A 71,310-nucleotide genomic window follows, 5' to 3' on the forward strand; every position below is an offset into this window, starting at 1 on the left:
AAAAGAAAACTAAACATTAAAAGGTGGTATATGTATATATAATTTAATTGTATTTAATGTTTAACTCTATTAAATAGACAAAATGTTTAATTAGATAATTCAACAAGATACAATACATGTCACTATGAAATTAAACAAAATTTTTAAAATACAAATATTGAAAATTACAGATAAGATATTTTCCATGATTAAACCTTTAAAAAAATACAATTAAACAGGAAGAATGTTAAACATTTTTAAAAAGGCAAAACATTTAATTAGGTTATTGAACCTTTAAAAAGACAAAACATTTAATTAATAAATTAAATGTTTAATTAGAAAATTACATCTTAAAGACAATAAAACTTCAAATAAGAATTAAACAGAAAATACAATGAAACATTTAAAAAGAAAACTAAACATTAAAAGGTGGTATATGTATATATAATTTAATTGTATTTAATGTTTAACTCTATTAAATAGACAAAATGTTTAATTAGATAATTCAACAAGATACAATACATGTCACTATGAAATTAAACAAAATTTTTAAAATACAAATATTGAAAATTACAGATAAGGTATTTTCCATGATTAAACCTTTAAAAAAATACAATTAAACAGGAAGAATGTTAAACATTTTTAAAAAGGCAAAACATTTAATTAGGTTATTGAACCTTTAAAAAGACAAAACATTTAATTAAAAAATTAAATGTTTAATTAGAAAATTACATCTTAAAGACAATAAAACTTCAAATAAGAATTAAACAGAAAATACAATTAAACATTTAAAAAGAAAACTAAACATTAAAAGGTGGTATATGTATATATAATTTAATTGTATTTAATGTTTAACTCTATTAAATAGACAAAATGTTTAATTAGATAATTCAACAAGATACAATACATGTCACTATGAAATTAAACAAAATTTTTAAAATACAAATATTGAAAATTACAGATAAAATATTTTCCATGATTAAACCTTTAAAAAAATACAATTAAACAAGAAGAATGTTAAACATTTTAAAAAAGGCAAAACATTTAATTACATTATTAAACCTTTAAAAAGTCAACACATTTAATTAAAAAATTAAATGTTTAATTAGAAAATTAAATCTTAAAGACAATAAAACTTCAAATAAGAATTAAACAGAAAATACAATGAAGCATTTGAAAAGAAAATTAAACATTAAAAGGTGGTAAAACATTTAAAAAGAAAAACCTTCAAGATTTCATCGAAAAATTAAATATTGGGAAAGAAAAAAATTCAATTTTGTTTAATTTCATAATTATATGTATTGTATCTTGTTTAATTATCTAATTCAATATTTTGTCTGTTTAATAGAATTTAATTGTATTTAATGTTTAACTATATTAAAAAGACAAAATATTGAATTAGATAATTAGACAAGATACAATACATGTAATTATGAAATTAAACAAAATTTTTCAAATACAAATATTAAAAATTACAGATAAAATATTTTCGATAAACATTCAAAAAATACTTTTTAATAATAAACCTTTTTAAACGTTTTATTGTATTAAAGTTCTTTCCCTTTGATTTAATTGCTTTTTGTTTTGTAGTTTATTTCTTTAATCTTCTTTTTCTGTCAAGATTTTAACCCCAACCTTAAAAATTAAATAAACCCTTCAATCACAATGAAAATACTTCTGTTGTCAGTCATGAGTTAGTCAGTTATTCAGTTTATCAATTCAACTTTATTTGTTTAGCAACTTTTACACAGATGACAAAACTAAACAAGCAAAGAGAAAAAAAATATGATTAAAACTCAAAAACATTTAAAAAAAAAAAAAGATTTATCATGGTAATAAAATATGTTGTGTCCAGGGGATGGATGGAGTTTACTGAAGTCTTCTTGGGCTCACATGGGAAATCATTTAAAATATAAACTTGATATTCAGTCTAAGGAAACTGCAGAGTGACAGAAGAACCAACAATATCTCCTGTTTTCTCCTTTAATGAGTCGACTCTTCTTGTGCTTTCAGACCAAAGAACTACAGACTCTTCACAACCTGCTCAAACTCTTGGTACAGGACCTCACCACACGGGTCAAGAAGGTTTCCGTCTCATTTCTACTCTGAAGCTCACCTTCTCCTGCTCAAACTACTGACAAATGTTTCTGCTGCTCTAAAGTCTGGTCTCCAGAACTTCCTAAAAACTCTCAAAGTCTCTTCTGCTGCAGGTTGCTTTGTAGAACTGTTGCAGAAAACCTCACTAAAGCACATGGAGGGGCCTCAAGATAGTCGTCCAAATGAAACCATACAAAAACCAAACTAGCACAACCCAAACACTAAAGTCTCCTGCAGCCTACCAGAGAACCTCTGAGAACAGAGAATCAGGACAGGAACTCTTACCTTCTAGACAACCAACACTGGTTCTCAAACAAGAATACAGAATGTGTCTGACCAAAAACCTCTAAAGACTCACTACAGCCAAGATAAAGACACAACTCAGCTGCACCAAATCCACTAATCACTGCACACATTAGCACCATGTGCTAACTGTGGCTAAAGAACCACATTTACCAAGACAACTATCCAGTACAAAGCCCTAAAACGAACCAAGAAACACATTAAAGACAATTTTACTGCTGGAAGCTGCAAGCCAACGCCTAAAGAACAAACTAAAGGAATGGAGCCAAACCCGGTTCTGTGGTGAAGAGAAGCAGAGGAAATGTTTGAATGCAGCTAAATAAAGCAGGAAGACACTGAGCTGCTCAGGTGTTCCTGATAACACCAAGCAGCCACCTGGACAGCCAATAGGAACACAGCTTACTGGAAGTCCAGAGGGCTGGCTTAGTGAAGGAGATTTAGTTTAAAGTTGAAGCAGAAAGTTAACAAAGAAAGTTGAAAACCACCTTCTGATACCTGAAATCTCTGAGTTTTCACACAAAGAACACCTGAACATGTCAAACTGGTTCCATAGTAGAACCATCATTGTAAAAACGTCATAGTATGGTGTGTTGCTCAAAAAACATTAGGACCCGGCTGTCAGGGGACCAACATGTAAGAAACATGAGAACAGAGAGAACCCAACCAGTAGGTCACAGTTTATCATCCCCCAGTCATCTCCTGAAGTCCATATGGTGAGAGACATCAGTATCTGGTTGTTCATTTACCAGAGGATGCTTATAATCATGCTGATGTGGTCTGTACTCTACAGTATTTTAGTGACTCAATAAATGTCTAAGTTGTTTTTTTTAAAATGCTTTTTAGTTTTTAATAAACATTTAATAGCCTATATGTAATCAATAAATGGCCTTTGCCTATCTTAAGAAAAATTCACTCAGAACTCTGATATGTTAACAGTACTAAATAAATCAATAAATACATGCATACACACATAAATAAGTTAATACATTCACTGTGTTAAGATAAGATTTATATTTTTAAAAAAGTTGTTTATGTTTCTGCAGAATCCAGTATTGCTCACTGGTTGGTCATTACATTTTGTTAGTTTGATTTCACTGTTTAAAATGATGCCACCTCTTTTCAGACAGAAGAATGTTCAGTTCCGTGTTAATAAAGCACTTAAGGCTTTAAGTATGGCTAAATGCTTTTTTCAAAATTAAATATATCACTCCTTAGGTGGTAGTGGCCCCAAGTTCAGTAAAGTTGGAAAGATATTCACAGATTCGGACTTCCAGCATCAATAACTCATTAGATATAGGTTGTCAAAACATAAACGGTGCCTCTTTCCCATTGTTGCAAGGCAGACAATGTGCTACAAGCCCAGTTTTATCAAAAGTAGCTGTCTTTCAAGCTACAGGAATAACATTGTTGTCTATGGAGTGAACAGGGTCCTTCTGCAATTTGCAAAACCGCTGCAACAGTAAAGAGAGACAAATATTCAATAACTTCACTCTCATACATTGTAGTGTCACTAAAATCACTGCAGCCTTCAACTGGCTCCTGTTGACAAAGTGTTTTAACAGAAATGTAAATGCTGTAATTTGATTCTTTTAATGAACCATGTAACTTGAATGGATGTGATGCTGGTGTGACCACAGTGCACACGTCTGATGTTGCTCACAGTGGTCCAAGGGACGCTCAGGGAGTTTGTGTGTTTGCTCAGACTCAGGAAAAATTACAGGGAACATTGCACATGACAATTGTGCACCATATCTACTAAAAGAGATGAAAAGTCAACATTTTAATTTAATATTCAACAAAGGTTTTAATGCAGCTTGTATCAGTAACACTTGGGTTGCTGCCATGTTGCTAATCAGTGCAAGTTAGCAATGCAAGGTAACTTTCAGGAACAACCACAGGAAAACACAGAAATGTGTTACAAAGTTCAAGGTGGCTCAAGTGCAGGAAATGAACAGACGGCCTTTGAACGCAACAGTTTTTATTTACAAGGTTTTAGGACTACAAACAAAAACTAGGACTACAACAGGAAACGGAAATAGAGAGCAATAGGCTCCGAATCTACTGCGGCTACTAGTGGCCGGGAGGTGCAGTAACTCGACTAAATAATTATGTTAACGCGTGGTAGGTAACAGCTAGGCAAGAAAAGCAATCTCTGAAGTACTAAACTAGACACTAAACAACTTCTACGAGGTTCAAGGAAAATAACTACGAATGAGGTTTTCTCTAATAACGGTGCTCTTAACGAGAGCTATAACTATGACAGGACTACAAACTCACGAATTATACTAGGAATGTTCAGAAGTGGTTCACAGCGGTGGCAGCCAGGGTTTGGAGCAGCGGGCTTTGGGCCTGATGCTGGATGGCGTGAAGCAGCGACAGGTGAGTGGGGAAGGACGCCAGGAGGAGGGAGTCGGCACAGGTGAGTGTTTCCTTTTCTCTGAGGTGATAACCAGGGTCCAGTGTTAACGGCAGGAACAGGTGGGTCCGGAACTGGAACAAAGGAGGACAACGGAGGTTAACAGGTTTGTAGTGCAACAAACAGAATGGCTGGTAAATCAGGCTGTGAACCATTACGAGCTGTATCATGATCCGGCACTGAGAGATGGGAGGCGTCTGGTTATATTGCAGAATGGATGAAGCTTGATTGGTTGCATTCCACCTGTTCCTGAGCTGGCTGATTGTGGCAGATGGAGAACACCTGTCGCTCCTCCTGCCCTGCTGGACTGCCCTAAAAGGAAAGAAGATGAGAGGGAGGGGGAGATCACTACCTAGGCCTGGCAGCAGCCAGCCTGACAGAAATGTGTGTCGAACAATCTGCAAAGACTGATTTATTTTGAGATTTAAGTAGCAAAGCTTAAGCCTGCTTGGTGATTTTTTTTCTGCTGATGTAGTTTAACTCCAGGATCCTGCAGCAGCTCTGACAGGAAACTGCCTCCAGTTTATTATCACTGAAATCACATTTAACGATTCTGACTAATATTACAATGAGATGAAGTTTAGTTAAGAATTAATGGGGGAAAACATTTGAAATAACAGAAAATGCCAATTAGGAATGCAACTTTTGTACAGCAGAGTTTATCTATCACATAAACTCAATCTGCTACCAAACGTGACACACCGTCTGGTGCTTTTTAAGACCTCAATGAATCTGTGATGTGTTTCTTTTTCATCAAATTTGGGAGAGTCACAGCTGACCATTTTTAGAACAGGTTCAATGACATCAGTGTCACTGTTATTTACTACCATATTTACAGTTTTGATCAGGCTGAAGCAGACATGTCTGTTGCTGCCGGAGTTTCTTGGATCTGTCTTTGGTCTGGTGATAAGGATAAGGAGACTGTTTCAAAGTGTCTCTTATCCACAGAACCCAAGGTTGTTCTTGTCTGCCTCACTGTTGTGAAGCTGTTATTGTTACTGAGTTTGTTTTTTCACATGGGTCATTCCAGAACTGGAATAATTTCAAATAGTCCATGTACAAAATGTTGTGTAAATTTACTTGTCCTGAAACAAAATCCCCCCCCAAAAAAACTAGGAGAAAAGGATGTTTTGAAAATCTCAAATTAAACAGCGGAAATTAAAATTAAATCTCCTCTTTTTGGTATTATTTATTTCAGTGATGTCTCTTGTAATTGTAGGATTTATTTTTTGTAATCAACATAATATTTTGGATGATGATTATTATGCATGGAACGTGTGTCCCAAAACAACACTGTTAGCATAACCTTTATAGCTGGTAGAAGGAGAAAACAGTGAATCACATGAAACTCTGGAATTAACATCATCAGTCAACATCATCAACAGTTTCCCTAAAGAATGAGTAGAGCAAAGCTTTGTCCTGTCTTCTAGTTTTCATATTTTCATAGCATTGTCAGCCTTGATTGAATGTCTCACTTTACCTCATATTATCAGGATAAGACAAATTCTTTTGACTTTTTTCTTTTCTGTTTTCCATCAATAAGTTTGTCCTCTTGGTCAGCAGTAACAGCTAGTTAAATATCTAGCTTCTACTGCTGAGAAAAAGCTAACATTAGCATGGATCAGCAACCCTGTTACTGTGATTAGAGTAGGGTTAGCAAACAACAAATAAAACATGGAATAAAAATGGTTCATTGATGTGTAAGCTGAGCCAGTCAAGCCTTTGACAGTATTTTACCTATTATTGGTGAATATGGAGCAGAAAATTGTAAAAGAGAAGGTTTGTTTTAAAAAAAATTGAGGCCCAAATGTCCTCCATTTCTGGAATGACCCATATAGAAATTTAAGAAACTTTCTCAGCCTGAAAGGATTAGTTGTCAGTTTTGCTCAGTACATGAAAGTAAAATGTACAGTTGGTTATAATCCGCCAAGCAGTGACCATATTTTATTATGTATAACAATTTATGATTAATCCTCTGAGCTCTGAGCAGTTGTTGAGTGTTTTTTGTTCCTTTCACATTTTTATTCACTGTGTGCTCATGTTTTCCTGCAATATAAAGTCATAAATCAAAAGAAAAGAACATTGTTTTTTATTATTATTATTTATTGAACATAAATTGAAAAATCCTGGAGCTGACATGTACAACATTCTTCCAAGAACACACAGCTGTTACAAGTAAAACAATAGTGCCTCTAAATACTGTTGATATTAAGCCTGGTTTCATCTCTGCTCTGTGTTTACACTGCCTGCAGTTCAGCTGAAAAATCCCTAAATGTTTGTCACATGACTGTTGGCCACAGCTGAGTCACTCATGACTTCACAGTTGCACCGAGGAGTGCACAATTATTTACTTTTCCTGGTTAAATGTATCTTTTAAGTAGGTAATGCGGTAAACTCTGGCCACTTTCAAAACTCACGTCTTCAGTTCCTTAAAAAAATCATAATCAAAGATATTTCCTTGACTTCTAGAACATATCCTGTCCATCCACAGCAGAAGATTCAAGGTTAATCTGGGTTAATGTACTCATTTTATCAGCATGTCTGACAGAATGTGGTGTAACAGTAACAGAGCAGCTTTATTGTTGTTGAAAACACTTCCAGGACTCTATTGAATTCATATTTACTGTCTGGACATGATGTCATTACTGTATTTATGTATCTGTAAAGTTATCTGCAACCTGGTTTCAACTTTAATGAGTGATGGATTATTGAGAAATAAAGATTTTTATATCCACCTTCTTTCCATGACTGAATATCTGTCTGTCATATATAGTTTTTTTTATCACAAGAACCTTTTCATGTCAAATATTAATCTGGGTAGTGATCCAGTCAGCTGATTTGCTGATGAGAGAAAACAGGCCGACTTTCAGAGAACAAATGATGACCAAACCTTTGAGCTTTTCACAATAGATGGTTCTCAGTAACACATTTAGTCATAAAATCTGTACTAGGACAGTGTTTGGCTCAGGATTAATATTTAATGTGAAGAGTAAAAACAAAACAAAAAAACACTAAATCATCAGCTTGCAGTGAAGTGACTGGAGGTTTGTGTCTCTTTTGCTGTAAAATGTTCAAAACATCTCAACTTCCCTGTCAGTTGTGGTTATCAATGCTGAGCTATGCCAATATATACTGAGTGCAATGAAAAGACTAAAGGTAAAGAAATACCATTCTTGGATCTTCAGAAGTTGGTGTGAATCTCATGACTGAAACCTTTAATAGACAAACTGTGCAAACTGCTAAATGTGCTGTTGAGAAAAGTGTGCCTTTTGAGATAAATCACTGCTTGATAAATCAAAATATACATTTTTTTTAAGGTCAATTGGTTAGTTTGTAGCAATTTCTCGAGTTTTTAGGTTCTAGTTTATTTATTTTATTTATCTGGTAGGGACCGTGCACATTAATAAACGTCTATTTATACAGCAATGGATGTAAATATGCTGGATTATAGCAACAAGGCTAATTTACATCTGTGGTCCCTATAGGCAAAAAGAAAAAAAAAACAGAAAAAGACATAGTGATACATAGGACAATAAATCACAATAAAAGCACGTTGCAAAAACTACACAAAGAAAACATAACAGTGAAACATACAATAAAACATAAGACAAGAGAAAAAAAATAGTAATAAAGGACATTACAAAGTGTGAACAAAGAAGTTAAAGGTCAATAGTCACAAGACTACTTCACTTTCAGCCACTGTTTAAGGTGAGTTTTAAAGATTGGTAACGTGGGACACTCCCTTATGGATAATTTATTAATTATTTTCTCACATAATCAAGACAAACCTTTCCTCAACAGTTACTAAAGAAATAAGAAGCCTTTTTTTCAATGAAAAGACGAGCAAAGCTTTTCTCTGAACGTATTTATCGACCTTCATACAGTGATTTTAATCCAGTCGCTTAACAGATAAAGCACTAATTTGGATTTATGGATTATTTACTTTATGCAACTAAAAGCTTAAAAATTGACTGTGATTCTTTTTCCATGTGTTGCGAGTGCACGGCTCTGATATGGCTGTGTTTTATGGCTTAATTGAAGCGACTTATCTTATTGTGGAGTGCAGGAATAAGCAATTTATGAAACAATAGTGACAGTGTGTTGTATAAGATCATAAAATTACTGCAGTGATGCGTTCAGTGAGAACAGATTTACATAACATTATATATGAATGGAACATAGAAACTCCTACTTTCAGTCAGTACAGTGCAACCTTTAAAGACTTGAAGCTGCAGTCAGTATTTATTTTAGATTAAAGTTTTAATATGCAGTGATTTCTGAAGGGGAATGTTCATTTCCTTGTGGGACAAAGAGGTGAAGCTGAAGCAATAAAACTGTGGTTTCTGTCATCTATAGGGGCACATACTTGCTAAATCACTGCGCATTGTTTTCACTGAAAGAGTCCAACAAACAAAATACTTCCAAGCTGATGTTTCTGTTTTTAGTAAAGACAGAAGTGGGTGAATGTTAGGCGGTTAGTTTAGACTCTAGTAGTAAAACTCCTAACATTAGATCAAGATTGCTGGAGGAAGAATATTTCATTTTTCTCTCAAAACCTTCCTCTAATTGATGCTGACATCTCTGAGCTGCACTTTCTGTCCAGTACTTTCAGTGCAGCTTTTGCAGATCTTGCTTTGGTGACTTTCTGTTGGTTTCTCTGCTCGTGACCTTTGGCTTAACCTGACGAAGCTTCATATAATAAAGCTGCCTATTATTCTCCTGTCTGTCCTCTCTCGCCGTTTCCCAATAGCCTCCTCTTCTTCTGCCAAGGATCGTGATGTCTTTGGAGTTGAGTTAATGTTTGATATACAACCACTGATATAGATAGAAAGTGGCTCATTTTAGCCTCTTTACCTCAGTGGCTCTTAGAGGAGAACATTCTGAACCCAGCTGGTAGCTGATTTTTCTATTTTTTTTTTCATTTTTTCATCACACCAGATCTGTTCATCTTGATCAGCTGACTGCTCTGAATTAGCTTTTTCAACTCAGGGTTGTTTGTTGGTTTTTCTGAGAGCATCATGGCTAAAGTGATGAGCTGTTTGAACTGGGTTTGGTACCACAGAAACTACATCATCATCTTCCTCACTCCGCTCCTACTTCTTGCTCTGCCGCTCTATTTTTCTGGCTCCTCGGTGAGTGTGTGTCAACTGGGCTAAAGCTAATATTTATCTTGAACATTTGACAATGTTTAAATAACTGTTCAAATAATCTACCAGTATGTCATTCAAACTGTTATTTCACATTCAAATTTAAAAAAAAGAAAACTCTGAAACTGTGGATAGACTGAAATGTTATTGTCAGAAATTATCTTGAAAGTTTGTGCATGCATCAGCTACATTGGGAAAAATCATCTAAATACCACTACTGAAGATGTAATGTTTGATGGTATGTGATTATTTTAACCCTCTGAATCCCAAAACAGTGTCACATTTTTGCATATTTCTTTCAGTAATATAAAATCCTGCTCCTCCGTAGAAACGTTCCAACCATGGCTAGAAGTAGAGAGAACAAGAACGTCTTTTATGTGATATTTGGAACCTAAAACTACTCAGTTCTGGTAAATATTCAGGTGGCCTTTTCAGAACGTCTCAACTTGGAAGCCCTTTAAAAGGTCAAATAGCTCCAAAATGAAAACTCCAGCAGCCATGAAATTTGGCAAGAACTTAGACAGAATAGTTTCCAGAAGATCTAAATGATTGATTAGCTTGAGCAGAGGCCAATTCTTTCATTTTTAGCCTTTTGAAAATGGAATAAAGTGCAATATTTTCACACAAGAATGCTACACAGGTCCTAGAATGTTCCTGTCAGTGTATATATATGGATGGATCTATGCTTCCTTCTAAGAATACAGTCTGTGGTCAACATTTCACCAACTTTTGAGGCTCTAACATCAGTAGAATCTGATGTGGCAACCTAACTGGCAGGTAGCGTTCTCACAGCGTGGGATTACCTACAGGTTCTTCTAGTTTATTTATTTAAGGAATGCCATAGCTAACACATTATCTTCTGTAAAACATTCTCACAAAGGAACTAGCGTTCTCATGCTAACGTTCAAAGCATGTTTTCCAGATGTTATCAGATGTCAGTATGGTCCTATAAATTGTGAAAAAATGAAAACAACTGAAGTTGAATTTAGTTATTTATTTTAATTAATTTAGTCTAGTTGATTTTTCCACACTGGGAAAAGAAATGGTGACTACATATTATAGATACTTTGCCATTTACATGTTTTAATTGGTCTCCATACTTCGTCTGCTCTGTATTAACACTGGCTGCAGTTCAGCTGAAAGGTCCTTGAATTTTTGACACATGATTGTTTGTTGCAGCTTCATCACTGATGGCTTCCTGGTTGTGTGCACAATCAGACTTTTTACAGTTTAGAGGAAACAATTTATTGTTAGCCAACACATAATGCTTTCAGTGGAAGTCATTTAACTGTGACCTAAAATCACAAAACAGAAAAAGATCACATTTCTTGTTTGTAAAAAAAAAAAACAAAATCTAAATATTGTAAAGGAATGTGAGAGTCTTAATATATTTACTGATATGGGTGAGTGGATTTATGTGCAGTGAAGTATCTCAGTTTGTAGTAAGCAACACAAACCTTCAAACTAAGAATGAGAACAAACATCTCCACAAAGGAAAACATCTGGACTAAACTTTTGCTCATTGAACAAAAGGTTAAAATGTCCGGCTCTGCTCTTTGGAACACAATGACTTCTGACTAGAAAGAAGAAATTCAAGGCATTGTGTGTTGATATAAAATGCAAACACTGACATTTAATTAGCACAATATGAGACACTAATTATTACACCTCCCTAGTAACAAAACAGATAAACACATTACATAAGTCTGTTTAATCTGGGGGTCATTGCTGCTTTCAAGGTCAAATCCAAAAAGTTTCCCTCTGAGTTCATGCCAGTTTTAATGCATTCTTCACAGTGAAACATCTCAGATTCTGATTTAAAATGCTGATGGCACCATTGCAGAGTTTATTATTTAGACATGATAATCTTCTGCATTAGTCAGACAGACTGCACACTTTTTAAATTTCTTTTTAACTCGACCGCTAAACAAAATCTTGTTAAAAGCCCCGTGAGCCATATAATCTATAATGTTTAAAACCTTCAACTATAAAACTTATTTCATTGCCGATTACACTCCTTAGCCTTCACTTTTGAACTAACGGTATTTTAAACGACTCTGTTATTTTATGACCAATAAGAAACAAAATCAGTTTAATGCTGCACAGTTAAGACTTTGTAGATCAACACAGAGCCAATAAGCACACATAAAGACTGCAGACTATTATTAATATTACTACTGATAATTAATTCATCATTAGCCAATTGGGCAGATTTTGTTGCGACTATATATATACAGACTTTAGAACAGTGTCTATCTGTTCGTCTAACTCTCAGTAATAAAGCCAATAAACGTGTTTTCCTGTCAGACTACTTCTTTCAAGTTTATTTTAAATATATTTTCCAAAAGAGTCCACAATTAATTCTAAAATTCCTGAGAAAAAAAAGAACAAAATGAAAATGGAGAGTGAATGTGACTCAAACTATACGTGTAAGTGAACATGATGCATTTGATGTCACCCGAACTCTACAAAATATATGAGTTTATTATAGCTGTAAAGTAAGTAAATGTAAGAGCAAAAAAATGCATGAACTCATGTACATGCAATTAGTAATTTATACATAATGCATATGAATGTGTTACAATAACTGAGACATTTGAATTATTTTAATTCCTTTGTCTTATTTCTTTCTTTCAAACTGTGTGCTCATTTAAAAGGCTCGTTTAAAAGGCATTCAGTGAGTTTTCATGACAGTGGAAAGTTTTGCGTCGGGCAGTTTAAACAGGTTTTACTGTGGAACGATAAAGAGTTATCTTGAGAGAAGACACCGCGACAAACTGTTTGCTTTATGATCAAGGGTTGCTGCTATCTGCATGTGTAAAGTCTTACAGTGTTTTAAAGAGGGGACGGAGATAAGACAAAGGGCACGAAAGCTGGAATATTGTACTGATTGTGCTTTACTGTCTCTCTGTGCTTCTGTGTGTTTGTGCAAAATCTAATGAAGTGAAAACATCTGCATTTGCATTCAATGTGCACTTACTGTAGACTTTACATCTTTTCTTTGTGTGTTTACAGGAGGCGAGATGTGGTTATGCAATCATCCTCATGGCTGTGTACTGGTGCACAGAGTGTATGCCGCTGGCTGTGACTGCTCTGCTGCCCGTCATCCTCTTCCCCATGATGGGCATCATGGAAGCTGGAGATGTACAGTTACACTTCTGTGTTCATTATGTAACAGCTTATATGCACCTGATACCTGTAGAGGAATGCAGCTGCTTAGGAATATTAGGTTCTCAGATGTTTTGAATACTAGGACATCTATTATTCCTAAGGTTTTCTTCTAAATTGTCTTAGCTTTTCTCAAATTGTTGGCAGTTGTGTGCAGAAAAATCTCCAATAATGGAAAAAACAGAAGGCTGTGTAAAAGAAAAAGTAACCAGCTTAAGTTAAACTGCGCTTAAATGTGAAAAAAAGATAAAGATAAAGATAAAGTTCTTTATTTCTCCCCACTCAAGGGGAAATTTACATTGTTACAGCAGCTTATGTAACAGTGGACGTAGTGATAAGAATAAAATAATAATAGAATAATAGTAATAATATTTACAGTATATACAAGGGTGAGAGATGAGGATAAAGTGGCTTAACAGAAAAAATAAAAATAAAAAATAAAAATAAAGTTTAAAAGGACATCAGGATCCGCTGAGGACACCAGCGGACAGATAAAAACAGTAAAATATTACTTTACTGAATGGAAAGCTGACTTTCATTGATGAAATACAGCCCAATGAAACTGATGATTTGACTCTGAGTCAGGACTTTAAAAGACAAGTTTTTACTGACATGGACGAATCTGCTGATCCCAGTGTTTGACTTTTATTGCTCATAAAACATACGTTATGATGAAGGACATCTGCACAGGACAACAGGTCCACAGCTATGTAGTTATGTTTTTGATTCATCTGCTTAAATCATCATCTGTGTCATCTGTTTCAGGTCAGTATTGAGTATCTGAAGGACTCCAACATGCTGTTCATAGGCGGCCTGCTGGTGGCCATCGCCGTGGAGCACTGGAACCTTCACAAGCGCATCGCTCTCCGAGTTTTGCTGCTGGTTGGTGTTCGTCCCGCCCTGTAAGAGAACCTCAACAGTGACCACTAGTTTTCTTAGACAATATTCCATCCATCACCAACCTTGATTCACAAAAGTGATACTCCCATACAACTAAACTGCATTGTCATGCAGTGTTATGTTTTGAAAGCTGTGTATTTTTCCCTCAGAAATAAAAGACGGTGACATAGTAGGGAACTCTTTTACTTTGAAAGAGCCTCAAAGTCCACAGAAGGAAGTGGAGGCACAAGTCTGACTGAGGATTTTCATATAGAAGACTGGAGATGACTTACAATTTAGGACCAATATTCTAAAAGTGTCTATATGGTAATTTATTTACCTCCAAAAAAATCATCCCTGCCTATCAAACTTATATATTAAGACGTTTTGTGCTGTGAAAATAATCCCTTCCTGCCTTAAAATTACTTAGATGTAAGCTCTATAAAGTCTTCACCTCTCTCAAACACTGTAAAGATTGTACAAGTTGTAACATTGGAGTAATTCAGCCATTTGGAAGAGGAAGAATGTTGCAGAAAGCCCCATACCGTAAGCTAACAGGACTGGTTCTGTAGCTTTGTTCCGTATGAAACCCTGGACGTCTGAATCCATGTTTTTGAGACTGTCATCAGTACACTGTAGTTTCAAGGTGGAAATGCTCAGCCATGTTACTGGCTGCTTGTTTTGGTCATAAAATTCTTCCACCATATATAAAAACACCACATGGACATGCTAACAATAGCAACATTGAATTGAAATGCATTTGTGGTACATCACAACCAGATGTAAATCAGTGGAAAGTGCATAATCTTAAAAAAATTAACAAAGAATGCAGCTTAGTTGTATAGGAAAGTATTTGTTAGAGGACAGGGCTGCCATCAGAGTTGTTTGTTTTAACTTATTTACAGTAAAATGCATTATACACATCTACCATTCAGTACTTCTTATAATTTAAACCTGTCTTTGTGTTTCTTTAGGAAATATATATACAGTGTTGCATTAGTTTACACTTATTAGTGTTATCTCTCTCTCTAATGTTCAAAAGCTCTTGACTAGTCATTGAATCTTGTGCAAGGTCCTGTGACCCTAAAAGCTCTATAAACTGAAAATTAAGATAAGATACAGGAAAATAAACGACATGGAAATGCTGCAACTGAAATGAGTTAGAACGAGGTTCAATCACTTAAGTAGTTTTTTTTTCTGATTGAGACTTTTATGTGAATTGACATCCATTCATTTTCAATTAATGAACTCAGAATAATCCAAAATCCCAACTCCACATTTGGATAATGGATTACTGACAATAAGTGGTGTGTTTCAGGGTTTCATCACTGTGAAATCACCTGGAAACGGTGGTCTTGTAACTTGTTTCCTTTGTATTTAGTGCAGTATTTCTTCATTTGTTCGTGTTTTCTGTTTTTACAACACCTTTCTGTGATTATTTTTCCCTAGATGATGCACATGCATTGTCAGATTTGTTAGGAAGTTTTCTTCATTTGCTCGTTTATTGTCCATTTGCAGGATTTCTTCAGGGCTGCTCTAAATGGGCTTTTAAGAGTTACATTTCTGAAAGCAAAACTAAACAGAAATGCCCATAAATACCATTTGATTGCATTATTACAGCTGCTTTACTTTGTTGCTGAAAAACAAACAGCGTTCTCTGGAAGGACAAAGAAATAAATTCACCATAAAGTTTTAAAAACTCCTGCAAAAAAAAAAAAATCAATGACTCTATGGTACTAAAAGTGTTAAAACTTCGAACACATCTTTGCATGATCACCATCATCTTCTTCACCTTCTCTCACAGGTTAATGATGGGCTTCATGATCGTCTCGGCCTTCTTGTCCATGTGGATCAGCAACACCGCCACCACTGCCATGATGCTGCCCATCGCCCACGCTGTTCTCCAGCAGCTGAGAGCCACGGAGGTCCAGGCAGACGAAAGAGACTTCCAGGCTGCAGCTCAGGACAACCCTGCATTTGAGCTCGAGATTAGAGAAACTAAGCCACAAATGACAGATGAGAAAAGGCCAGACATGGAGCTTCAGCCGGTAGACGGAGTCTGTAAGTAAAGTGTCTGCTGGATATATGGGCATCCAGAAAGAAATCCTCCCAATAACGTATTGTTTCTTAATATCTTTACGCCAGATGTACTGCAGTGTAGTCCAGAGATGCAGCAGGATGCCAGGAGAAGAGCAACAGAGGCGAAGTACGACCTCCTGACCAAAGGGATGAGTCTGAGTGTGTGTTACTCTGCCAGCATCGGAGGGACGGCGACGCTCACCGGCACCACACCCAACCTCATCCTCAAGGGTCAAATGGACGAGTAAGGCCATAAGAAACATACCTCAACAGAAAATGGTTAATATTTCAGGTGTCTCTCAGCTGATTGTCCTGGATGTGCTCCTCCTCTTATCTCTAATGTTTCTGTCTCTGAAGAATCTACCCTGGCAACGGGGGTGTGATCAACTTTGCAAGCTGGTTTGCCTTTGCTTTTCCCAACATGCTGCTGATGCTGGTGCTCACTTGGATCTGGCTTCAGTTTATGTTCCTGGGCTTCAAGTAAGAAAACCTCAGCTTAGTATAGTCAACAGTAGAGGACTGTGTGACCAGTAAAGACTTAAATGTGTTTCATATACCCAACAGGCATCATATTTACATTAAGAATGACCCACTTACACTATGAGGTACTTAACAATGCAAATATGTGAGGTTAAAAATGACTAAAAACTGTCCATGGTGAGGTCTGCAGACTGTACAGACTGATCCGTAGACATACCAACTGTTACTGAGTTTTTCAAGTGTGGTTTTGTGATGCTGTTAGCACACACTAAATTCTACTCACCTGCACACAAAACTAAAAATTTGAATGGTTCACCAGGAAATTGGTTCAAAGACTATATAAAAGCTGGTCTCTGGGTCTGAAAAGTGAAGCCAGTGTGGCCGAACCTGCATTCTTTTTAACCACCAGCAGAGGGCGACTACAGTGACTGCAAAAAGAAGTCCGAGAGTATAAAAGTCCAAGAGAGTGATGCTGCTTCTCACTTAATTTACTACCTCAGTAAACACTTTCCTAATAAGTTTATGATCTCAATTGCTAGTGTTAAGTCTCCTTTAATACAGCGTGGTGTTCATTTTGCAAATGACCGTCCCATTTAGAGTAAAATAGACAATAAAGCAAGGTTTGTTTTAGGGCAGAGCTTCCTTGTGATCGACACTTTGCTACAGTGTCAGTGTGAATGGTGTCTTCGGGTTCTCCAGTCGACTTGTGAAGAGGTTTATATGTTGTGTTTTTGTTTTTAATGTGAAGTCCTAGGATGCAAGGGAAATTTTGGAAGATTATTGTGATAAAACAGTGAATTCAAATCAAATCAAACTCACTTCAGCATTTCTTAATTCTGTCTTTCTGAAGCAATGAGCGATAATAAGTTAAAAACATCCATAGCACAAGACATGAATGACTCATTTAAAGCAATGATTGCTGTGTAAGCAGAGGAAAAAACTAGAAGTGCAGTAGGCCAGTCTTCAAACTTTAAACTTCTAGTACATCTGGTCCTGTCTGTCCTGTTGTTATTAAAAACATATCTGTCTGTAGCCACAAAGTTGCTGTGCTTTCTGCTGTTTTAATGCAAGACTGTTTTTACAAACTTCAACTAACATGTTTTCAAAAATGTCTACGTCTGTAACTGTGTGTGATAAACAGTAACATGAGGGTTAGGGTTAACTTAACTTCATTGAACTTAAGCTACACTTAAAAATCTTTCCTTTATTTGTGGACCGGTCTGCAGCATCTTTGTTCTTTGTGCTGTCCTCCTCAGCCTGAAGAAGTCATTCGGCTGTGGCGTGAAGACCGACAGAGATAAGGAGGCGTACACGGTGATGAAGGAAGAGTACGCTAAGTTGGGTCCCATGAAGTTTGCTGAAGTGGCGGTGCTCATCATCTTCGTCCTGCTCGTGCTGCTGTGGTTCACCAGGGAGCCGGGCTTCATAGACGGCTGGGCAACGGTGCTCTTCAATAAGGGCGGCGAGTGAGTCTTTTTGCTGCCTCTCTCTTTATTTTATTGCACGACTTCAAAGAACAGTGCTCTAAAAAGTCAACAAATCATAAAAGACAATGATCAATCCCTCCGAATGTTGCCTGTGTAATTAAAGGCTCATAAAGATTCCTTTAAAACTTTTTGTGTTGTAACTGTTGTAACTATTGTAAATCAGTGGTCTGACATGGGAATTGTAGTTTATTCTGGGTTAATCCCACCACATGTTCACAAAAAACAAATCCGTAGCTGAATATAGTCCCCAACAAATGCACTGTTCACTCCTGTTTGCGTGTTGTTGACCGAGAAAGTACTGAACCTCTTATTCTTCTACCCCTGTAGTGTCTTTGCCCGAAAGTGTGCGGAATCTTTTCAGTCCTTGTCCTCCAGTTTAATCTTTAGTTGCTTCCTCACAATAAATACAAACGTTTTGCATCAAACAGAGAAAGCCAGAGCAGAAAACCTGGCAGGAACATTTTCTAAACAACAGCGTTATCTTGTGTCCACCAGCTTTGTGTCAGACGGAACGGTCGCCATCTTCATGTCGATGCTCTTCTTCGTCATCCCATCCCAGCTGCCACGGTTTAGGGGTGGTTACGGTGTCAACGAGAAAGGTGAGATATTCAACCTCACTAACAATATAATGCCTTTAATGGTGTTTATGTGACCTGAATTACAGCTTCCTGGAGTTCTCGGTGATGATTACCCAGTGGACGTGACACTGCTCTTTCAGACTAATCAATGTTTCATGTTTAAACTTCATGTGGGTCTCTCACAGGTAAGCCGGTGAAGGCTCCTCCGGCTCTGCTGAACTGGGAGGTGGTCCACGAGCGAATGCCCTGGAACATCATCCTGCTGCTGGGAGGAGGCTTCGCTCTGGCTGCCGGCAGCGAGGTAAACATCCAAATACACCATGTTTTGCCTGCTTTGGTCCTTGTGTTCTCTTCTGTACTAAGATGAAAAGATTTATTGAGTTTATTGAGGGCTACATATAGACACCAAAAATCACATCCGCATTCAATTAAGAGTTACCAATTAACCTGAGCATGGTTTTGGACTGTGGGAGGCGTATCTGGACAAAACCCACACATTCAAACTCCATGCAGAAAGATCCTGGGGAGGTGGGAAGACACGAACCGGGGATCTTCTAGCTGCACCACCAAGCCCTATATTATCCTTCTTATTATTATGTTTACAGGCGTCCGGTTTGTCCACGTGGTTGGGAGAACGCTTGGCACCTCTGCAGAAAATCCCTCCCTTTGCCATCTCATTGCTGCTCTGCTTGCTCGTCGCGACGTTCACCGAGTGCTCCAGCAACACGGCCACCACCACCCTGTTCCTGCCCATACTGGCCTCAATGGTAAACTGAGCTCAAATGTCCTCATGAATAAATACAGCATGTGTACACGCAGATCTTCTCTCTGTATATAACTGTGTTTGGTGTCTTTTCTCAGGCCACAGCCATTAAAATACACCCTCTTTATGTGATGCTGCCCTGCACCATCGCTGCCTCTCTTGCCTTCATGCTACCGGTGGCCACGCCTCCCAACGCCATCGCCTTCTCCTTTGGAAACCTCAAAGTCATAGACATGGTGAGATTCTTACCCATCAGACCCAAGGACTTAACCTACATCTGCCTCTTTACACTGGAACCTTTTATTTGTAGGAAACTGTTAATAAACCTAGATGTAATTAACATGTGACATTCACACAATATTCTGTGATATATTTACAATATAAATCGCTAAGCTTCAAGGAACATCAGGAAAATCTTCTGAAATGGAAGACTAAAGAATTCTGTGACATTTCAATGAATCTTTTGTGAATTGAAGCCTGGGGGAAAAAAAAGGTTTAAAATGGTTGATAATTGCAAACAAGACCTTATTCTAAATTACACACACAGATTTATTCATTATAACCAATGATCTATTGTACAATCAGCATGAAACATGTAGAGCTCATCTCTGGTTTGGAAGCAAACAATAATAATTTTCTCTTTGTGCTTCATTTAAACCCAGAATTTTGTCATTCAGCAGTTTGATAAACACAGGCCCTAAGTTAAATCTCCTGTGTTTAAGAGATTCCGTTGCTTAAGTGCATTTAACAATGAAGGATTTATTGAAATGATGATTCATAAGTGATCACATTATCGATGGAAGGATTCACACTCACTGGATCCAAGTTAAATTTAAGACCACACAGACTGCAACTATTGTTTGTTTAGCATAAGCTTGATCCATAAGTAGCAGACAACAGATGGGTGGACAAATTAGTTTAACCCTCGTGTCGTCCTGCAGGTCAAAATTGACCCGTTTTAAAGTTTGAAAATGTGGGGGAAAAAAATATTTTCACAGTGAAACTTCTGATGTCCACATTTTCGACAATTTTTGGGGGAAAAAAGAAATGTTAAAAATGTTTCTTAAGAACATTGACAAAAAAATCAACCAAAATCCAGTGAAATTCACTGGATTTTGGTTGATTTTCATGTGGATTTTCTTAAAGAAAATACTTGAAGTTTTACTGATACATATGCAATCATTTTAGATATTTTTAGGATTTTTCGGGAAGATTTTCCTCATTTTTTTTAAAATATAAGAATTTTCTTGCCATATTTGGGGGATTTTTTTAAATAAAATTTTTAAGGGAAACTTTTAAGGAATTATTGGAATTTTCTTCATGAAAGTTTTGCACATTTTCAGAAATTTAGGGGATGTTTTTGCTGAATTTATGGATTTTTTTCAGACAAGGAAACAAAATTTTTGGTGCCTGTAAATGAGGAAAACAGGAGGGTTAAACTGATTAATCAACTCAAGTTTATGATAAAAACCAGCAGCACTAGTGACAGTGTTTGCTACAGGTCTAACGGTGCTGGAAAAAAATACAGAAATCAGCATCATGCACACAATCCACAGGCACAACAATCCCGATTTAAGTTTCTAGCACTTTCCTGTAGCATGTTATTAGATGCAGAAATATCATATAGCTAATATTACTGCCAACAGCAAGTATAAGAACATAACACAGTATTGAAAATGAAGACTTTTCAGTGGCTTTTTTGTTTGTTTGCTCCTACTTTGTGCTGATCAGAATGTGACTTTGTGTCCCTTCAGGTCAAAGCTGGCTTTATGCTGAACATCATTGGGATCCTGTGCATTAATTTAGGCATCAACACCTGGGGATACGCCATGTTTGGGATGGGAACGTTCCCTGAGTGGGCAAACAGTACTAGCAGCAAACCCTGAGGACAAGCTAGATGAGGAGAAGGAATGAATGAAGGAGAGGTGGATTTTTTTTCTTTTTATTTTAGAACCTCAGATATTCTGCCTCATCAGGACAGTGTAGTGTGGTCTGATCGGATTTGATTATTATCAAGGAAACGATATCACACTTATCTGACTGACAAACCGCGACAAACCAGTGACAAAAGCTCAGAGCAAAGCCAATGCAGAAATCACCCAAACTTCTCTGACTTTGACAGGAAACAGTTTTTTCTTGTGGGATTCCGTCACACAAAGTAAGAAGCTGAAGTAGCAAACAAAGTTTTCAGGGCTTTTGAGGGAAGGAGGAGAAGCCTTTTGAGTTTCAATAGCTGTAGCAAAAGCTTTCAGTGTTAAAGGAGGAGAAGAGGAGGAAAATTAAGGTGTAAATGTGATAAAGAAAATAGAGTTAAGCATGATTCTGGTTTAAAATCAAATCAAAACAAAGATGCTCCTTAGTAGGAGAGTAATGAAGTGTTGTTTTAAAGTGACTCCTGCACATAGTTTAACTTAAAAAACATTTGTGTTTTAGTGGTGGACCTTCATCTGACAGAACTGCCTCATGGTAAATTAAGACAAAATGATCGAGGTCTAGCAACAAATAAATGTGTTTTTGCATTTTAGACAGCATGCAGGAGTCTGTCTGAAACTTTTTATGTAAAATAACCATTTAGACACAGCAACACATGCTATGAACTGCTGTTTTATCATCAAATCTATATTACTATGACCCTTGGTCAAAAATAATAGGATTATGATTAACAGCTGCAGTTGAGATAAGCTGTTTATTATCTTTCTTGCTAAACAGACTCTCCCTTGTCACTGTTCAGAACTTCCTCGTGTGATTAATGTGAGAGAACAAAAGGGAAATTATGTGTTTAAGGCAAAAAATTGAGGTCACTTCCTCGTGCACATTTCCCTGAATGTGTAGCCATCTCATCGATATATTTATCATTTACAGATGACGTGATTATTCTAAATGATTCTTCGGAATGATGATGCGTTTACATCCAAAATGTAAATGATGTGATTTCATTGTGTCAGTTAATTTAACTTATTACTGTCTTCCTTTTATTGGACTTCAAGTATTTGTTTTGTGTTGCATATTTAATTTTTTTTAAATCAGTGTTTTAGACACTGTTATTATCAGGAACAAGCATTAAGTTTATATATCTTATTTTAATTTGTAAACACTATGGTGGCAGACTTTAGGGGATCATCTGAACACCTATAACAGATTTTTTTAAAAATACACTTTTTCCGTGCTGTAATCAATAAATCAATAAAACTACAACCCAAAGACTGGAAATGGAGCTTTGAAGTCACAAAAATCCACCTAACAACAGCTTTAAATATAATTAGTTATCATGATACAGCTTGTTTGCGAAAAATGTGAAAATATTATGCACCAGCTTATGTCTTGGCTGATATTTCATCGCTCAGCCAGGAAGTAGCTGAGAATAAACTCCCCTCAAACCACAATTTGTAATTTTCTTGCTTCTGCATATGTAAAAAAATGACATATAACAGGTTAATTAGTGAACTTTACAGCCGAAATAAACTCGCTGTTTTTCCATTTCCAGTCTTCATGTTGACCTAATTTGCTTCTGCAAAAAAAACAAAACAAAAAACACTCCTTTGGCACATCCATTCCAGGTATTAGGGGGACATTGAAAAATGCCTTTTAACACAGAGGAAGATCAAACACTGAAATTGCTCAAATCAATAGCAGGAAGGTGTTACTTAAATTGTGTAGCGTGAGTGCAGATGAAACAGTTGGTTGAAGGATAACTGCGAGATAAGAGGCTGCCAATGGGAAGCGACTGTAGTGAAGGTCAGTTTCTATCATGTTTATTAGGACTGAACGTGATAAACTGACAGAGACAGAACATCCCAGCAGGGTAATGTGTGTTTTTTTGTTCTCCACATTACATGTGATATATGAGCCATTTGTATTCTGAAAATAAAGACATCACCATGTGAACAAAGCGTCTCCTTCATTCTCCCAAGAAGTAACAGTCGAGATGTGGAGATACTTCAAAAAGTTCCATATATCTTTATTTATTTTACTTTTTTTCAGTCACACCAACTTTTGACTTGTCAAAAAACTTTACATGAGTTCAAAATAATTTGTATGAGTCACAGTCAGTCATATATAAATCTCTTCTACACATCTGAGTTTCATTTTTTTGACAAAACATTCAAGTCAATCAGTTTAATCTCTGATGTTTAGTCCCCTCTGGTCCAGTTCACTACTTTAACATATCTGTCTCTTGTGCAAATTGTTCAGGCCCAAAACAACAAATTTCTAATCACTTTTAATCAATGCTCACTTTGTTCTTGTGCAGGTGCATTGAAATAATTTCCTTTTGATCAGCTGCCGTTTCCTCACAAACCACCATTTGTTTGAACGCACTGCAGTTTAAATTAGAATCATTTAAGCTTTAAGTTGCACAAGCTGACGTTCAAGTGCATCAGATCAGAGAGTATGTGAGGATATGATGGAGCAAAATTCATAGACCTGTTTGGGTAGTCTGGAGTCGGGTTGTGTATCAGCACAGATGGCGACAAAGAGAAGGCTGTGCATATTACAGTTTAGAGGCATCCAGAGACAGTTCGGTTAATAAATGCCTTCAGACCAACAACTGATCAACACGCTCAGGTCCAAATCACTGGGATGAGTGAAAACAACGAAACATACGAGAGGCAGAAATCTGATAACAACACCGAGAATGAGAAAATGTTTGTACGATACGAGACGTGACGAGGACAAACACAAAAACGTGAGATCTAAGCGTGATTTGTTCTTTTAACGACTTCTGCTACATTCCTCAACCTTATTCTCTCCTGTGACAACCTGTACAAGTCCAAGATTTCTAAATGACATGAGGCAGGAGAAGAACAGTCGGTGCACAGATGACAAAGTACGTTCACAGTCGTATTGGATCATCGTTATAATCGTCGGCTCTGTTAAGACGTTGTGCTTTGAGAGGATACAATAAACACACGCACTCCCTACGGTTAATATAGGTCAAGAAATAAATAAGGAACAAAGGGATCGGGAAGGAAATGAGTCTGATAAATTAAAAATACCTACCGACTGCCTACTGCGTAGAAGAGGCGCAAACAGATTTTGGAAATCTATTTGACCTTTTGCAAACCAGATGATCACATTTTTGACATTTAAATGAATATATGATCACCAGAGCAGTAATCATGGTTTGAAGTGACACACACAGACAATCATACAAAGTACACACACACACACACACACACACACACACACACACACACACACACACACACACACACACACACACACACACACACACCAGAAAAACAAAAGTTGACACACACACAAACACACTCACTGAATCTGAGAAATGATTTCCCCCAAAAAGTCCTAAAAACACACGTTTTTAGATGCTAACATGTACAGGAATGAAAAAAATAATTTCTATTAATATCTGAAGAGTTTTTTGTGGCTAAAGAGCAAAAACCATCTAAAAAGTTGCTGATTTGCTGGTTTATCATGTCACAAACACACACACACACACACACACACACACACACATACATTGCGAACTGTGTGCATCCCTGTGTGTGTTTGTGTTCAGACACACAGACACACACATACAGGTTGTAACCGACACATCTGTGTGGATGTTTTCTGGATGGCATTCTCTCAGCAGGAGAAAGAAAACAGAGAAAGACAGAAGTAAAGAGGGAAAAGAGAGACACCGCTGGATTGACGGGATGTTAACTCCACACAGTCCGTAAATCCACCCGTGTCTCGTGCCGCCGTGTCGTCTCTACGTCCCGCCGTTGTACGAGTAGTCTGCCTTGTTGTGCATCACCAGCTTATTGTCCACAAAGTAGAAGCTGTCGGACTGCGTCTCGTACGGGTGCAGGATCATCTCTCTAACTGCGACACACAACAGAAACACAATCAGTGTGCTGCTAATGTGCTAGGGATGTCCGATATTGGCTTTTTTGCCAATAACCGATATGCCGATTTTGTCCAACTCTACGTTTCTGATTCTGATATCAACCGATATCGATATATGTGGGCTATTTAATTAATTTTAGGTAACATCACATATCTCCTGTTGTGGAATTAACACATCATGCCTAATTTTATTGTGATGTCCCATAGGATGCATTCTCAAATGCAACAAGGCTTTCAGATGTAGCTATTATCTGTGCAAAATAAGAAAACTACTTCAACTTAGGTTAAGGAAAAAATGCCATATTTATGCGTTTTTAAAAAAAAATTATCTCAAACAACAGTCCACACTGTCCCTTTCTCCCTCCCTCTATGAGTCTGATAAATGCTGGTGAAATCCAAGCATTAATTTATTTATTTAGTTTTCATGATAAGCAAAAAAAACCCGACATTGACCGATATTACAATTTTATGTCAATATCGGTCCGATGATATCGGTGGGCCGATATTATCGACATCCTTAGCTGCTTCCTGAACTGGACCAGTGAAAGAGTCCTAATATCAGATTGCCTACACATTTTACATGTCAAAATTCCATAATTTTCAAACCATATTTGACATCTGATACAAAAACCTACATGTTCATTATGCAAATAAACGGTTTCTAGATCCAGCTCTTATGCCTCACTCTGGCCTGTGCTCTCTCACAGTGTTAAACATGTTGGCTGCTCCAAACAACACGAAATCAAATTTTTCCATACTGTGTAAGAACCTTGCAGGATAAATCTGAGCAGATCACAAGATAATCTTTCAATAGGAAGAAATAAGAAAGAGAAAGTGCTGGTGGCATGACTTTGGTTCAGAGTGAAATATCTCAGGAACCACACGTTGGTAGAAATGAAGTCTTGTGTAAACATTCATGGTGCCCAGGGGATGAATCCTAACAGCTCTGAGTTTTTCTCTATCGCCACCATGAGGCAGACAGAATCACACATTAATGTCACTCTAATGATGAACTGTAAACATTGAGTTGATTCCCTGATGTTTTATCTAACCAGAAACTGAATCTGACCAATACACCAAACTAATGACATCCCCTCAGTTGTAATAAAGTTAACATGTTATCACACAAATCTGACATGTGAATATGGCAGATATTACCTGCTTTGCATCTGAAATCGAGCACTGTTCATTTAACCCTTGAGTTGTCCTGTGGATCAAAATTGACCCGTTTTAAAGTTTGAAAATGTGGGGAAAAAAATACATTTCCACAGTGAAACTTCTGATGTCCACATTTTCAACATTTTTGGGAAATCTTTGAACATTTTTTTGGTGGAAAAAAAGAATTGTTAAAAATGTTTCTTAAAAACATTCACCAAAAAAATCAACCAAAATCCAGTGAATTTCGCTGGATTTTGGTTGATTTTTTTGGTGAATGTTCTTAAAGAAAATATTAGAAGTTTTACTGATATATATGTGATCACTTCAGATATTTTTAGTATTTTTTTGGAAGATTTTTACTCATTTTTGAAAACATTTACAAGAATTTTTTTGCCAAATTTGGGAGATGTTTTTAAAATAAAACTTTTAAGGGAAATTTTTAAGGAATTATTGGAATTTTCTTCCTGAAGGTTTTGCAAATTTTCAGAAATTTGGGGAATTTTTTTGCTGAATTTTTTGGATTTTTTTCAGACAAGGAAACAATATTTTTTGGTGCCCGTAAACGAGGACAACAGTAGGGTTAAGTCCATTACCGCAAGTTATTAGTATTTAGCTCAGAACACCACTGTGTCTAAATGCAGCCTCAGAGAGCTGCTAGAGTCACTGCAGACTCTTGTTTCTCTGACTGACACAGAAAAACGTGGGAGGGAAAAGTGTGTTTCAGTGGATTCAGCATCTGCTAACGTCTTTGATGCAACGTGGTCAATGTTGTTTTGGAGTTTCTACACGGCTTCACCCAGAGAGCAATTGTTCACGACGGTGTGTGTTTGGCATTGCGGCATTTTACAGCTGCATGTGTTGACTTACTGCTGTCCTCGGACAAAGGTGGGAACTCGTAGATGTGTTCGCAGGTGTTCTTGCTGCTGGGCATGCAGAAGCCGAACTCAAAGTCAAAACTCTTGAGCAACTTCTCTCTGAAATAGTGTCTCTCGATCATCCTGAAGTTTTCTATCGGCATATCTCCGACGGTGAACTCAACACTGGATGGACGATGACAAAGAGAGGGATGTAAGTGACACAGATATCAGCAAAACAAGATCTATTAATCCAATTGGTTACTGGATTACAAACACTTACGTTGCTCCAACCTGCCGCAGTCGAAGAAAAGCAGGGGTGAACTGGTAGCGGACAAACCGACCAGCGTTTGGGTCGATATCTCTCTTCTCTCCTGCTTTATCTAAGATCAGTTTGAGAAGAAATAAAACACTTTTAGACATGGAATTTGCCACAGGTTTCTCTAGAATAGAACCAGTACGAGTGACAGGTGCACCTTCCAGCTGGTGTCTGCTATCAAGTCGGGAACTTTTTGGAATTGTTTGGTAGAGAAAAAGCACAGATTTGTTTTTCTTGCTGAACTAAACATTGCTGAATTATGTGGGATGATAGATGTAGTAATTACAGGCCTCTGGCTTCCTGCTGAGTCTTATTTTTGTAGCTTGAGGTTGGTGACTGAAAAGAGGGGAGGATTTTTTATGCAAATTTTGGCAGCTGCTTTTGAGGCACCTTTATTTGCCTCCAGGACTTGTTGGGTGACAGCTGCAGCTCCAGCCGCTGATGTTTTCATCGGTCAATGGGCTAAAATCAATGGATCAAACTACTGACTGTCTCTTTTGGCTCGAGATCAGACGCCTGATTTAAAGGATGCTTTACTATTTAGCAGTACATATGCAGTTAATAAATACTTTATAACTACAGTACTATAATGTTAATACAAGCTGTAAGTGCTGTACATTTGTTGGCAACTAGAATATAATAACATGATATCATAGCTAGAATGATATAAATATATGTCTTTGTAGAACAATTAAAAAATATTGAAATGACTGTACCCCAATAAACACTTAAAATGTTGATGTCATATTGTAGCTTTAATTGAATTTATTATAAACAACTAATTAAATATTTATAATGGGGGGGCTGCTTGTTTTGTGTTTCTGCAGGTGACTGGATTTGAGCACCCCACGTCTGTAAAAGCTGCTATAAAATGTGTTCACTGCAGCTGTTTTCATGGGAAATCAAGGTGAAATGAAACACGTTCATAGAGCAGTTGAGAGACTCGCCTGTGGATGGAGGTTTGGTGATTTCAAACAGCACTGTGCCGGTCTCCATGTCTCTGATCTTAAACCTGGTGAAGTCGATGTTGTAAATGTTCTCGTCTGGACTGCAGAGATAATCTAAGAGACAAAGGAAAGGAAGTGGGGTTACACATTAGAGAGAAAATCTATGAAATAGGGAGTGCTTGAGTGAAAATACAAAAAATATGGATTTTAAGAAAAATACATGAAATACTGTACTATATTAATACTGCTAATTCTCTGATTAATGCACAATATACCTGGGTAACAGCAGAAGAAAGCACAGAAAGTCACAGCTGGAAGTGAAAAATGTTCTTTGATCAGATGCTCCCTGATCTCAGTCAAGAATCTTACTTCATTAAGACAACAAATTTTATTCATTTTATAAAAAGTAGCGGCCATCTCTCATCATAGTTAGTTGGCTCATTTGTATTGTGGATGCATCATTGGACTGGTCAACCCAATGCAGGGCCACAGCCTCTGGACTTTAACAGTAACAGTTGTTGGAAAGTCACTGAAACAACCACGGAAAATGTTAAAGATCTGCAGAACAATCACAAAGAGGCACAAGACAAGGCCAAAAATCCAGTATCGGTCATTCTGTAGTGTAGAAAAGCAGAAGTAAACAGCTGCAAACACAGAAAATGAATTCTCTAAACAGACACTAGTTGCACTGTAACCTCAAGTGCTTCTTTGCATTCAGTCCTCTCTATGAACAGACAATACTGAGAAGCCTTAAAGGTGGTTAAACTGATAACAGGTGCTTTTTAAAATGAAAAACTGCACTCATACATTCACATAGACAAAAACTTAAGCAAAAAAGCTCCATAAAAATGAACAGTTTCCTTTTTAACCATCCTGTTGTCCTCATTTATGGGCATCAAAAATATTGTTTCCTTCCTGTTTGGAAAAAAATCCAAAAATTCAGAAAAAAAATTTCTCCAAATTTCTGAAAATTTGCAAAACTTTAGGGAAGAAAATTCCAATATTTCCTTAAAAATTTCCCTTAAAAGTTTTATTTTAAAAATATCCCCCAAATTTGGCAAGAAAATTCTTGTAAATATTTTCAAAAAATTTGTAAAAATCTTAAAAAAAAATCCTAAAAATATCTAAAGTGATTACATACATATCAGTGAAACTTCTAATATTTTCTTTAAGAACATTCACCAAAAAATTTGGTGATTTTTTTGGTGAATGTTCTTAAGAAACATTTTTAACATTACTTGTTTTCCACCAAAAAGTATTCAAAGATTTCCCAAAAATGTTGAAAATGTGGACATCAGAAGTTTCACAGTGAAAATAGATATTTTTCCACTTTTTCAAACTTTAAAACGGGTCAATTTTGACCTGCAGGACAACACAAGGGTTAATTCAGTTTCAGATAGCTGTCAACTGTTTAAAAGCACACTAATTTATTTAAAAAATAACTATTTTCTTGCATTTTTGACAAAAATCTTGATGGGAAACTGTTAGAGGAGCAGTTTCCTCACAAACCCGACACAGGCACACACACACTAAAACACCCAGTAAGAAAGAGAAGTGAGTTATTTTTATTCCCCTAATCCTTCCTGCCCTTACCAGGCAGTGTCACTGCTTATTAGAGTACCCCAGCAGAGCACACACTTCCTGCTTCCTGCCTGATCTGATACCACAGCTAGATGAAACTGCAACATCTATCCATGGATGCTTGCAGCCACACACCTCACATGATGTTCGTGAACGATAAAACACGCAGGATAACATCATGTCAGGGATTTGAGATCGGATCACTGCAGGTCTGTGCAGCCACAAGCGAAACACACAGAGTCACGCTCTGAGTTTAAAAGATCAGTGAATGTGTGTGATTATATGTCACGTCCATCTGTTAGCTCAGTACCCATTTTTGTACCTTGTTAACGTGTCCATACGGGCATCATAAGCAAAAGAAGTAGTCAATGCCACGGTTGAGCATTTCCACCTTGAAACTGCAGCAAACCAATGAGTTTCAGAAACAGAGCCATAGTTTCACACATCAAACATAAGGAAGAGACAGTATAAGACGTGGCTGATTGACAGTCAGATGTGTGAACATTGAGGAACTCAGTCACTTTAAAAACAGGCTCTTTTACTATTTGCACTTTATGACAGGCTATACCTAGAAAGCACTTTTCGAAAATAGTAGTACTTTAGGGTAGGTTTAACTCAGTCAGTATTAATCGTTGTTGTCTTCGTTTTACTATATTGTCTTTTATACGTCTGTAACTCTGTATTTTTTTCCTTTATGTGTGGGACTACGGATGGAAATTAGCCTTGTGCTAAATCAGGGGTATTTACTGCAACCTTGTGTAAACTATTATGAGATTGTATGTCTCATTCAAATAAATAAATAAATTAACAATTAAAAAAAAAAAAAAATCCTTATTCTGTCAATTTGTAGGGTGGGACTTTCTGTGTTCTTTTTCTTCTTCAGATTGAACACGGCTGAAGTGTCATTGTGTAATGTGTTTTTTTGTGTTTGAGCAGAGTTGCAGGTGAGTTGGAGGGCTGCATGCAGAAAGAGGCAGGGAAGTCACAAATCTGCACATTCTAAGGGTATGAAATAACATCTAAGTCATTTGAAGGCCATAAGAGATTATGTTAGTGGGACAGAAAACTTCTAAATATGTCATTTAGATGCACAGAGATGAGTTTTCAGGGGTTCAATCAGCGCAAGGAGATGGACTTCAATATGCTATGACAATATTACTGCCAAAGAACTCAGTTATTGAAGGTTTAGCAGTGAAACTAACCAGAAAAACAACTGAATTTCATACATGTGAAATGCAAATGAGATAATGTGCTGGTCAGGATCAGTCAGGATAAAGACATTACCAAGCTGAAGCCTGAGCCTGTTTATTTCCACATTAATCCCCCCAGTGGGATTATTCACAATACCCCGCCTGTTATTCTTTTTTATGTTTATGTATGGAGCATCTCCCGAAGCAGAGCCATACACACCCCCGAGTCCCAGCGCGTTGTCAACTCCATTTACAGTACGAGGAGAGCGTGCCTGACAGAGCTGATGTGATTCGCTGTGATGCTGTAATGCCTTTGCTCCTCTGTCAGTCTGAATGCTGAGGTCGGCGCTTCTGAAGCCATCAGCTCTGCAGACGCTGCTCCATTTAATGCCGCACAACACCTGAAGAGCCAAACCGTCTCCACACACAGACACACACACGCACACACACACCAGGCACTGAAACACCCTCAGCATCATTTTAATTAACATACAGTATCTGCGCCTGCGAGGAGTGGGACCATTATTACCAGATCTGCATGTGTGTGTGTGTATTTCAGCTGCACATGTGTATAATTTAAGCTCTTGTAGCACAGCTGGTGTTGTCTTCATCCTTTTGTTAACCCGGTGCTAATAGTTACCTTTGAGCCTCTTAATGAAGTCTCATGGGGACAATGAGGCTGAATGAGAGACAACGGATTTGCTGTGTGTACGTACAAGACGTGTCTCAGTGTCCTTTTAGTGTCTGTGCGTGCGATCTGACTTTGCCTCACAAAACCTGGAGTGTTTTGCAGTAAATTACAAGCAGTCTGCTACCTCAGGCCACACACACACAACCATCCGACTGCTAGAAACCAGTGAAGCCGTCAGCAGTTCATCACAGTCAGATCTCCCTCTGCGCCATGATAGTAAAAAACACCCCCAGACAGAACATGTCCCGAGCCTTCACTGTGTGTGTGTGTGTGTGTGTGTGTGTGTGTGTGGGAGGGACAGATCAAATTTATGTGAATTCTAAATGTGCAGCGAAGTGTCTGGTCACTGCAGTCGAGGCTGAATTATGCAACAGACAGAGATGGCTGTTAGCAGACAAAGCTGAGCTGGTGACGCTTCACTCAGCCGCTGGAAACAGGAAGCGAGTCTGCAAACCACTTCTTCAAATTTCACCGTCAGCAGGTTTTAAAGAGATCCTGCAGGGACCTCACATCTCATGTTCCCATCTGTGAACAAATGCCCATCATTTACAGTAATTTGTTTCCACCGCTAATAATTGCATGTTACTTATGCACATGGCTCATTTTAGGGGTACTATACACTCCATTCTGGTGACATGTTGATGCCTCGCTACATGCATGAATAGTGCAAATACAACACATTGACATGGCTCTACCTTTGATCTAATTGCTTAAAGTAGTTTCTTAATGTGTGTGTGATTAGTGGCTGTTTATTGTATCATTTAAGCTTTGGCATCGCGTAGCATCAGTTCCAACAGTCACATTGCAGCAGGAGCTACACTACTGTGCAAAAGTTTGGGGTCACTTAAAAATGTCCTTATTTTTGAAAGAAAAGCATTTTTTTTCAGTGAAGATAACATTAAATGAATGATAAATCCAGTCTAGACATTGTTAATGTGGTAAATGACTATTCTAGCTGGAAATAGCTGATTTTTAATGGAATATCTCCATAGGGGTACAGAGGAACATTTCCAGCAACCATCACTCCTGTGTTCTAATGCTACATTGTGTTAGCTAATGGTGCTGAAAGGCTCATTGATGATTAGAAAACCCTTGTGCAGTTATGTTAGCACATGAATAAAAGCGGGAGTTTTCATGGAAAACATGAAATTGTCTGGGTTTTTCTGCTACAGAAATTACTTTGGGGCTGTTTAAGTTTCCAAATATTTTTTTCCAGCTTTTAAAAATCATTTTGGATTTTAAATAGAGCTGCATTCCCCTACAAAATCACCCTAATCATTCTATAATGACTAGTTATTTCCAAATAAAGCTGTTCGAGTCATCTGGTGAAATTTCCTGTATTTTTTTCATACTGCAATGTCTGTCACAGAAAAATAAATATTGCAGTTTCAGTTACTCCACTATTGTGCAGCTCTAATGTGTGACTTTTTGGACACTGTCTTCACTGTTTCCACACATTTTTTTTCAATATAAATTAAAAGAACACATGGAACATTCACTTTATTTATGTTCCTTCATAAGGAAAAATCTACAAATCCTGGCTTTTTTTTACAGTCTAGATTTTTGATCACACACACATCAAGATCCTTGCAGTTGTTGTTGTACAGATGGGTCTTCTGTAACGGTTGTGTGTCAGAAGAAAGACTGTTTGTGGCCGTTTTGTGTGAATAAACAATCCACTGTTTTATAGAGGAGTGAATCCTTATGAATCAAACACACTAACATTTTTGGACTTTAGTTTATATTCTGTAGTTTATTCACTTTAATTGTCTTCACTGTTAGTGATGAAGCCACATTGCTCTGGGTTCAATTTCAGGATGGACACAGGAATGGAAGCATAAAGATAATCTAGGTTTACTATAATTTATCTCACAGACATCAGTCTCACCGTTTCCCATTCAGAGCTGAGTTACTGAAGCTGCTTCACATTAAAAACCTCTGAACCGTTTCATTGTGAAGCGCTCAGAAATACAGTGTATTTGTTACAGAGTTTAAACAACTGATGATCAAAATGCGTCTGCAAAACAAGACCGCAGGGAACTTTGTCAGTGAATAATTTCTAATTTGTAAAATAATTTAAACACAACAAGAGAGAGGAGTCACACTGAGGTGTTTGATGAAGAGCTGCAGGAGACGAGCTACTTGTGCTTCAGAGGTACAGTGATGACATGATGGAAAAGTTTCGACCAACTTTTAAAAAAAAAATTAAATTAGCTAAATTGATTGAAATCACAATAAAGTGTTTCATCTTTTGTTATTTCTCCAATAAAGTAGCTGCTTCATGAGCGTTTGCTGTGGTACTAAACAGAAACTTTCAAAAAAAAATAGATCAATACCGAAAAAGGGAATGACGCCGCAACACTTTGGGACCATTTAGGAGAGCTTGTTAACACCTTAAAGCTGTAAAAGCAGTGCCATACTTAACTATTTACCACAGTAAAATCAAAGCCCAGCGCACACAGATAAAGAGGCAGCCATGCTAGATGTAATATGTCACATAGGTATATTTTTATGCATCATTTGTCACCTTCAGCTGACAACCTTCCTGTACTTTCACTGCAGATGTGGCACAAATCACCAGCTCAGAGCTAGACTGGGTCAAGTCCGCAGTTCAACTCGTTCTGTTCCATGTGACCCAGATTCAGCCAAAATATACAGTTCTGAGTTCGTTTTAGCTGTTCACCCAGTTAACACCGGGGCAGGACCGAGCTGAAGGAACCCTCCAGTACCAGGGTCTTAGATCCCTGATGCATGAAACCATATTAAAGGCTTATAAACACAACGTGCGTGTGGGCGAAAATAACAGCTGACACTGATAATGGGATCAAGTTCAGTGTGTCTCAACCTGAGCTGCAGATCGGAGGGTTCATCCTACTGGACGTTTCCACAGCTACTGTTCTCTTTGGAATTAGGAAACACATTTAATCATAGAAAAGTGTCAGAAAACTGCAATATATTTAAAAAAACTTATTAAGGGTATAATGTGACATTAAAGGCAGTTTAATGCTTTTCAGTTCAAAGGTGTACGGCATATAATATATATATTTTTGCTTCTCGTAAAATGGTGTAGAAACTCTCCTTATACAGCAGGACACATAACAGCTGGACGCATGGAGGCATGTATCCTGCACTGTTGTGAAAATCAATATAAACCTACTAATTAAAACCACATTTTCTCTAAAAAAAAATAGGTAAAAATTAATTAGGATAGGTCTAATTTGTACACTGCCATTCAAAAGTTTGGGGTCACCCAGACAATTTCATGTTTTCCATGAAAACTCACACTTTTATTCATGTGCTAACATAACTGCACAAAGGTTTTCTAATCATCAATGAGCCTTTCAACACCATTAGCTAACACAATGTAGCATTAGAACACAGGAGTGATGGTTGCTGGAAATGTTCCTCTGTACCTCTATGGAAATATTCCATTAAAAATCAGCCGTTTTCATCTAAAATAGTCATTTATAATAACAACAATGTCTAGGCTGTATTTCTGATTAATTTAATGTTATCTTCATTGAAAAGACTGCTTTTCTTTAAAAAAAAAATAAGGACATTATAAGTGTTCTGAAACTTTGTAGTGTATTTAAATGCATGAAAATGTCTTACAAGTGATAAAATAGTAATAAATAACTGTGAACTCTATACAAAAATATAACAGACTGACTATAGGAAGCCTCACAGTACTTCTCTATGATTTATTTTTAAACTGCTTTTTCATGAGTCGTGGTTATGGGTGTGAAAGTAGGGTGCGGTTCTCTGATAGACATCGAGCAGCTGAAAGAGGAGGAATGCAATGAGACTTGTGCAAGAATCTAAATGTTGTGTTACAGTCTGTTTAGAAGCTGAAGGACCACCAAGGCCACAAAAACAAATATAGGGAGTCCCAAAAAATTTGACATCATTTCATCACCTAATAATTTGTTTAAAATTTGTTTGCTCTTTTTGCTCAAAAACATTTAATCATTTTTATTTTTCTGCTTTCAGGAATAGACATACCAGTTACTGCAATAGAAAAGGCGTTCTGTGTATTGATACACGCCCAAACTCAGTCAAATGTGAACGTGCAATGTGAATTTGTGAGAAAATTTCATAAAGAAATGCCAACAGGATATCAGATTTGGACGTGGCATAAGAAGCTTCAAGAGGAAAAAAAAGATCTGGACGGCCGGCAGTTTCAGAAGAGGTGGTAAACCAAGTTCGGGAAAAGTTCAGTCGGAGTCCAAAGAAGTCATTTGCCATTTGAAACTTGTAGAATAAAACATTTTCTGTCCAAAATAAATCCAATTAACCCTCCTGCTGTCTTCATTTACGGGCACCAAAAAATATTGTTTCCTTGTCTGTAAAAAATCCAAAAATTCAGCAAAAAATTCCCCTAATTTCTGAAAATTTGCAAAACCTTCAGGAAAAAAATTCTTAAAAATTCCTTAAAAGTTTCCCTTCAAGTTTTTTTTTTTAAATTCCCCTAAATTTGGCAAGAAAATTCTTGTAAGTATTTTCAAAAAATGAGTAAAAATCTTCAAAAAAAAAAAAAAATCCTAAAAATATCTAAAGTGATCACATATATATCAGTAAAATTCCTAATATTTTCTATAAGAACATTCACAAAAAAATCAACCAAAATCCAGCGAAATTTGCTGGATTTTGGTTGATTTTTTGTGAATGTTCTTAAGAAACATTTTTAACATTTCTTTTTTTCCACCAAAACACGTTTCCCAAAAACTTTGAAAATGTGGACATCAGAAGTTTCACTATGAAAATATGTTTTTTTTCCACATTTTCAAACTTTAAAATGGGTCAATTCTGACCCGCAGGACAACACGAGGGTTAAAAACAGCAGGTATACAGGTGAGCTTTCATGTGATGTGAATGCATGAAACAGACTGAACATGCTGCTGAACTGAAGACAGTCTGTCTTCACTTACTGTATTAAAGTACACTTGAACAACGATGTAGTGTGATGCTTCGCTACTACAGTCAGTAAAACCAACTTTTTTTGTTTTCTGGCTGACATGAAAGCCATAAATGCAGGACATAAATATTTTACTGGCTACTTGTAAGTGTAAGTAAGTGTAAGTTTTTACTGTTAAAAATCTGATTTCTTCAGTATGCAGCATCTGAAATATTACAGTTTGTGGCCATAAAAAACAGCATCTGCCATTATCTGCCAGCACGTTGCAATACATGACAACAAAGATGACCACTTCGGACGGTTTTAGCAAAGGAAGATCTGCCAGTTAGCTGGAAGAAGGAAGGCACTTATCCCCAGGGCAGCTCATATGGACTAATCCGGTTTAGTTTCTCGTATGAAGGCAAATCCAACTGATCACTGGAGAGAGGGGGCAGGGGTAAAGTAGTGGGTATGAAGAGATGCAGGTGTGGAGTGAAGACAGAGAGCAGCAGGGTGATATCACTGCAGAAGAAGTGCTTGAAAGTCTTTAATGACCTGCACTGTGATTTCTGATTGACTGGATAAGATCATATAAAGCAGGAGCGTCAAACATGCGGCCTGTGGGCCAAAAACGGCCCGTCAGAGGGTCCAATCTGGCCCGTGGGACGATTTTGTAAAGTGTGAAAATTACAGAGAAGACATTAACTGCAGATTGTAAATTTGTAAAACTATAAATTTAAAATCATTTATAGACCATGACAAGCTGTTTTGATCATAAAGTAAAATACTAGATTGCTCACTGATCTTTTGTCATTTTGTGTCTTATTTTTGTAATTTTTTTGTCTTGTTTTTGTTGTTTTTGTCTGACTTTTTCAAGGAACTTTCTTAAAGTCCAGTTGGATTGATTTAAACAACTTTGGATAACCTCACAGAGATGTTAGCGTAGCAACACAGTGGTTACAGACTGCTGCATGAGTCAGTAAAGTTAAGCTCAAAACCAAATATTTTACGAAAAATACATTGAGAGGCATTTATATTTGTTGTTATAGCATCAAGTAATATAATATTCAAAACACTAAAAATGATACAGTCAGGCTTTTGACTTGCAGGCTGCTAGCTAACGACACTGAGCTAACGATAATTATATACAGTACTAATATCCAAAATTTCTATAAACTCCAGCATATTACGTTCAATAAATAAATGCTATATTATTGGATTTTGGTGAAAATGTACACAAAAACACTTCCTAAAAGCTAACAGCTCGATAACTTTCCCTCTTAAGCGTTCTGTGATGAAGCTTGATAGCAGCTAGGTGCAGCGGAGTGACGCATCTTGTTCCTGCCTTACTGACCTGAATTTGCCAGTTGATGACCACAGCGTCATGGCAACAGTGATGCGGTAAAAACAGAGAAGGTTTTAAAAATCAGGGACAGTGAACAGAAGAGAAGAGGGAAGAAGGAGAGCCTGAGATTTTGTGGAGGTTCATTGTAGGACATCAGACTTAATTACACACAAGTGGCAGTTAGCCTTTGTTCACTGCCAACGTTGAAGCGAGTTCCTGCTTCGCTGTGGCATGAAAAATCGTCTAAACAGTCACATGACCACAGAAATCAGCCTCTGTAAGTCTCTCTGTTGCTCTGTATTGTCTTTGAATAAAAAGTGTCTGTGTTTGTACTTCCCTAATTATCTGGCCCATCTGTATAATCTCATAATGATCTTGACAAGCAAATAAAGTTGGCCTGGTTTCATCACCTGCTGCCCCATTTAACTTCACAGCACGGAGCATTTAACTGCATCAGGTCTGTGCGCTGCTAACAGGCCTGCAGGCCTAAGTGGTTTATTTGAGCTCTGGATGCTTTCATGGGTCATAAAAGAGAGTTTATTCCAGCAGATCATTGCTGTTGTTTTGCTTTCATACTGAAGATCTTGCAGGTCACAGGCCAGTTCACACAGTGGTGTTTGTATGAGAGCTTCTGTCACGTCTCACAGCTGTGAATTTATTCTAAGGCACTCAGGAAATGCTGTTTAAAGCAGTGAAACTGAGGTAGTGGTGCTGATGAGTGAAAGTGTAATTACTGCACGCTGACCACCTCCTGATTGAGTCAGTGTTAAAACATTGTTTATAAGATGTACTGTGGCTACAGAGGATACTCTTCTCATTGGCTAGAAGTTGTCTGTTAAAATTCTGCACAAGCACCACTTAATAATACTGCTTGTAACCATGACAACAATTGTTTTAAAATGCTAGTAACCACAGCGACAAATTGGATGCTTTACGATCTGTAAGTTAAACAAGTTAGTAGCTAAATCACAAGCACTCAAAGGAGCCAACACAAGTTTGAACATTTAAATGCAAACCAGCTCAGATTTAAGGACAACAATGCACTACAAGATATCCAGATGTACAGAAATCATTCATCAGCTCATGTTTCCAATGGTGATCACTTTCTCAGTTGACTGTTTGCAAATGTTTTGTTTTTCCTCACCAAAACTCAGAAGAACTCAGGAGTAAGACTGAGACAAGCAACAAATCATCACATCTGAGAATCTGGGAACAAAGAATTCTGACAATTTTGGTTAAAAAATACCTATTAGGCAAATTACAAACAATCAATCATCAGTCTATTATTTGTCTAATCATTGCAGCTCTACATCTACCTCCAAGCCCCCTGATTGGCCATTTCACATGACTGCATGAACAATAAACAAACAGTTTAAAACCCTCTATAATGTAGCGGTAAACAGATAAGCATGTATTTGTCAATAACTCTTTCTGTGGAAATCATAAGAGGAAGTTGATGCCTAAACAGACAATAAATGACAAGTCGCAGCTTTAAACACATAAAACACGGAAGCTACAATAATGCTGACAAATGCTGTAAATTAATAAACACTTCAAATGTCCTTTGGCTGCTTACAAATACGTTACACCAGTAACAGGTATATGGGTTTTGGCAGAAGTGACTTTGAGTAACAGAGATGCTACTCAGAGAACTAATCCCCTTTAATAACACATACATGAGCATTAATTAAATCCACAAATTAGGAGGAGGTTGGGTTGCTATAGGGAGCTGTGGCAACAAACAGCGTCTGCATGAGCGTAATCATTGCAGTAGCAGTGGTTAAGTGTCGCTGCTGTAATGTCTGTGCTGTAAACCTGCCTGAATGTGATCAGAAACAACTGATGCCAGTCAGTTAAAACAAGCTGAGCCTCACTGAACTTAATGCTCTGTGCAGTCATGCTGCTGCTGCTGAGGATGAAGAGAAAACTGAGTCACTTTAAGTCCAAACACAAAGTTTCTATCACAGTATAAGCAAGCTGGCAAGTGACAAGAAATTTCAGAAAGGTCAGAGAGCGCTGTGCTCACTCAGTACATGTTCTTAATAACCAAACTGAACCAATACATTACAAAAAATTAGACCATTTGCTTTATTGTTACCGTATGTAGTTGTAATATTTTTGACCTGAAACTATTTGTGGATTATACAATCTATTATCAAAAAATTAAACAGAACTGTATTTTTTTTATCAGCCAAAGGTGACACAGTTGCAGCTTCTGTAATGAGAAGATTTGCTGTTTTTTAATATCTTTTAGGATTTTAGACAGTTTAGACAGTTTTTTGGAATTGCAGCTTTGCTATCTTTCATGTTGAAAATTGAAAGAGAGATAAATCATAACTGCAAACTCTGGGAAATTGTGATGGACAACATTAAAGCTACTAACATTCATTTTCATTATTAAGAAGTAAAATCAGCTGTAAAATCTATGAAATACGGCAGAGCTGAAGCTCTTGTCCTCAAATGTTTTGTTCATGCAAAAATCCAAACATATTCGATATACAATGATAGGTACCAAAGAAAAGCGTCAAATCCTCATAAATGAGAATGTGGAGTCTGAGATTATTTGATAGTTTTTTGTCATTTTTGACTGAAAAATGACTGTTCTTTTGTCTGTCAAAACAGTTTCAGCTCTGAACAAAAAATAATCATTCTGGGAATCACCATCAGTTGCATCTCTACAAGAACCAACACACAATCACAGTGTCTGCAGGGGAGCCTCTGCTGCTTCTCCCAGGCTCCACGCTGACAGATTATCTTTAAGATTCGGTTAAGAACATTTGGATCAAACCAGTCGGCTGAGCAGAAAGCCCGTTCTGTCCATGCAAATCTTAATGAATCCGAGCAGCTTGCTTTGATCCCCAAATGGATGAAGGACAGCATTATTGGTTGCAACTTTTCACTGAGAATTTATCTGACACAAAGTCACATTTTCTCTTCTGTCTTTCTCAGACATCCAAACAAGTTCAAACCACTGAGTGAAAAAGATTGTTGTGAAGTGTGTGCGGAGTGTTGTCTGTTGTGCATCAAGCCACTTAGAGAGACAATCCATTCCAGCCACTTGAGAATGTGCAGCAGCAACAAACAACAGAGACAGACGAGTCACCAGACAACAGAAGGGCTTCGGTGGAGAGAGCTCAGCTTGTTTCCTGCTTTGTTTGACCGCCAACAACAGTGTGAGGCGAGTGTTAACGTGTGCGTGTGCATATGTCCGCCTCTGTCCAAGTGACACAACACCTACACTGTTAAACAGGGCAGGGAAGAAAGGAGGAAGTGAGTGGGAGAAACAGAGAACCTCGCTCCTCTGGCTGTAACCAAGGGAGAGATGCTCCACGTTGCCGTAGTGATTCAAGCGTGTGTCCACGTTGCCGTGGTGATTCACACATGCCTCCTCTTGCCTCCAGCGATGACGCCGCTAGGTAGGAAAGTGAGAGTTTCCAAGACCATATCGGGGTCCAGCGTGGGAGACAGAACCATTACAATATTCACGTACGCAGCTGGACATCAAACCCACACAGAATCACACAAAAGCTCGCAGTGAAGTCCAAATACAGCTCTTGCTTCTAAAAGTGAACTAGTTCAATGATAAGTCAAGAAATTGCTTGACTTTGCAGTGGTAGTGAGTAAAAGGAGAGGATGTTCCCAAAGAGCAGACAAGCAAGACCTCACCATAACTTGATTTATATGTAATATCTCGAAAAACTAATGAGAGGAGAAAAAGACGTAGAAGTTGGATAAATATGGCCTTCAAGAACGTAAAACCACAAGCTGTCATTGTATTGCTTGTGGTGTTTCACAGTCAAATGTGGAAATGTGTTTTGCTCGTGAAATGTGCATCAGAAATAAAGGAAAAAAAAGCGAATTTCTTATTCAAATGTACCAAAAGCCTTTTTTAAAATAGCCGTGAGAAAATCCTTGCATGTCACCAGTCTGCATTGGAGCTGTGTTGTGTAAGTGAGGTATTACACCGGCCTTTAAATAGTCGGACGTCCTGCTGTCACCTGTTAGCTAACTAAGACCTGAGTTGGTGATAAATGCGGGTGTTCTTGTATGCATAAGAGCTTCCTGGAGATTTAGAGGTGTGACATAATTTTAAAAAACAGCTGCATTAAGTAAGGCGCTATGTAAGCAGCAGATTTTTCTTCGGTACGATTACGAAAAGGTGAAGATTCCGAGTTGAAAATTGGTTTAAAAAGCAACATTTTAAATGTTTGATGTGTAATCTGGAGCCATCAAGTACAACACAATATAAGAGAGGAATGTGACTCAAGTAATGCAGTGAAATACAGCTCCATGTCATTGGAAATATTGTAGTTTTTGTGCACATCTATGTGACCAATGTCTTATTATCAGCTGCTGTGCCCAACAACACAATATAATGTAGTTTAAAATACCTCCAGCTCAACTAATTACATTATAATGCTGTTCATACATGAACACATCAGCAGCAACAGTTCAGTCGTGTACTTCATACACATACAGCAAGTTAATTCTAATTTTTGCCACTTTAACTACACTTTATACTTGTGATATTCCTACTTGCACATTAGTAAAAGAGTTCCTTGTTATTTTTCCTAAAGCAAAACGATTTCTGACCCCTCTGACACCACTTCTACAAATTACCCTGAAGTGAACACCTGCCTCTCAAGCTATTTAATGAGGTAAAATGCACAGTGAGTCATGCATGCAGCGAGTTCAGCAATTAACTGTCATCTACATGTTAGAAACTCATTGTGTTTTCATGCTCCACACTTCTTTTTTCTCTCTCTCTTTCGCCCACCTCCACGTTTGTGTGCCATAACCTCCACACAGCAGTGGAGGTGTGCAGGTTCTGCCACCTCCACAGGTCACAGGGCTGCTGAGAGCTTTGATGCACATCTGCAGACAGGTTGGAGAAACGCACCTGAGCAGAGCGCACAGGTCCGGTGTGTTTCCACAGGCCTGTATGGATTACATAAATACACGGAGACACGACGGTGACGTGATACATGACTCATACAAGAGCTCTCACATTTTCACCACCTTTTTCTGCTTCTTTTTCTCCCACCACCAGCACCACCAGAAGAAGAAGTCAACTTACTCTCTGTGATCTTCTGCAGACCCAGAACATCCTCCGGAGTGACCACGGCGCTCGCCAGCAGGTCCTCCTCTGTGGTCACCGGGACCCCCACCTCGTTGCAGCCTTTCTTCACTTTCATCGTTTGCTTCGGGCTGCCGTTACTGGTGCTGTCTGTGCCGCCGTCGGTGCCTCCAGCGTCTCTGGCCGGATTACTACCGGCAGGCTTCTTAGCGCTTGACGGGTCCTGGCTGTTGCCTCTGCTGGTACAAGAATAGCTCATTCTCCGCTCCTCCTCCCCCCCTTCTCTCCTCACCCAGGGCTTCCAAGATAGCTACAAAACAGTTGCCTCCTTCCCTCCCTCCCCTCCCTCCCTCACCGAAGGATGCAGAGTTGCTGTCCGTTATCTGCTTAATTCAAATCCTCTTCGTCTTGATGATCCTCCAGTCAGTCAGTCTGTCTGTCTCCGGGTTGCAAGCGGCCGCGGCTCTCGTTGCGCAGAGCGAGCTTCTGTTTTTTTCTTCTTTTTTTTTTCTTTTGCTGCTTTCTGCGCAGACAGCTGCTCTTGGAGACGTTTGTTTCGGTTGTGTCAAGTGAAGCCAGACGTCCGTGGGAAATAATGTGCTGGTTTGAAACTGAAAAAGAGGCGGCAGATGGCTGCAGCCCTCGAGGAGGGGGAGCGTCTCGGCTGCTGCTTCTGCGCACAGTGCGCTGCGAGAGAGCAGAGCGCAACAATCTGCACGACAAACAGCTGATTGATTCAAAAAAAACAAAGCTGGTATTTGCAGTGTGCGTGTTGCAGGACCAAAAAAAAAAAAAAAAAACCCAGCTCATTATTATTCTACCAGTCAGCCAGTGGATTTTCAGGGCTCTGCTGTAAACAGATGGTCAAAGTGGCATTATTGTCTATAATCAGTAACATAATGAAATAATAAAGATCATAAAGATCAGTAAACCTTTCTAACAATATATGTTTGGTCTCGTATTTGACAGTTTGGCTACTTCTGCTCAGTGATGAAAAAAAATAGCCTGAATATATTTGTCAAAAACTACCCAAAAACAATTCTGATTTGCGTCTTTCCTTTTTATGTTGCTTCATACACTGAGGGATGGAGGCCTCAAAAGATGTAGGCACACAAATATAAAACTTGAGTATCCATCCATCCATTTTCTTCCGCTTATCCGGGGCCAGGTTGCAGAGGCAGCGGACAAAGCAGGTCATTCTAGACATCCCTCCCCATAGCAACGCTTTCCAGTTCTTCCTGGGGGATCTTGAGGCTGTCCCAGGCCAGATGAGATACATAATCCCTCCAGCGAGTTCTGGGTCTGCCCCGGGGTCTCCTCCCAGGTGGACGTGTTCGGAAAACATCCAAAGGAAGCCTCCCCAGAGGCATCCGAATCAGATGTCCAAACCACCTCAACTGGCTCCTTTCAACGCGAAGGAGCAGTGGCTCTACTCCGAGCTCCCTCCGGATGTCAGAGCTTCTCACCCTATTTCTAAGGCTGAGCCCGTCATGGGTCTAGCCAGCTCCGCCCCCTTCCGGCCATCCGTTCCCCTGCCGGTGCGTCGCCGGTCTGTGAGGCTCTTTGCAGCTGCTGATTAGTGGATTAGATGCAGCTGCGAGAGCCTCACACCTGCAGCTCATTCTATCTGCTGCTATATAGACCGGCTTCACACGGAAGGGGATGTGGGACCATACTGCATTACTGCCTAGACTCCAGCCGATGAGACGCCGCCGTCTTTAGTGGAAAGGACGTGGACCCCTGCCGCCCTAGTCTGGAGAGGGCCTGCATAAATTAGTTATAAATTATTATAATATATAAAAAACAAGCAAATCAACTAAAACAAGAGCAGCTAGAAGTAAAGTCTAATCAAATTCAAAACCTGAATTGCCCTAAGCATAAAAATTGATGAAGTTTTATATTGTTCAGCAGGGTTTTCCAGGTTGCACTGAATAAAACTGGATTTTTCATACTCAGTAAAAACAGCCAGCAGTGTAATCCAATCATCTGCGCTTGTAGCGTAAGAGCGCAGATTTCAGACAGCAATGAACTAACGTAAGACAGTAACAATCAGGAAGAGCTTCATAAATTAATAAAAGATATTGTCTGTAAAGCCTTACAGAGAGGAAGGGCAGCCCAGTCTGAGCAGACAGCACCCAGTTACACATATTAACTATCACCAGTAATAAATCTTAATGGAGGCAGATAAACTGTCTCCAATGAAAGGTAACCATGGTTCAGCACTGATAGAAAAGTGGCCTCAATAAGGGTTTTGTTTTCTACAGTGCACAAAAAACCCCAAAATAAAACATGATTTATTTCTGTAAGCAAAACTATTTTTGTGTTTGTTTAGTCACCAGTTTGGACACATGACATTTAGAAGTCAACTTCTGTTCAATCAACATTTCCAGACCTTTGTGCTCTGTAACTGTTTCGATACTTGTGCCATCCGTAGTAGAAATGACCAGATTGCCAAAAGCAATGTCTTGGGTTCTGGCGAAGATAATGAATTTAGATTTTTATGCCTTTAGGAACTAATTTATGCTTGCTGAATGAAGCGTAGCAAAGCAGCGCTGAAGGGATTTAACACAGAATGAACTCTATCTAAACCATGGTACAAAACTGAGTCATCAGCACAAAGACCTACATTACAATAAGATACAGAGAAGACAATGTCGTCTATATAAAATTTGAACATCGCCGGCTCCAGGATTGAACCTTGTAGGACTTTTTCAACTTTTACAATTACAGGCTGAACATTTCTGATCATCACACACTGCTGTCAGCCGACAAAGTAACTCTGATTCTCTTTACAAGGGATTTCACAAAAACTAATACTGTGTCGACTATATCAAATGGCTTGAAAAGAGGAAATAAAAAGAGCTGCACAATGTTTCCTTTTGTCCAGAGCTGTACTATTATCATTTAAAACAAAAGCAGCAGTGAAAAAGTGCTGATCTTTTCTCTAAAAACAAAGTGATGTATTCTTATGGAAGAGTTTGATGCAAGGAATGATATAAGTAAATTCTATGCTAAGGATTCTGGGATCTTTGCAAGACATGATAATTTCGAGATAGCACTGTAATTGTTGAGGTCAGATGCTTCCCTGTTGGCTTTTTGGATGCTGATTTTATTTACAAAACTATATTCATTTGTAAAATGAATACTGTTTGCCTTAGATTACCACAACAACATTCAAATTACCCATTAGGCTGATTCCACAAAAACAAAGATTAGAGAAAAATGACTCTAACTCTTTATTTACATAAATAGTCTGAATACTACTTCTGCCACTTCATTTGTTTAATTGGACACCTGAAGTTCAGCTAAAAATGTATTAAAGTTTACAAATCCTAGTCACAATTTTATCCATCACATGTACATTATTTTGATACATTCAGCTCTAATTGGCAGCAATCTGTACAAAGTTTCCATCTACAGCTGTTGTTAGCTGCACTATCATTAGAAAAACAAAAAAATCACATATTTGCATTCAGTAATCATAAACAGACATCTTCAGATCATTATATCCCAGCTGGAGGAGCTGAGGAAGGAGAGAGCAAAAATGAAAACAACTCTGCAAGGTGTTAATCCTATGTCTGTCTCTCTTTCACTCTCTGCTGATTCATAAAAAGTCTCTGCGTGACTCACTGGAGATCTCAGTCGCACATGACGATCCATCGCAGCTCTGCAGTGACACTGTGTGATGATAACGCTGCCAAGCCAAGTGTGACTGCAGTTCACAACAGCCACAACAAGAACTATACCAGTTAAGAGAGAAGCCTGTGTGAATATTCAGAGTGTGCAAAGATTTCAGAACCACGAGCAGCAACTCTGGGAAAACTTTTTCTGCTACATCACACATGGTCCCTTGACATGACTGATGTGATTCCCTAAATTAATGATACCCGGAAAAGCAGAATTTGTGTGGTAATGTTGCACCCTAGAGGTAGTGTGAATTTACTGCAGAGCAAGTTTCAAATGCTGATTTCAATGTGTTCTTTTCTTGGTGGCTGAGGAAGAATTAAGAATGAATTTTGTCACTAAACAGGTGCTTTGTTGCATGTGTCCTGACCTGACAAGAAGTGATTGTGGCAGCTGATTTAATTTCGTGATGTCATTACAGGTTCGACATGAGAGGAATAAACTTTTCTCCAACCAAAGATATTCAGGACCGAATCTCACAAAAGTCCTGCTTGGAAAAGTGTGTTTAAAGGACATGTTTAGGTTTGTTCTTTGTATTAAAAATGCTCTTTGTGTGTGTTATGTGTGTGTCTGTGGGGGACAATGCAAGAGCTGCAGGTTATTTGGCTGCAGGTGGTTTTAGAGTCTGTTAAATATATGTAAAGGAAACTGAGGTTTTGTGTCGTGGATGTGTGGGACATCTGTATGTGCACACCGAGGGCCGGCTATATGGTCACTGTGGGCTCTTCACATCGGCCTGCTGAGTTTGCTCGTCTCTTTGTCACGTCTGAGCTGCTGCTGCTACCATCAGCAGAAACACACACACACACCCACATACACCAACATATATGCCTGTCCTGTCTCACATTCAGACCTCAATAAATCCACTTTGATCAGAAGCGTGCTCACAAAAATAGTCTGTTATTTGCAATACGTACTCATGTATCACTTTCTCTTGTTCTTGCTCAGTACTAGACTTTATCAGGAAACTAGATGGACATGCACATGAAAACACACACACAGACAGAGAGTCTGGACAATGTGCTGACCTCAGTAAGCCATTCCTAAATGTTTATTGTTCAGTGTTGCAAGAGGAGAGAGGAGTGTGAATGCTCAGTTATGTACCCACCAGCTGCTCATGCTGTTATTATGTTCCCTAATTTAATCACACAATGACAGCAAATACTGTATAAAACACCTTGAAATTCATATGATTAGAATAAATGACACAAAGAGCATAAAATGATCTGAAAAGACAGACGTTTGTGTTTAGAAATTAAGAAAAATGAGACGGCCTGGTACAGATCATTCAAAAGTATAAAAAGCAATGCACAGGTCAACTGACTCAGCCTCCTTTCATGCTATTAGCACCATTTTATCCCTGTGTAATGATGCTCTATTGCGCGCTGCTGTCTGAAAGTGAAGCTGCCAATTACGGCTCACTAGTCGATGCCAAAGTGCTGCCAGACCTGCCAATGAGGCCTTTCAGCTGGTGCCACCACCTCCTGTTAACCTTTATTGTTGATTTATTCAGTTGTGCAGATTTTCCAAAAATAGTAACAGGTACTTTCATTCACAACTCGCATATAAACCACATAGTAACAACAGGACAAATGCTTGACAGAGGAGGCTGTGTGATGGAATGCTGCCATTTGAATTTCTGATAAATTGATTGCAAAATATTTTGTGATCAATAAAACAGTACGTTTAGATTCCCACCATGACCAGCATCTTCTTATTTCAACTCAGTGTTAATGTGATTTATTCAGTTAGTTCATTTGTCATTAAACTGGAGAAATTAGGTTAATGTTTATCTGCATTTTTCAAATTATCCAGCACAAATTGGAGACAAAGAAGGCTTCACAAACAGAAAGTTGTCTGATTAGTATGTTGCACATAATGAGGGTTGCAGTGATGAACTTATTCCAATGATAAAAAGAATATCTTTAAAAATAATTTCATTTAAATAGCACCTTTTAGTCAAAAAATGGATGTTTAGGAAGATCATATTACAACTAAAAGCCAGCCAGGCCAAAAAAAACCAAACAAAAATAAACCATTACAGTAAATCATACAAACGCAAAATACAGAGTCTAATATAAATACATTAAAAGAACAAACACTAATTGATACAAATAATATGAGCTCAAAACATGTCGCAGCACAGAATAACAAACCTGAAAATAGACGGCATCACATAAAAAAAAGTGATGCGGATAAATAAATCCTGTCTTGCCACAGACCTCAAAGCTCTACACAGTTAAAAATATATGGAAAAATGCATAGTTTCATTCATTTCACAGCCTGTTCAGTGACACCTTGTATCAGTGTTAATAAGTGTGATATGAAATATAATAATTCAAAGAAGATATCACTTTTACTGACTGACTGACTAGGGATTGATTAATAAAATGTATGGTCATTTGCCCGAAATTTGCTTTAGAAGTATAAAAATGACAATATGTTCAATGTTTTCTCATTAATAAATCACAATACCACTTAAAACATGATGTGAGGTTAGGTTCTTACTGAAAAATACAATCCCACATGAATCCTACAATCAATTCTTGCAGCTTTTATTTAAAAATCAATGGAAACAGCAACATTAAGTGCTTTCTCACTGAACTGCATTTCATCTGTTTGTTAATTGATCCACATACTGCTGTGGAAAGCTGCCCTGTTATTTCCCCTTAACGTATAGATTCATCACAGATGCGTACGTAACACAGTATAGCCGTGTGCCCTCTTTGTGTTTGCATGAATCACTGTGTCAGTGTGTTAACCCCTCTGTGGCTCGCACAACAAGACAATGGAGTCCAAAGCAAAGTGCTGACATGAGGCCAGGCGTTCCTGCCCCCCGGCCCCCCGATACCCGCGGGTGTATATATACCCCCACACACACTGTGTCTGCAGACGGTTCAGCGGAACCCTACGACACACGGCTCACCAGTTTGGGTAGGTCCAACTAGTAGTTAACAATACAGAACAGTTTCCCAATGTGTGGACATGATGTTGTTTGGGCCTCTAATGCAATATAACAACGAACAACAAGGAGTCTGAACTGACTGGAGGGAATCCAGCTGTACTGCAAATGAGGGAGTCATTTAAAAAAAGAAAGGAAAACAAATGAAAAAGGGAAGAGAAGGTTAAAAGCTTGCATTGTAGTTTCTTGGAAGAGAGCAAACAGTGAGACAGAAACCTTAGAGAAAGCTAATGTCACTTAGAGTAGCAGCCAGAATGACAAACAGATGAATACTTAGATTGAAAGGACTGAGACGGTGGTTCTATTACGCTGCTTTGTTTCTCAGTTTTGACTGTCTGTGTATGTTCACCACAGGTACTGCTGAAATTGACGACAACATGGCTCTGACAAACCCCATGCCCATGGGCCCTTGGAAGGTGAGCACTTGTTTCACGCCACATCTCCCATGACCACTGGGACCAAAAGAAGTTTCATTTCATGATTAGGCTCAGTGGTCTTATATATCTTGTATTTAAATACCAAGCTGTATTCAGCTCCTGTTCTCTTTTGTGCTTCACAGATCACTGTGTACGATCAGGAGCACTTCCAGGGCAGGCGTATGGAGTTCACCGCCTGCTGCCAGAACATCATGGAGTGTGGGATGGAGAACATCCGCTCCCTGAAGGTCGAGTGTGGCGCGTACGTATCCAGACAGCTTTTGTTCACTTCTGAGCTGATTTAAAAGCTATAATGGATCTTTAGATTTTGTGGGGACTTATAGAGTGCGCTAACTATCCATCTCCTTGTCTTCTTACCTGCAGCTGGGTGGGCTATGAGCACTCCAGCTTCTGCGGCCAGCAGTTTGTCCTGGAGAAGGGAGACTACCCTCGTTTTGAGGCCTACAGCGGCAGCAACTCCTACCGCATCGAGAGAATGATCTCCTTCAGGCCCATCTGCTGTGCTGTAGGTTTAGCATAAGTCACTCTAAAAGCCCTGAGCTGATTTTAACTTAGTCTCAAGTGGTGCTAAACCTCCTTTCTTTCTCCTCTTGTGCGCAGAGCCACAAGGAGTCCCGCATGACCATCTTTGAGATGGAGAACATGATGGGTCGTCAGTTTGAGCTGTGTGATGACTACCCCTCTCTGCAGGCCATGGGCTGGATGAACAACGAGGTTGGATCTATGCACATTCAGAGTGGAGCGTAAGTGCACGTATGATATAATCTGAAGTTTTACACACCTGAAAAACACATACTGTCTGGAAATCTGCTCTCTGGACTCACTCAAAGGAACACTTTTAGCTGTGTTCAGCTCTGAATATTAAATTAGCATGTTCTTGTGTCTCCCGGCAGCTTTGTGTGCTACCAGTTCCCTGGTTACCGTGGCCACCAGTACATCATGGAGTGCGACTGTCACGGAGGAGAGTTCAAGTGTTACCGTGAGTTTGGCTCCCACGCCCAGACTCCTCAGATTCAGTCCATCAGGAGGATCCAGCACTGAGAGGGGAGCGCCTCCTTCATACCTCCTTATCTCCTCCTCTTCTCCCTCCTCCTGCACTTCCATCCCTCCTTCTCCTCTTCCTCTTTTCCCACAACCTCCAGCTCTCCAGCCCCGCCAGTCCGGCTAAGCAAAGTAGGATCCGGGACTGGACTTCAGGTGCTCACTGGTGTCAGTTGGTCACAGCACTTTTGTTTTTTTCAAAGGAAGCATCACAAAAGAAAGGAAAAATGTAAGAAAGACAGAAAATAGGAGTGACAGAATTGAGAAAAAGTTGAGTCAATGTGAAAGAGAAAGGCCTCGTCTGCTGAAGTTGGCTGCATAATGGTGAAACCACCTCAAAGTTTTTGCTCTTTGTCCATCTCCATCCACCACTGATGGCATCATCATCGTCATTGTTTTTTACATCAACGCAACATCCAGTCTTGCTGTTCCTGTGATATCCATGACTGCCAATGTTCAAGACGATGAATAAAGAGAATGAGCAAAAAGACAGAAAGACTCCCAGTACTGACCTGTACTTTAATCACATCTGTTTTGTTTGTCTGTGTTGACACTCGCACACCACTGGAGAGCAGCAAACACCTCATAAAATAACAATCAACCTGCAACATATGAACTTATTGAGTGAATCCATGAGTAAAAAGTTAAGATATGAATAAGACTTATCCTCTTAAAACCCCCAAACTCCTGAGAACTTTATTTGAATTAGTGGACATCTCAAAATTTTCAACGATAGCAAATATGTTACTCTCTTTTGAGGAAATATGTATAAAATTCTTTATTTTTGCAGGGACAGGGTTAGCTAGCTGCGAATTTGCACCTGTCATCCCTGAGCAGGAACACAAAAAACAACCACAGAATGATAAGCACCCTGCATGAAATACCACTAAACCTTAAAATCCATCAGTGTGAGGCAGTCTGCACTATTTCCATTTTACTTAATGGTCCACGCTTTCAAAAGCAAACAAAACAACAAAGAAAAACATAAAAAGACATGGTGTTCTAGCACTGTATATTTTAAGCTTAAATTTTATCAAATCGGTTCTATTTTAATAGAATAACAATTCTGTACATAAACTATAGGCTACTATTGATCAGTGCTGGCCTATAGTAACAATATTTTAAATGATACCAAACAACATAAAATTTGCATTAATGTAACCATTTTAAAATTAATCAAAAGAAAACAAAAACTTAGCATCATTGGATTAAACAACCACACAAACTGCTTTTGGACATGACTGACTTGTTAGACTGTGTATATGCTAGATGAGGGGTCACCAACCTTTTTGAACCTGAGAGCAACTTCAAGGGTACTGAGTAGTACGAAGGGCACCTTGTTTGATACAAACTTCCTCAATAGCAAACTTGCGCCATCATCTTTAAACAATAATAATAATAATGAAAATAATATGTAAAAAGACTGTCTGATCACATTTATGTTAATTATTCCTTACAATAATTATTAACGATTTCCACAACAATGACGGTAGGAAAAACACACACACACACACACACACACACACACACACACACACACACACACACACACACACACACACACACACACACACACACACATATGTAAATCTGTTCCAATATTTAAAAGTTAGAAGTATCCCATCTCTGAAACTTTGGTAAATATCTTTCTTGGCAGTTTTGTATGAATCAGCATATTTGCAGCATTTTGTTCAAAATCACACCAGTTACATTTCTGTGCAAATTATCACTTCTAACATTTTTAGGAAATCATTAACTGTCATCAAATCATGCTTCATTTGTGCAAACCCCTACCTTTGTAACATTTTTGAACAATTCATGAACTCTGTCCCATGTTTGCAAAAATTATCAGTTAGGTAAGAAAGAAAAATTAACTCTTTCACATTTTGAAATGAATCCTATCACATTAGTACTAATCACCAGCATTGCAACATTTTTAACAGATCATAACAACAAATCATTACATGTTTTCAACAAATTATTTTCACGTTTTTATGTAATGGCACGGTGTTTTGAATGACAACATGTTACCTCTTTCTTTGTCTGTAAATGTGTGTTAGTGGGAAGCCTGGCATTGCAGAGCTTATCATGTCTTACCTTTACCTTGCAGCTCACAGTTCAGATGGTTCAGTTTCCCAGTGATGTCCGTTAAAAATGCAAAGGCAAGAATCCACTCAGTGTCCTCAAGAACCGAGATGTCTCCCTTTGGATCGCATGAACTCTTTGATTTCGGCCAACAGTGACAAAAAACGCTGCAAAACTGTTCCCCTGCTGATCCATGGGGTTTCTGTGTGTAGTAACAGGTCACCATGTTCAGCTGACAGCTCCTCCAGCAGCACCTTCAATGTCCTGGTTGTTTGGCTTTGGAGCCATTTATGATCTTCACGACACGAGTCATCACATGATCAAATCCGGCCACTTTTGTACATACATATGTCCTGCTGGTGAATGCTGCAGTGGTAATGTAGGAATGTTGGGAAGTCTGGATCACCTCTGCATCCTACAATGAAGCCTGCATGCCGACCCGTCATGGAGGAGCCCCGTCAGTCGCCACTGAAACAAGCTTTTCTAATGGTACATTTTCTCCAAGAAGAAACTTTTCGCCGCGTAGTAGCTGTCAAAGCTGCCTTTAAGTCCCGGGTTTTCCTGTCCGTAGTGCGCATACAGTCTATGTGCGCTAGCAGGTGGCTAGTTAGCATGGAAGCTTTGTAGCGGCTAAAGTCGCGTCTCTCCACATTGTGCCGCTTTGCCGTCGCAATAGCCGCCCCGCAAATAGGACACATACATTTATCTTTCACTGTCGTGAAAAAGAACTCTTCCTCCCAGTCATCGTGAATAAATAGTGTTTTCTCTTTCACTTCTCTGTCATGTGTTGGGGGTAAAAACCACATCTAGCTTCCCAAAGTGTCTGCGCCCGGAAGCTTCAGCAAAGAGTGACGTAGTGGTTGGACATGCGCAGTGAACTCTGACCCGGACAAGATCAAAGTTTATTTACGCCGAAGACATTTTTGTTTTTCAAAAAAATAAAAAATATTGTAATTTAAAATCTGCATTAATTTAGGTATTTTTGATTTAAAAAGAACAGCAACTATAATTTTTGATAAGGAATTTCATGGTGACTACGAGGCACCCGCGGGCACTGTGTTGGCGACCCCTGTGCTAGATACTAAAATAATAAATAATAAAAGTTAACAAAAATCTGACACATCCCACTAAACTAAGCTATGTTTGAGAGAAGAAAAATGAATATACTAAAACAAATATAAAAAACATTAAATGCTTATTGTTGTGAGCCACATTTATATAGTATAAAAAAGCATATAGATCTGTGTCAAACTTCTAATAGCTGATAGAAAAGATACAGGAAAAGCCTCTGTGGTGAGAGTGTGTAGGAACTACATAACTGAGCTGACACAGCTGTAGGAAAAACAGATGTTTGACTAAAAAAATCAATAAAAAACAGTTTGTAACAGGCTGACAAAGGCTGTATGGAGATTGTGTCAGAATTCTGTTACATCTTTTGAATCTGTTATCAGGTATATTTAAACTCTCAGTTTGTTACATACACATCTAAGGAGAATATCTTTCCTTTTTTTCCCTCAAAAATAATTAATTCTGACCTTAGTCAAAGTATTTATATGATTATTTTTCAAATTAAGTAGCTGTTGAAAGAGACCAACTTCATTTACTCACGCATAGATTTCACATTAAACAAATGGTCAGTATGTATGATGTATTGCTGTACATTAAACTACACATTACTGTATAAGGATTTTAAATGAGCTAAGACCTAGCAACCTGCAACATCAAAATTCATAAACATTTTCCAATAATTGTTATTTTAAAAGAAATGAAAATTTTGACATTTTAAATTTAATTGACTGGAAAATAGCAAAACTCATATATTTACATTAAGTAAATTGGAAAAGATAAGTTGATTTGATAATTTTTAAAAATGTTTTACAGTTGGCCTATAAAAACAGCTCTGACCTTTGATATTTGAAGAAGGTTTTGCTGATAATCGTGTTGTACTTTAACTTGAGTGAAAGTGCAGCTCTACTTGTTCTACACAACACACATTATTGTGAAAATACATCAGAGGAAATACTTTGCAACCAATCATTGATATATTTTAGCCACTAAGCAATGAACCACCAAAGTCTGCTATTTGTTTGACATTTTACCCCATTCAACAATGAGAAACATGGGATTACTATGAGGTGCAGCTGCCGTCAGTCACCCCTAGAGGTCGCTGTGGGTGAACATGAAGTGCGACAGTTGTTTCTTCTTGACGGCTGATGATGACATGTCAACAACAAACATGGCAACCAGCAGCAACTACTGGGAAGGTACATAATGTTACAGTCTGTGATTTAAAACCACTGACAGCATCTACATCTCTTATTGTTCATCTTCCGTTCAGTTTAACCGCATTTAACATGTTTCTTAACACGCACCGTTAATAAAAAATAAACTGCGGATAGGAGATGCGTTTAGCAAATTGATGCTAACCTGTTAGCTTCTTAGCCGCTAACGTCGAAGTTGAAAAGTTATTAGTCAGATGTTAAACCTCAAAGTACTTCATGTTCTCCTTCCAGCTGGCTTAAATGTCACCAAAGTGCATGTAACTTGTCTGTTTTACCCTTTGCCTCGTGTTTAAAGCACAGTGTGGAAAATACAGCTAAGCATCAGCAGTGAAAGTTTCACCCAACGAATATCTGGCATCATAAACAAATAGAAGTTTATGTCTGCACGTCTTCCTGGATGTTTCTGCTTTTATGTTGGAATGACTGTCAAAGCAGTGTTTCATTTTGATTTCATTTGGTTTAAGTGGAAAGAGAGTCTCATTTTCTCTTCCTCTGTACGAACACAAGAGAGATACCCTGAAATATTGTGGTGTAGATGATCAAAACATTCACTTTGTCTGTAATTTATAGATTTTGTTGTAAACAGCGATAATCTAAAGATGCCATTGTGAAAGCTGTTTTTCCTGTTGTATGGAAATCTATGGGAAGTAATCAATCACTCTTTGCTCATATGAATTTAGGTTGTCTTGGAAAGTGAATGTAAACTGGCATGACACAACTGTAAAAATTCTATTCGTTCTGTGACAACACCTCTTGTCATTAGTGATTATTCTTTATTTTCAGGCATTTGGTCTAGAAAATGTCAGAAATAGTTGAAATATGGCAATCAGTGTTTTCCTAAACCCAAGATTATAAATGTCTTGTTTTGTTCACAGTCCAAAAATATGCAGTTTACTGTCATAGAGGAGTGAAAAAACCATAAAATATTCAGATTTAAGAAACTGCAGACAATTCTGACTTCTCTTTCTTTTAGAGTGACTCAATTCATAGGAGTTTTATAACTTCTAAAATGGTCAAATATTTTGCATGACTCCAAAGTGAAAGTCTACCCTGCTACAACAGTGTCATTTTAATGCTATAATATCATGTCTTGGTAGGTGTCTTATTTGCTGTCTTAAAAACATGCAATGCTTATGTTTTATGCTCAATGCCATTTCTATTCAAATTTTGTCACTACCATCATGAAGCCACACCAGTGCCAGGTTCCTTCTATCTAGCCTACCTCTAATTGCCAAATTTTCATTTTTTTAGCCAGACATGGAATGTCTGTATCTTGAAATGTGTATCCTGAATGTCTCTCTCTTTGTACACTCAGATTTGCGTAAACAAGCGAGACAGCTGGAGAACGAGCTGGATCTGAAGCTGGTCTCCTTCAGTAAACTCTGCACCAGCTACAGCAGCAGCAGTCATGACCAGCGAACAAGAGACAGCAGGTCAGCAGCACTTCATTTAACAATGAGAATGTACTCTTGACTCAAATGAAATCTGCATAGATGTTTAAAATGTTTTTGTGCTTTCAGAAGCCATAAAGGATATCTTTATTGACTACCATGAACATTTAGTATTTTTTTATTTCTACATAATAAGTGATGTTGCACAACATTTGAGTAATATATTTAGTATTTTTAACAAACTGTTGTTTTGTGTTTTGATTAGCAACCGGGCAACACAGTGCACCAACCACTCTGACAATATTTTTATCCTATTTCAATTTAGAGAATTGTGTTAAAATGTCAATTTCTTGATTTATGTTGAACCAATCTGTGCACTAAATTTTTTTCTATTCAACATTATTATCTTTTCCCTTTCCCTCCTAAACCAGGTCTGATTCTCTTGGCTCCTCTCAAGACAACATGCTCGTAGCCATGACCACTGAGCTGGAGCAGCTCTTGGCCAGTGTAAGTTAAATATCACTCATAATTCATCATGAATGGCCACAATTGAATGGTTTTTATGCTTCCATTAGCAGCTGATTGTGTAAACCTGGATTTTTATATGTTGATAGAAATGCTGTTTATATTTCAGTTGTACATACTGTTAAATGGCTGTGTTTGCTCATTATAATACATTTATCTTTATTTTCAGATCTCTTTTACTGTTTACCAAAAAGATCACTTATTGCTTAAAAATCAATGCTTCTGTGTTTACATGATATTAATTTTATCCTTTTTGTTTTTGCAGCTTACATCAGTCAATGACAAAATGGCAGAATATACAAACACCCCTGGAGCTTCGCCACATAATGCAGCATTGATGCACACCTTACAGAGACACAGAGACATTTTACAGGTACATAACATAACTTGGTTTCATTACTTTCTTTCTCTGAAGAGTGTTTCAGCTCCACAAGTGAATCAGTTAGTCAGTAAGTTAGTATTTTCCGTAGTTTACAGACAAAACATTTTAGAAACTGTAATATATTACAACCTTGTGAATTCCTATCCTGTCCCTCTGTCAGTGTGATCATGTCTGACCGTTGTTCATATCGTTTCGTCCTGTAGGACTACACTCACGAGTTCCACAAAACCAAAAGCAACTTCTTCAGCCTGCGAGAGCGAGAGGATCTACTGGGATCAGTTCACAGAGACATTGAGTAAGCACCTTCAAAAAGCTCTAGACAATAACAAACATTGTATATTCTCAGAAAATGCAACATAATACCACCTGGTGATGAGAAATACATATGAACATTATATATACATACATGCATATGACCAACATATGAAACATTGTTTTGGCATTCATTTTGTGACCTTTCACATATGACAAAACTGGGCTACAACTAATGATTATTTACATTGTCATTAAATCTGCATAGTTTTTTCGTGATTGATCAAGTTATTCCTTGGCCTGTTGTCAGAAAATTCAAGAAATGTCAATCAAAGTGTCCCAGAGTCCAATGTGTCATGTTCATATGATTATTTACCATCACAGAATGCCGCTTTGACTGTAAAAGTTTCAGTCTGTGACCCACATTCAGTTTGGTTGGATTGTTTGGTTAAAATGCAACTAAATGTGCTGCTACTGATTATTTATTATTTTTTGTAATACGTGAATAATTTTTTACACTCTAAAATATCTGAAATGGTTTTTAAAACTGAGTGCAGGTTGACAGGCCTTAGATGATGTGCTCAAAATGCTTGTTTTTTTTTCCCCAACTAACAATCTGAAATCAATGCTATTCCATTGATTATAGCAGAAGACTAATAAAACTACCAAATATTTACATTTGAAAGTTAAAGCCACAGAATATAGTGGAATTTTTGCTCATAGAAATGAATGAAACCTTTAAAGTTATTACAGATTAATTTTTTGTTAAGCTACAAATAATTTTTTCAACTCTTTACTCAATTGTAATGTAGCCTGAGGGATTGATTTTGATACTTTTTAAAACCTGTTAAGGGATTTTCTGGGTCATTTCATTAATTTTGACCTTTTCTAAAGTGTGTCTCTTGCAAGTCCTCACACTTTATGGAAATTCAGTATTAATCATTTGTGAACTCTAAATCTGCATTATGTTGGCACTTTCTACCTCTCCCTCCGGAATTCCTTTCATGCCTCCATATCATTTCTTCCATTTTTAGCTTTCGCTGCTGCCTTTCTGATTTATTTGTCCTATCTCTTCCTTCCCCTCCTCCTCACTGGATTTTTGCTTGTGTCCTTTTTGACTTCTCTTTCTTTTAGAGTGACTCAATTCATAGGAGTTTTATAACTTATAAAATGGTCAAATATTTTACATGACTCAAAAGTGAAAGTCTACCCTGCTACAACAGTGTCATTTTAATGCTATAATATCATGTCTTGGTAGATGTCGTATTTGCTGTCGTAAAAACATGCAATGCTTATGTTTTATGCTCAATGCCATTTCCATTCAGATGCTGTCACTACCAACGTGAAGCCACACCAGTGCCAGATTCCTTCTATCAGATTCCTTCTTAACCAGCAGGAGGCAGAAATGTCCAGTCTGTTTCCAAATTCCCCCACCCTTTAATGCTCTCCATCCCCTCTATCATGTTTCAGCCTCTAATAAGAGGCACCTCCTTTTATTAACCGATCTCCCTCCATCTCTCTTTCCTCTCTCTCTCTGTCTGTATCCCTCTCTTTCTCTGGGGATATCTTTCCTAAGTGCCTCCTACAGTAAATCAAACCACAAGGCTTTCATTCAGCCAAAGCCGAGTGAGAGTGGTTACATCGGCTCTGCCTGATCCAGAGTAATGCTTTATCAGGGGAGGAGAGAGAGAGCAAGACAGTCAGACAGAGGGAGAGGGGGAGAGGCAGCGTCCTGATCCGAGGTTGAATGATTACAAAAAAGATGAGAGTGAATTTTAATTAACCCCACAGAGATGAGAGGTGTGGAGAAACAGTGCAGGGAGTGGGACAACAGGACAGATAATGGATCATGAACTGAGCTGATGATGAGTCCGAACAGGGAGGGGATGGTGTAAATAAGAGATGGAGGACGGTGCTTTGGTTTAAGCAGAGCTAATCACTTAAAAGCCTGAATGGAAGAAGAACATAATCAGCATCCAGGCACCAGTTAATAGAGGGGGCTGAAATACCCATTTAGGACTTAAGCAAAAACTGGTGACAAACGTGTTTTTGTTTAGTGTGTGTGTTTGTTTTTTTTTTTTTTAAATTTCCCCTTGTAATGACTTTCATATCCCGATAGTCAGGTCATAATTTCAGTTTATGGAGCTTTGTTGGCTACTTGTAAGACTAAGGCTGTAAATCTGCTCATTACAAATATTTTTATTACTTTGATCTAAGTCTTCCATAGGTTTTACTAAATAGTGTTTGTCTTGGAACAGTTTTATATTTAGTGATAGTTGTGGGTTCTTGACTGGATTTGAAGTTAATGTAACAAAGTAATTTCCTGCAAGGATCAGTACAGTATTTATCTCTCTAGCTATCAACCTATCGAGTGCTTAGGTCAACATAACGGTGATAACAGATATTATGGGTTTTCAATAATGTAACCCAATGGCAGCATGCGCAGACAAAATAAGAGGTGTCTGAGATAGAACCGTGGCAGATGCCACATTTAAATAATAATAACTTTATTTATATAGCACCCTTTAGAACAGCGTTCTCAAAGCGCTTTGACAGTTAAAACATGCAACACAGACAATCAAGCAAGGTATAGGAGACAAGTCAGAGCAGTCAATTGAAATAATGAGTAAAAATGACAATAAATTAAAGGAATAATTAGTTGGATTAGCATGCAAATCAAACAAGGGAACTAGGTAGTTTTAAAATTAAAGAATAAGATTGAGGGTTAAAATTAAAAGTCAAAAAATTATAAAATTAGAGAGACAGCATCACACCAAAGAACCAGGCAGCTAAAATTAAACAAGAGAGAACATCTAAAATAAACAGGACATAATACAGAAATGGAGCAGAAGAAGATGAACTGTTGCTTCTTCTGACTGAGATGGTTCTGTCTATCAGGTAGGAATTAAACCAGCTTCACATGCCAGATGTTATGGTCAAGATTATCACATTTTGAGATCAAGTAGAACTATAACGGCATGAATACCAGAATATATAGACAAGAGGATGTTGTTTTGGACCTTCAACAGAGCAGAGCTCTAAAACTAGACTGGAATTAATCCTGATATTGAACGTATTCAGATAGGCTGATACCTGAGTGAAAACAACTTTTGCAGGATCTCAGAGATAAATGGTAATTTAGAGATGGGTCTGTAGTCATTAAGGTCATCTGGTTTTCTTCTGTAGTGGTTGAACAATTGTCTGTTTGAAGCTGAAGGGAGCGACTCCATTTATTGACAGTTATAAGTTATTGCTAATTCCACAGGGCAGATGGCAGTAAAAACATCCTTAAATATGTTAAACAGTGAAATATCTGGCTGACAGCACGTTAGAGTCATATGAGAAACATCTGTTAGCACTGAAATTATGAGCCTCTGCCTAAATACAACCTCACTAAGCTGCATACGTGGCTCATAGTCATGCCATGTCCTCCGGTGGCCGAGTGATAACCATGTGTCTGTTGTGCCTTTTTTCCATATCATAGCCCCGTCTCTCTATCACATCACAGGACCACTACAGTCTTTATTAAATAGTGACAAAAAAGTGTTGCTGTATCCAGTTCAACTCCCCTTCAGCTGATTCTCTCCTCTGTTTTCTTCCTCAGGTCCTACAAGAGCAGCTCAGGGGTGAATAACAGAAGGACTGAGCTCTTCCTGAAGGAACACGAACATCTAAGAAAGTAAGAGATTTCAGCTTACCGTTGCTGACTTACAACTAACTTAAGGGCTGGTCTGTCTGGGGTTGGTTGTGTTGTCATTTCTGCACATCCTACTTACGTTACATAATACATTTAAATATATCTTTCCCATGTGTGCAGCATTCTGCTTAAAAAGTTGATACAAACCACCATATGTTGTCTTTGACGAAAACAACGAAAAGAAGCGATGCAAAAACAGTTTTATTGCCTTATATCGACTTTATTTTCATTTCTTTAACATTTAGCCATTTTTAGCCCAGTTGTGGGAGAAATAGGAGCCAACTAAAATTGAGGAGAATGATTGTCAAAGGATACTGATTATAAAGAATTGATCCAAAAATAACCTCATGACACATTCGCACATACAGTAGTGTAGTAAATCCCTGACATTCCTCGTGCCTCAGCTAATTCTGATGTGGTTCTCTGAGCCTGTTGAGCCCTGAGTTTTTACCAACAGTATTGTCATTGCCAATATTGGACTTGGCAGCGATTTGTCCTCTTAAAATATGAGCAAGATGAGACTGAAAGCAGTTAATCTCACTCAGATACATGCTGCAATGTTCACTACAGATGAATCAGAAATAAACCACCCACTTTTAGCACATTACCAGCCGTATGACGAATGTAACCCGCCTGCCTCGGTGTATTTGTTCCTTCCTCCTGTGCAGCTGTAGCTTGTTCCAGACACATGGATGTTGCTGATGTTACCCAGAGAAACATTTTCTCCAATATCACCTGTGGAGGAGTAGACATCAGAGAGCACAGAGTCACAAAATCCTCTAGGTGATCCCACATCCCCCTGGGATGCCTTTAGCTTTCATATTGAACTCATGACATGAAGCAGACATAGAGACTGACTCATGTATACTCTGAGATGTTGACCGGTGCTGTGAGGTGGATGTGAGGAAACACTGCTGTGCTTTGTCAACACTGCAGGTTTGATCTTGGCTGCGATAGACGAGGACGTTACTGTTTATGGCTCAGACTGGTTCAGCTCAGGCCCTTATTTCTACAAAACCTAAATAGAGGGAGAGGGAGTGTTTGTTTAACAGAGTTAGGTCAACTAATGTGCAGTAGTGAAATCAGGAAATAATATCAAAATGCTATTGTATGGACATGTGTAAAGTGTTGAAACAATTTGCAAATTTAGCTTTTAGTTGATTAACAAAACACAACATTGCTTTATGCAAGAATTACCAAAAATTACCAAAAAAATAATGAATTCCAGCTTTTAAAGTATGACTAGCTCTTGTTTTGCTGTGAGTCTGCAGTGATTTAATTCACATTTAGTTATGTAGTTCACAACATACGTTACTCGTGATAACATACAGTACTAGTGAAAGGTTAGGACACACCTTCTCATTCTATGGGTTTTATTTAATTAGTTTTCCACGTTGTAGATTAATACTGAAGACAACAAAACTATAAAAGAATATATATGGAATTATGTCGTAAACAAAAAAAGCAGTGTTTTGGAGTTGCACATTTTTTCTTGGTGCTGTTGCTCATTTGGCAACAAGTTATTTAATTTACTGTGGCAGAAACTCAGAAGAGTGTAGCTTCCTGTCATCATTACACAGCTGCAAGTGCAGGGAAGTTGATTTTGATGATCACATCTGGATTCATTTTAAGATTTCAGGTGACAATTTGCCCCTGTGCAGTAATGATGAAGTGGGAACCTCAGTACACACAGTGAGCGATTTCCTAAATGTGAAATCTTTTTGGTCTTGTAGTGGAAGACGTGCCTGTAATAGGATGTATTCCTGCTATGCCTAATTTTTTACTGAATCATAAATCTTAGAGAGGAGCTTTAGGTTTAACAGACATGCAGAACTGTACCTTGGATTGATGCTGCAAAGGAAAATGAATGTGACATTTTGAAATGCTGGAAAAGGTTAAACTAATGTATGAAACTGTAATGGGGCAAATAATGTCTCAGCTTTAGTTTTTTCTCTTGATGTTTTTTAGTTCCACTCATATGTGGTTATTTGGTATTTAGAGATAGTGGAAAAGGACAAGAGAGGGGAGATTTTAGGAGCCAAGAAGAGTTCTTCTGTTTGAGCTAATGGTCTTATACTGTATGTGTTTGTGTGTGTTTACACTGATTGTATGTGTTTATGCTGATATAAGAATATTTCAGTAGTAGAGATGTACAGTGGATCAGATAAATGTATTCCCAAAGTTTTTAAGTTACATTTACAATAACATTGTTTCCTGCTTTGCTTTTTTTTGATGAAATGAATAACCAACCAAATTCAGTTTCCATTTCTTCTTCTTCTTCTTTTTTAATGATTTAATGGTTTTCTAATTGCATCTCTGCTGCCCAAATGACATTCTTTGAGTTTTCTTTGCTTCTAGCAATGGTATTTCCTTTTTTCATAGAGGTGCCAGACTTTAAATTGCAGTGAAAAATGAGACCACAGTAGGTTAAAATGTGACCGGAGAAAAAAAATATATAAAGGAAGTAAGTAAAGAAAGAAAAGTAGAGACTTGCTAAAGCCAGACACTGCTTTGCCTGTGGACTCAGAAAACACAAAGAACAGCAGTGGATAGATGGTGGGAGAGGCTGACGAATAGACGGAGGAAGTATAAAGCACAGTATTGATTTTTTCTCTCTCCAGCCGAGTCTGACAGGATGCACGCTGCTGCCCTTGTATGCTCTGCTCAGCCCCGGACTGAACACTTCATTTTTCTGTCCGTCACTTATCTCGGCTGATAATGGCGGGCGGCAGAAACCTCGTCCATGAGCACGTTCAGGCTCAGTGTCGTCTATCTATATTGTCTTTTTTTGCATGGACCCAAAGCAAATAAAACGTATCTTTCCATGTGTTCAGAGCAGATATACATTACACACATTAACCGACATTAATCGACTTTCCCAAAAATCCCCCATTAACCAGCACTTTCTCCTCTCTCGAGGAACCAGAGGAAGTGCATCTCTTATGATAATAGACTCAACAGGCTGTGTGGTTTCATCGCTCAGGCTTCTCCTCTCCAGTCGTTTCATGACTCATAAATATATATATTTAAAATGATCCCAAAAGGCTATTTTATGAAATGTAAATCCTTCTGTAAGCTCACAAAGTTTGACTTGATCTTACTTTTTGTCTTTTTTCCTGTTTCACAGCTCAGATAGTCTTATTGACAATGCAATAAGGTAAGCTTTATTGCTGCATTCACTCCCCTTCCTCTCCCCTTTTACTCTCACTCACTCAACACACACACGTCATACGCAAACACAGAACATTCAGGTCTGTTCAATCAGCTTAATGTGATGCTGTGAAGATGGCTGTATGTCTCTTCTGGTGCCGCTAATCCCTCATGGTTTGTCTCCCTCCAGTATCGCCATGGCTACCAAAGAGAACATCACATTTCAGCGTGGGATGCTGAAGTCCATTCAAACCAGGGTCACAACTTTAGCCAGTATCCTTTTTATTCTTGAAATCGCTTCTCTTGCGTCTTACTGTCTTTACTTGGTGTGCATGAATCTGCCTCAGCGGGATCTGTGCAGAACAATGAAACAACAAAACACGACTCCATTAGCCTCCATCTGTTTTTTTTTCATGGCTGTGTTATAGGAGCCCAGCTGATGTATTTTCCCTCCTGCTGCTTTCTGTCTCTTACTTACTGCATGAAAGGAAAGCCCGACTCTGATCTTAATTATTTTCCTTCACCACACTCCCCCCCCTCCCTCCCTTCTTCTCTCAGATCGTTTCCCTGCCATCAACAGTCTCATCCAGAAAATCAATTTGCGCAAGAGGCGGGACTCTTTAATTCTAGGTGGGGTGATTGGCGTCTGCACCATTCTCCTGTTGCTCTACACTTTCCACTGACCCAACCTGGACAGCAAACATATTCTGCATAACTCAGACCAAATGTTGCCAAGATCTTTTTATTCTTTCATACGTTCTTTCTTCTATTGTAATTGACTCTGGCTAAACAGTTAAAAGAAACAGATTTTGCTATAAATATCACATCAAAAGGGGACTTACGACTCTCATATTGGAGAGTTTATTTATTTTCTGAATTATGATGATGACATTTCCATCTGGGAACTTGTACATTGCTGCTTACTGTCTGTCGTAACTTTAACTATAAATGCACGAAGTAACATTTTACTGCTGTTGATGTTTCTTAAATAAAGGTGATGAGCTCACGTTCAGGTTGGTCATGCTCATTCAAGTTTATTTCAGACATGCAAGAACTATGGCACAGTAAACCAGTCATACAGTATAAATGTATAAACATGAACATCAGAGTGCCGAGATTGGTGCATACAAGGAGGGGAGCAGCCCCGTTCATATCTTGCAGTATATTGTAAACATAATGAGGTTTTAGGGATCCACACACTTTAGTGGAGCCAAAACAGGAATCAGTTTATCATGTTAGCACGCAAAGCAAGATGTCACACTATGACCGCAGATAAACATACATGTGTTCTAAACTTCTTGTAAACAGTGTATGAAAACAGCTTATACATCTTTCCACAGCCTTTAAAAAGTTCAGTGAACAAAACGAGAAGTCGGTCCGTACGTTGTTGCAGTTATTGACAGGAACAGGGCGGGCAGTGGTGACTTTACGGTCTAGAGGTGCACTGATGCCTTTTGTTTATGTCTGAACAAAAAGAAATGCATTTAACTGAGTCTTCACACAATGTACAAATGTTATGTGTCTTTGAGGCATCCTCTCCTCTAATGATGCCCTAAGTTGTTTTTTTTTATCAGTAAATGTAGTGCCATCCAATTGTCTGTGAGGCAGTTTTGAACTTCAGTGCACCACTAATGAGCTCACTGATAGTCTGACACTATTTGTGTGCAGCCTTCATTTTCCTTCCTTGATTCCTGAGTTTTCTGGGGTTGTTGGGCATGAGTGTTGCCAGAAAAAGAGAAACGGCCTGCACCTTATTTCCTTATCCTTTTTATAAGTCCATAGCAAAAAAACAAAAACCAAACAATAACTTGTACTTTAGAGTCTCTTCAGCTTGTTTTCAACTCAGATTTTGTGCTTTTTTTCTCTTCAAAATGACATCCATCCTCCTCCTCTCTCTCAAGTGCAAATTTGAGATCAGATGAAGTTAAAGGAAACTCCTTCCATCACTCACTGGGCCTCTGAGAGACACACAGAGAAGAGAAATTAAGGTAAACACCGTTACACTGACACTTGTGTGAGTTTGATTTACGTCTGTCTTCCATACCTATAGAGAACACTGTGAAGAGGATCACAGCCACACCCAGCAGCATCGCCAGAATGCTGAGCAGCATAGATAGACGTCCATACTTCCTTGCTCCTTGAAAATCTCCTGTGTGGAGAACAGACCTCGACTAACGGGAAAACGGTGGAAAAGAAAAGGGAAAGAGGAGATCAGCTATTAATGATATAAATGCGTACAGACCCAAAGCACCTGTAGTGCTTGAATACAAATCAAGCTTTAAGAATAAAACCGGTGATCTGAGGCACAGACTGATAATCTACATGACGGAAGCTAAAATTGTAGATAAACAGCACTCACCACATGTGCGTACCACAGGGCGCACATGTTGAGCGGCACGGCGGGGCAGAAGCAGGACAGCACGGCGAGCCAGAGGTAACTCGAGGGTTCGGACCCGGGTGGCACCGGGGAGGGCAGCGGGCCCAGGCTGAGCCGGGACGTGGACTTGGGTGGGGTCGGCAGCTGCCCGATGGAGCCCGACTTTAGCGGCGATCTGTGTCCGTTCTGGTCCGCGTCCAGGGACCGGATGCTTCCTCTGATGTTGAGGGAAAAAGAGTCGGATGGTTTGATGTTGCTCTGCCCGGTGGGCTCAGTGGTCGCGGTGCTTAGCAGCTTCTCCGTGTCCTGGAAGTCGGTGAGGTTGGAAACTTCCCTCTCACCAAGGGCGCTTTTCCCAAAGGCAGCATCAGTGTTGATAGCCATCGCTGAAAGATAAGAATTATCTCCAAGTCGTGTTATCTGTCTGGCCGAGCCGCTTTCCTGTGGATGGAGATGCTGAAGAGTCCTCTTTCAGATGTTCTCCATTGGGGGTCATCAGATTAAATATTATACATTCAGGGAGGGTAATACCTTCAAGGCAAACTATTTAATTAAGCAGTCTAACTCCAAAATTTCTTATTGATGAGCGAGATGTTATTGATGTCTGAGTCCCTCTCGCGTTTAGTTGGCGGTGAGCGTCCGGACGCACGCCTTGCCTTTTACCCCCCACCCCCCTGTATTATGTAGTGAGGTATTACCGCATCCCTTACATCTCTACAGCACATCAGTGCTCGAGGCCTACTTACGCACCAGGCGAGGCGTGTGACAATGCAAAAACAACAATTAAATCTCTTTTGAAGTGAACACGCGCGGTGCGTAAAAGCTTTCCATTTACGCGCGGGGGCAGCAGCTGGATCAGCAAGAGGGACACCGTACAGGGTGTGTGAGGCAGAGAGGGAGTAGGGCGGACTCTGGACCACAAGCCTCTCAGCACATGCACGACCTGCTGACTCAGTTACTCCTGCAAAGTTGTATTCTGCCATATTAAAGCTTCAGCAGGAGCCTCGCTGTCTGTCTAAACTCTGCAAGCTGCACCTTAAATATGAGGTTTTATGCTTATTTATAAAAATGACACCTATGAGGACATCTAACTGGTTCATTAGAATTGTTGCACAAAGCTGGTTAATGCATGACTTCTCATTCATCCAAAAAGTTGCTTTCAATTCAGATTTATTAACGGGCACCAAAAAATATTGTTTCCTCGTCTGAAAAAATCCAAAAATTCAGCAAAAAAATCCCCCAAATTTCTAAAAATTTGCAAAAACCTTCAGGAAGAAAACTCCAATAATTCCTTAAAAATCTCCCTTAAAAATTTTATTTAAAAAAAATCCCCCAAGTTTTGCAATAAGATTTTCAACAAATGAGTAAAAATCTTCCAAAGAAATCAAAAAAATATCTAAAATGATTCCATATTTATCAGTAAAACTTCTGATATTTTCTTTAAGAACTTTCAGAATCCAGCGAAATTCACTGGGTTTTGGTTGATTTTCTTCTGAATGTTCTTAAAGAAACATTTTTTTTACATTTCTTTTTTTTTCCACCAAAAAATGTTCAAAAATGTGGAAATTTCCACTGTGAAAATCTGTTTTTTTCCCCCACATTTTCAAACTTTAAAACGGGTCAATTTGACCCACAGGACAACACAAGGGTTAAATACATGCACTTATTAGACTTTTTGTTTGCAAATTACAGCAAATCAACCAGCAAAATGCTATTACATGCAACAAAGCAAACTTTTCCTCCCCATTCTCCCTCCCATCCCCTCTTCCCCTCACCAAATAACTATAAGAAAAATGTGTTTAAACAATAAATAATAAGATGAAAGTAAAGCATACAAAACAAACAAAAAATCTAAGACCTTGGGCATGGTGTACAGCAGGGCTAACCAACACGGTGCCCGCGGGCGCCTCGTTGCCCGCAGAGACCGTGTGAGTTGCCCACCACACGTTCTAAAAATAACAGTAGTCACCATGAAATTCCTTATCAAAAATTATAGTTGCTGTTCTTTTTAAATCAAAAATACCTACATTAATGCAGATTTTAAATTACAATATTTTTTTTTTTTTGAAAACAAAAATGTCTTAGGTGTAAATGAACTTTTACCTTGTCCGGGTCAGAGTTCACTGCGCATGTCCAACCACTACGTCACTCTTTGCTGAAGCTTCCGGGCGCAGACACTTTGGGAAGCTAGATGTGGTTTTTACCCCCGAAACATGACAGAGAAGTGAAAGAGAAAACACTATTTTTACGATGACTGGGAGGAAGAGTTCTTTTTCACGACAGTGAAAGATAAATGTATGTGTCCTATTTGCGGGGCGGCTATTGCGTCGGCAAAGCGGCACAATGTGGAGAGACGCGACTTTAGCCGCTACAAAGCTTCCATGCTAACTAGCCACCTGCTAGCGCACATAGACTGTATGCGCACTACGGACAGGAAAACCCGGGACTTAAAGGCAGCTTTGACAGCTACTACGCGGCGAAAAGTTTCTTCTTGGAGAAAATGTACCATTAGAAAAGCTTGTTTCAGTGGCGACTGACGGGGCTCCTCCATGACGGGTCGGCATGCAGGCTTCATTGTAGGATGCAGAGGTGATCCAGACTTCCCAACATTCCTACATTACCACTGCATCATTCACCAGCAGGACATATGTATGTACAAAAGTGGCCGGATTTGATCATGTGATGACTCGTGTTGTGAAGATCATAAATGGCTCCAAAGCCAAACAACCAGGACATTGAAGGTGCTGCTGGAGGAGCTGTCAGCTGAACATTGTGACCTGTTACTACACACAGAAACCCCATGGATCACCAGGGGACCAGTTTTGCAGCGTTTTTTGTCACTGTTGGCCGAAATCAAAGAGTTCATGCGATCCAAAGGGAGACATCTCGGTTCTTGAGGACACTGAGTGGATTCTTGCCTTTGCATTTTTAACGGACATCACTGGGAAACTGAACCATCTGAACTGTGAGCTGCAAGGTAAAGGTAAGACATGATAAGCTCTGCAATGCCAGGCTTCCCACTAACACACATTTACAGACAAAGAAAGAGGTAACATGTTGTCATTCAAAACACCGTGCCATTACATAAAAACGTGAAAATAATTTGTTGAAAACATGTAATGATTTGTTGTTATGATCTGTTAAAAATGTTGCAATGCTGGTGATTAGTACTAATGTGATAGGATTCATTTCAAAATGTGAAAGAGTTAATTTTTCTTTCTTACCTAACTGATAATTTTTGCAAACATGGGACAGAGTTCATGAATTGTTCAAAAATGTTACAAAGGTAGGGGTTTGCACAAATGAAGCATGATTTGATGACAGTTAATGATTTCCTAAAAATGTTAGAAGTGATAATTTGCACAGAAATGTAACTGGTGTGATTTTGAACAAAATGCTGTAAATATGCTGATTCATACAAAACTGCCAAGAAAGATATTTACCAAAGTTTCAGAGATGGGATACTTCTAACTTTTAAATATTGGAACAGATTTCCATATGTGTGTGTGTGTGTGTGTGTGTGTGTGTGTTTCCTACCGTCATTGTTGTGGAAATCGTTAATCATTATTTTAAGGAATAATTAACATAAATGTGATCAGACAGTCTTTTTACATATTATTTTCATTATTATTATTATTATTGTTTAAAGGTGATGGCACAAGTTTGCTATTGAGGAAGTTTGTATCAAACAAGGTGCCCTTTGTATTACTCAGTACCCTTGAAGTTGCTCTCAGGTTCAAAAAGGTTGGTGACCCCTGGTGTA

General features: G+C 38.3%; 5 protein-coding genes and 1 long non-coding RNA gene across 6 annotated transcripts; 3 read left to right on the plus strand and 3 right to left on the minus strand.

Annotated features, from left to right (window-relative positions):
* Positions 1–4,340: 4,340 nt before the first annotated feature.
* Positions 4,341–5,103, minus strand: LOC129350533 (uncharacterized). Its single transcript, XR_008603969.1, has 2 exons — positions 4,954–5,103; positions 4,341–4,869 (listed from the first exon to the last, which is right to left on the minus strand). It is a non-coding gene; the product is annotated as an uncharacterized LOC129350533 (long non-coding RNA).
* Positions 5,104–9,589: 4,486 nt separating this feature from the next.
* Positions 9,590–23,265, plus strand: slc13a2 (solute carrier family 13 member 2). The gene is made up of 12 exons (XM_023288778.3): positions 9,590–9,927; positions 12,958–13,086; positions 13,876–14,012; positions 15,794–16,050; positions 16,135–16,312; positions 16,426–16,548; positions 17,805–18,014; positions 18,531–18,634; positions 18,799–18,914; positions 19,219–19,380; positions 19,475–19,612; positions 21,131–23,265. Exons 1-12 carry the CDS (start codon positions 9,814–9,816, stop codon positions 21,260–21,262), a joined length of 1,800 nt encoding a protein of 599 aa, XP_023144546.1. The 5' UTR covers positions 9,590–9,813; the 3' UTR covers positions 21,263–23,265.
* A 45-nt stretch (positions 23,266–23,310) lies between these two features.
* unc119b (unc-119 homolog b (C. elegans)) lies at positions 23,311–43,622 on the minus strand. The gene is made up of 5 exons (XM_023288779.3): positions 43,283–43,622; positions 28,505–28,618; positions 27,522–27,621; positions 27,252–27,424; positions 23,311–25,202 (listed from the first exon to the last, which is right to left on the minus strand). The coding sequence occupies exons 1-5, from the start codon at positions 43,539–43,541 to the stop codon at positions 25,090–25,092; spliced, it is 759 nt and encodes a 252-aa protein (XP_023144547.1). The 5' UTR covers positions 43,542–43,622; the 3' UTR covers positions 23,311–25,089.
* Positions 43,623–49,764: 6,142 nt separating this feature from the next.
* LOC111580875 (beta-crystallin A1-like) lies at positions 49,765–51,902 on the plus strand. The gene is made up of 6 exons (XM_023288789.3): positions 49,765–49,900; positions 50,283–50,344; positions 50,488–50,606; positions 50,729–50,870; positions 50,966–51,108; positions 51,259–51,902. Exons 1-6 carry the CDS (start codon positions 49,780–49,782, stop codon positions 51,404–51,406), a joined length of 735 nt encoding a protein of 244 aa, XP_023144557.2. The 5' UTR covers positions 49,765–49,779; the 3' UTR covers positions 51,407–51,902.
* A 3,723-nt stretch (positions 51,903–55,625) lies between these two features.
* On the plus strand, positions 55,626–66,177 carry LOC111580871 (Golgi SNAP receptor complex member 1-like). Its single transcript, XM_023288786.3, has 9 exons — positions 55,626–55,755; positions 57,089–57,206; positions 57,596–57,671; positions 57,955–58,062; positions 58,275–58,366; positions 61,928–62,002; positions 65,148–65,177; positions 65,361–65,443; positions 65,729–66,177. Exons 1-9 carry the CDS (start codon positions 55,671–55,673, stop codon positions 65,851–65,853), a joined length of 792 nt encoding a protein of 263 aa, XP_023144554.2. The 5' UTR covers positions 55,626–55,670; the 3' UTR covers positions 65,854–66,177.
* A 1-nt stretch (position 66,178) lies between these two features.
* On the minus strand, positions 66,179–68,394 carry LOC111580886 (trafficking regulator of GLUT4 1-like). The gene is made up of 3 exons (XM_023288802.3): positions 67,530–68,394; positions 67,215–67,341; positions 66,179–67,128 (listed from the first exon to the last, which is right to left on the minus strand). The coding sequence occupies exons 1-3, from the start codon at positions 67,929–67,931 to the stop codon at positions 67,118–67,120; spliced, it is 540 nt and encodes a 179-aa protein (XP_023144570.1). The 5' UTR covers positions 67,932–68,394; the 3' UTR covers positions 66,179–67,117.
* Positions 68,395–71,310: the final 2,916 nt, after the last annotated feature.

Source organism: Amphiprion ocellaris, chromosome 14 (assembly GCF_022539595.1).
Source record: "Amphiprion ocellaris isolate individual 3 ecotype Okinawa chromosome 14, ASM2253959v1, whole genome shotgun sequence".
NCBI classification, from domain to species: Eukaryota; Metazoa; Chordata; class Actinopteri; family Pomacentridae; genus Amphiprion; species Amphiprion ocellaris.

Excerpts from the sequence above, each read along its gene's own strand:
- slc13a2 (XM_023288778.3), top strand. The coding sequence starts at position 9,814 with ATGGCTAAAGTGATGAGCTGTTTGAACTGGGTTTGGTACCACAGAAAC. Across the intron at positions 16,549-17,804 it reads TTTATGTTCCTGGGCTTCAA|CCTGAAGAAGTCATTCGGCT; the intron begins GTAAGAAAACCT and ends TGTCCTCCTCAG. Across the intron at positions 18,015-18,530 it reads CTCTTCAATAAGGGCGGCGA|CTTTGTGTCAGACGGAACGG; the intron begins GTGAGTCTTTTT and ends TGTGTCCACCAG.
- unc119b (XM_023288779.3), bottom strand. The coding sequence starts at position 43,541 with ATGAGCTATTCTTGTACCAGCAGAGGCAACAGCCAGGACCCGTCAAGC. Across the intron at positions 27,425-27,521 it reads CTGCGGCAGGTTGGAGCAAC|TGTTGAGTTCACCGTCGGAG; the intron begins GTAAGTGTTTGT and ends TCGTCCATCCAG. Across the intron at positions 25,203-27,251 it reads ACCTTTGTCCGAGGACAGCA|TTAGAGAGATGATCCTGCAC; the intron begins GTAAGTCAACAC and ends TGTGTGTCGCAG.
- LOC111580875 (XM_023288789.3), top strand. The coding sequence starts at position 49,780 with ATGAGGCCAGGCGTTCCTGCCCCCCGGCCCCCCGATACCCGCGGGTGT. Across the intron at positions 50,345-50,487 it reads TGCCCATGGGCCCTTGGAAG|ATCACTGTGTACGATCAGGA; the intron begins GTGAGCACTTGT and ends TGTGCTTCACAG. Across the intron at positions 51,109-51,258 it reads ATGCACATTCAGAGTGGAGC|CTTTGTGTGCTACCAGTTCC; the intron begins GTAAGTGCACGT and ends GTCTCCCGGCAG.
- LOC111580871 (XM_023288786.3), top strand. The coding sequence starts at position 55,671 with ATGAAGTGCGACAGTTGTTTCTTCTTGACGGCTGATGATGACATGTCA. Across the intron at positions 58,063-58,274 it reads GACACAGAGACATTTTACAG|GACTACACTCACGAGTTCCA; the intron begins GTACATAACATA and ends TTCGTCCTGTAG. Across the intron at positions 65,444-65,728 it reads CAGGGTCACAACTTTAGCCA|ATCGTTTCCCTGCCATCAAC; the intron begins GTATCCTTTTTA and ends TTCTTCTCTCAG.
- LOC111580886 (XM_023288802.3), bottom strand. The coding sequence starts at position 67,931 with ATGGCTATCAACACTGATGCTGCCTTTGGGAAAAGCGCCCTTGGTGAG. Across the intron at positions 67,342-67,529 it reads CCCTGTGGTACGCACATGTG|TCGAGGTCTGTTCTCCACAC; the intron begins GTGAGTGCTGTT and ends TTTTCCCGTTAG.